The 72,089-nt window shown below is 36.1% G+C and overlaps 1 protein-coding gene across 1 annotated transcript; it reads left to right on the top strand.

The window, feature by feature from the left end:
- Positions 1-22,107: 22,107 nt before the first annotated feature.
- On the top strand, positions 22,108-35,034 carry LOC131737889 (uncharacterized). Its single transcript, XM_059029672.1, has 5 exons — positions 22,108-22,183; positions 23,872-23,994; positions 31,924-32,271; positions 33,439-33,567; positions 34,589-35,034. Exons 1-5 carry the CDS (start codon positions 22,108-22,110, stop codon positions 34,690-34,692), a joined length of 780 nt encoding a protein of 259 aa, XP_058885655.1. The 3' UTR covers positions 34,693-35,034.
- The last annotated feature ends 37,055 nt before the right edge of the window (positions 35,035-72,089 follow it).

Here is a 72,089-nt window from a genome sequence, read left to right on the forward strand (position 1 = left end):
GGTCTGGAATACTATTTAATTAAATCTGTAAATACATCATTGTACAGCATTTGTTTTTAATGTAAAGCTTGCACATTGCTTTTCATATGCATTGCATTGGGGGACATTGCATACATTCCCCCCTTTAAATCCCAGAACCCATGTGTAACAGGCGAGTTTCATGTGGGTGCTGAGTGACAGGCAGGAGATCAAGACATAGGATGTTGAGACGCCACGCAGTCGCACATGTTTATTTACATACACACACACACACACACACACACACACACACACACACACACACACACACACACACACACAGACTCACACACACACACACACACAGACACACACACACACACACAGACTCACACACACAGACTCACACACACTCTCACATGAACCCGACCTCTTGTCGCATGACGCTCTGAGTTTAAGTTTAATCAGTAGTCGACTACGCCACTAGTGACTTTAAATCTCAGACCCCATGCTAAACCTCATGGGAAACAATGTGATGTTTTAACGGTATATTCGGGTTTGTATACTCCTTTCATCTGACTTTAGTGATATGTCAGACTTATAAAAGTGTGATCACCATTTGGCCCAAGCTTCCATGTCGCTGACGGGTACTTACTGTCAACTGGAACACTGCCATAAATCACCAGCTTTGGCAGAGTTTCATGATCATGAAAACTCTCTGATTGTTTCTTCCTCTTATCTAATCACTTCATTTGTTTGTTTGTTTTTTTCACTTACAGTTATTATACTCATTTATATTAGTTATTACTTCAGCATTAATGCCTGTTTTCATTTTAAAAAATAAATCTCCTACAATAAACAATGTATTAACTTCAGCTGCTTTCTGTTTCTGGTGCCTTGTTTCTGTGAGTATAGAGGCCGCATGGCCAGACTACAACAACCTCCCAGAATGCTCCTTGGTGCCTACTTGATTCCAAGAGCTTCCATACCAGAAGAGTTCATTTTTATACCCTGTTTAACATGCTGTGCATAAATTTAACACAACCTGTCTGGATCTCTTTGATCAGTCACCTGACCCATCCTTGGTAAATTAGCTTTCAGGTGTTATTTCTGCTGGCTCTGGAATAAACCTATAGGAAAACCTTATATTTAATGTGTACCAAATATATATATATATATAAACACTCAAGTGGAGACAGTATACAAGTATACAAGTTCATCCACCACTCCATATAGACAGCACTGCTAGTCCTTTGTACTTTCACACAGTAAATTCAGCCTGACCCAAACCCACGTCTCCATCTCTGTCTTTTGCATCATCACTGTGACGGCTCAGGCCTCTCTGTTTTTAATGGTATGGAGGAGATTAAAAAGGTGGTATAAATACAACATTAGAAACACACATTGCAGTCCTGTAACTGATTTATATTGAAAACAATATAGAAAGATCCATTGACCGATACAAAATTCAGTATGAAATATGAACCATAAAGTATCAATGCTTCACAAGGTCTTTCCAACAAAAAAGAAGAATCGTTTACCAAAACGAGACACTATCCACCTTGTGAGAAGTATTGCTTTTTTTTTTTTTTTTAAGCACCAATGATTTCTGAAAGTCCTGTGTTGTCAGATGCTCTGACTGGTTCCTGTACAATTGTCAGTAGTGTTCTGTACCTGGACCTGCTTCCATTGCCAGTGCAGAGACTTTGATCACTGAAACAAAGTTTATTTTCATAATAAAGTAAAGTTTCACTTTTAACTGCTCTTAGTATCACTTGTAATACTTTCTGATGGTGCTGAAACTATTACAATGATTTGAATGCTCCATTTTTACACTAGCAGTCTTCTCATTTATTATTACGAAATGTGCTTCTGTTCACATGTAGTTTATATTGAATTTTCAGGTCAGGCTGGGAGGCAGAGATAAAAGTGGTTTTATAACAACACAATGACAATTACCTCCCAAGTGGTCTTGCCTGTTACAATCTGTGTATATTTTTAAACAAATCAAGCAAATAAAAAATAAACCTGAAGGAGACAAAGATAGCAGGTGTGTGCATGAACCCGAACTCTGAATCCTCACACATTTGAGAGTAATTGTCTGGGTGGCTTAAAATAAAATACATGAACATGACTGTAACTCTACCTCATTCAAAATACATGGTGATGTTGACTGATGACTGCTGATCATTGTTCGCAGGGTGTGATGACAAATTGTGACACTATTGACAGACAACCTGTCTGGATAGGTAAAAAAGCTTCTAGAAAAAGCTTCTATTTCTTAATATGTACCAAGCACACACATGATATGAATATCTAAGAAGAGGCAGTATAGAAGTGTGTCCACCACCACATAGAAACACTGTATCGACAACTGTACCTTGTACTTTCACACGGTAAAAAAATGTTACCATGTGTCAACAGTACTATGATAGCTCTGGTTTCTCTGATCATTTAAAATGTCTGGAAGCTCTTTAAAAGGATGGTATACATGAAGAATTAGAAGAATACAAATGTAATAAATGGTATTGCCAAACAAAAACTTCAATTACCAATTTTTTTAGCTTCAACTGCTTTGTCTTACTTGTTTGTGAGTATAGAGGACACTTGGACAGACTACATCAAGCTCTAGAATGCTCTGTATTTTCATGGAAATAAAAAGAAAACAAATGATTTTCTAAGATAGCCAATACATATGCTTGTCAGTTTATAGCAAGACACTTTTGAAGAAGTGAACGCTTTTATTCAAGTTGGCTTTCATTCAAGTTGGCTTTCATTCCCTTTCAGAAAAAAAAAAAATACCGAGGTACTATGCACTCTGTTTAAACTAACAGCCTGATTCACTTTTTTAAAAATAAATGAATGAAGCAACCAATCAATCAATCAATCAATCAATCAATCAATCAATAAATAAATCTATCAATCAATAAATAAATACAGTAATCAATAGTAATTGCTTTATGCATTGAATGGCTCTCAGACCTGCACCTAAAGGCACTGATGGCTGTTGTCCTACAGCATATGCAGGCTATAGAGCTGTTCTTTATAATAGATCATTTGAAATGTTAAAAAAACAGGGCATGGTTTTCCTGATTCAATCACCCAATCACATAAGATGGCCTGCCTATTGCGTTGCTGAGAGGTACATTTTTCAAGTCACAAACTGCATTCCGTTTCATCATTTGGTCACTCAACAGAAAAGCATCATCATATCAGAGCAGCTGCTAAAATGAACAGACTCTTCTTGCTTAATGTATTGTTCTGCATCGCATGTAAGTGTGAACCTGTTTATTTATTAATGTAATCAGTAAAATACATCAAGTAGAAAACTGCCACAGAAAACAATTTTCATATGATATACATTTATTTTGCTTCAGAAATATTTAATTTGTAACTTAAGCAAATGATCAGAAACAAAAACAGTAGCCAGCACTTTAGTAAAGCTGTATCTTGCTTTTATATTTTGCTTGTAATTTGCATAAACATAGACGGAATATGAATCTGCACTGACATCCAATTCTACAAAATAAAATCTGTGAAACATTAAAGGGGTCTCATCCCTGTGCATGTATTAATTAATAATTAAAACAGCACCCGCTAACTCGCTAATCCAAACATACTAGGACTGGAGCTTGTTTAGATTAGTGATTTGATTAGTCCTGATCGCAATCTGTGCCATGCTGGAAATACCTTGTCTATGCATTGTTTTATGTTTTTGATACTTACATTGTACCACAGTTTATTTTGTGGTTTGTTTTTTGCAGCTAATATTACTTTCTTTCAATATTATAGAATGTTCTGGTTTAGCGAGAGTCTTCTGTATATCAGACCCTTTTTAATGAACTAAACATGGGTATTTTAAACAGATACCTGGGATAGCTTGATAGTCAGATGGGAAGCTAGTGTGCTAATTGCCTGTAGACCCTCACAGTGATATTTTGTAATTTACAGATGAGATTCCAACACAGCGCATTGTCCAGCCACATCTCTCAGTGACAGCCCAACTTGGAGAGTCGGTGACCCTGGAGTGCTCTGTATTGCGCACTGAACACAAGCACAGTACTTTGATTTGGTTCAAGCAAGTCATTGGACAGCCTCCTAGGTATATACTAATAGATGATGGACAAGCAGATGCTACCTTCTATGATGAATTTAAAGATAAAACACGTTTCAAAATGAAAAGAACTGAGAGAAATCTTAACCTCATCATTTTAAAGATGGAATCGTCGGATATGGCTGTTTATTACTGCGCAGCACTGAAAGACAATCAAGTGCTTTTTGGGAACGGAACTACACTGTTGATTAAAGGTAAACTTAAAGGTTAATTAAAATATATTTTGAATGTTCATTTAAAATGTTTCTTGGGATGGGAGTAAAAACTGAAATATGTTTTATCTGCACTTCTCACAATCAGTACATGCCATGTTTATTATAATTTCTCTTGAGAAAAAACATAAGAACATTTAATTTAAGAATGAAAGGGGGCCGTTTGACTCAAAATATTATTATAAAATTAGAGAAAAAAAGTGTGGACAACAGCAGTAAATGCAGACAGGACATGATAGTGAAGCTAAAGAGTTACAGCAGCCGCTAAATGACTTGAAGAAATTCAAATTGAGCATTTTGTAATGACTTTGTAGCATGAACCTTTATACTAGTAATGTGTCATGAGGATGTTGCTGTAAGCTTCTGTTCCTTGTTAATAATGATCACAATATGTAATAACATATTTATAAATGTTTTATAAATGGATCCCTAAACTAAAGTGCAGTCAAACTAAAGTTCAATTCCCCGCCTGTTGATCTTGTCCCTACTGTTGTCTCAGACATCTTTCAATACAAAGAATATCCAATAGCAGCCAGACCTTCAAGAGAATATTTTATCCTACTAAACACTATTCAGGAGTTTGTGCTCAGCATTGCATTGAAACAGCTAATCTTCATAATCCCTTCATCAGCGGCAAACAGCACTGCAACAGACATATATACATGCGGTTATCTTAAAATATACATTTAAACACTTTATTGTATAAACTTTGTTTGAAGTGCTAAGCTTTTTGAAAATAAATATACTTTTCTTAAGCAATACAATAAATGCCTTTCAAACAAACTTAAATATAAAGTTGAAAAATAAATGTGATATTGCACATGGAAACTGAACACATACAAAATGTAGTAAATAACCAAACAAAGAGCACATACTTGTGCTTCAATTTGAAATCACATTACACATAACAAAGCAGCTGCAGCCTGTGTGGGAAAAAAAAGAAATATGCCCAAAAAGAACACATAACAAAAAAGAAAGAGAGAAAGGCTGCCATTGCACATTCCTGAATGTTTCATTCTTACTGGATACCTGCTGGGCTTGCCTTCCACAGAAACACATTGGTGGAGAAAACATATTTTGAGATTTTTTAAAAATATTCCTGAACACCTTCCTGGCTGTGTTTAGGTATTGAATCCAGACGAAGGATTATTCAGCCTCGTATCTCTGAATCGCTGCAGTCTTACTATTGTGCAGAGGTGACATGTGGGGAGATCAGCAATGGAAATGGAACCAAGGAGGACAGTACGGGTGAGCTTCTGTTTTTTCTTGCACACTGCTATACAAAAATAAAACATTGCTAATAAAAAGAAAATGTGCAGAAATATTAGAAACCTAGATATAATTCCATTGTCCTGGAAAAGCATTTTCAAATGTTGCTTGCATGCAACTGCAAAATGAAGGGTGCTTTTCAAATGAATCAAACACCTTGCAAACTATAATACATCACAAATCAAACAAAATGTTTAACTCATACATCACTGTGTGCATCAAACTACTCTCACACCCACAGTGTGCATTTAAAATGGACATGTTTCCATTACAGTGTACTGTAGAACATATCATTTGGAAATAACTACTGAGTACAATGCATGTGTTTTACACTTGACACACACACATGTATACATATATATTATTCAGCATTTTTAAATGTAAAAAATCCTATGACTCTGAAGTTAACCTTTGTTTGACTTACTTTGCATCATCAAACTTGAATGGAAAAAATAAACTGCTTCCTTCAGGTGTATGTGCGGCGCCTTGTAGGGTCACAGCATGTGAGGTTGGATAAGAGGCATTATTTATGATTTAATCCAATGTATACCTTGGCTGTGCTTCTGGTTTCCATGCTGAGTTGGAAAAGCTGATCCGATGTGTGCCAATGAATACCAATAGCTCCTCATATTGTATGGGCTGATCATTGGGCAGTGGTCAAGGCTAGTTTGAAATTCACTGGCCTGGTACCTGCATGGTAGATGATGTCTAACATCATCTATGAAAATGTTTTGAACAATGTCCAACAATGCATTCACCTGGCTGTCACTGCTCTCAACAAATATTGATGTTTGTGGAGTATTGCAAATTACATTTCTACATGTATGCAGAGTGTAGAATGTTTATTCAAATAATTGAGTGTCAGCAACTGCAAATTATATGTACATTTTTAAGATGAATCACTAACATAACAAACATGTGTGTTAGCAATGGAATTCTGTATGGGGAATTAAGAAATGAGCGTGGAGCATATGAATAGTTTTGAATTTGCTTTAACAGTTCCTTGTTTTTATTATAAAAGAACATATATTTGTCCATATTCAAATTAGGTACAAAAACATTGAATATTTGGTGAAAAAATTAGAGACCAATTTCTAGAAGACATTATAAAAGATTTATAGTCAAAGTTTATATATATATATATATATATATATATATATATATATATATATATATATATGTTGGACCCCAAGCCGAAATACGACCCCAATCTTTTCGTGTTTGGGGTTGTCTTGTGAATGCCTCCATCGCAATGCAGACAATTCACTTACCCGTAGCCGATCTGAAGAATGAACTTTTGTAATGTAAATAAATAAATAAATAGGGTGATTTAATCATTCTATTTTAAAGCATAGGTCTGCCATATATTTATTAGGCTACCACATTAATGTTTTTTTTTTTTTTTCCCCAAATAATTTAACACAACTGGTAATACCCTGGAGAATAATTCCAACTGGTCTCGCTTTTACATGAAGGGTATATGGCGAACAGGCAAGCTGTCATCCATACCAAATAAGCTAGAAAAATGCAAAAGAGAGGAATAAATGAAGCAGAAGGGCAGTGCAAGGATTTTAGTGACATAATTAAAAGCAATGTGCAAGAAAATGCTTAGAATGCAGCAACCCAGTGCAATTAAGAACAGAGAGAGAGAAAAAATAGAAAGCTGCAAAAACAAGTGAAGACTTAAAAAAGAGTTAGAAAAAGTACAAGGAGCGTATGATTGTTTAACACAGAGATGTTTAAACATGACAGCAGACAAGGCAAGAGGTGCACCTGGTGAGAAGAGTGTGATTCGGCAGTTTAAAGAAAATCTTAGGATGTATAGAGGACACATTGCAGCAGTAGGGGTGCTTCCCATGGACAGGGAGGACGATGATGGTAGTGATACTGACTCAGATAGGAAGGGTGAGGACGATCACAGACCTGACCTTCCTGAGGAGGAATGGGACTGGCATGAGTGCACACTCTACCTATTACCCTATGGCTACGGCAGTATAAACTATTACTATCACTGCAGGTGAAAATAATGTAGTTGAAAGAACTACAGCTTCTACTCGAGCCAGATCATAACCATCTAGCATTTAAACAGCTCTTAATACAGAACTCAGGTCCCAAGCTTCGGCAAGCCCTGACAATGTATTCAGAGTCAACAGGGTGTGTGGACCTAATGAATAAAATGCACCATTTCTGTACAGCTAGTGAGATGAATCAACCTGTAGCTGCAGCTACAGAAAAGAGAGTGCCATGTGATATGTCACTCTGCAATGTTTACTGTACAGTGAGACCACAATGTTTACTGGTTCAGGCATATCTCAGGAGAATTCCTTAAAAAAATCTCATACACACATGGAAATGGGAATCCAGAGTGTGGGGACAGTTCAGAGGTAGGGCTTCCCACCACCAAGTGTGTTTATGACTTCAATAAGAAGCTCAGCTACTCGGATGCTGGGGCTTACTATTGTGCAGTGGTGGCATGTGAGGAGGTCATTATTCGAAAGGGAACTGAGGTGGACTTTGCAGTGAGATTTTCAATGTTCCTTTCCTTGAAAGAGTATAATGTTATTGCAATGTAAAATCTGTTGAAAACAGATGCATGGGCCATTGCTCAGAAAAGGACGACATTTCACATGGAGGAAAAAATTATTATTTTTTTTATAGGAAAGCTGCTGCTGCAAGAAATATTGTAATTGTTGTATGCATTCTGTCTTTTACACAGATAGAAATCCAAACAGTACTACCCTAGTCGTCTGCTCTTTGGCTGCAACATCCATTTTGCTTTTGATTTTAATTGCTGCCCTTCTGTGCACAAGAACCAGGGCAAGGCAGTGCAGACCTTGTGCAGGTAAGATGATTTCATGTGCAAGAAACTATATGCATTTGGAAGCTTTTAATGTTGTATCATATTGCAGTACCCCAGTTGCTTGCACTGAATATCTTAAATTGTAGCTTCTGTAGAAAATAACACTGCTAAATATAGGAGAGCGCTATTTATACAGTAAATTATTAAATAGATACCTCCCTGGAATGCACATACCACAGACACAGATACTGATAGACTTAGGAGAGCACTTTTCATACAGTACATTATTAAATAGATCCCTCCCTGGCAACGTACATTCCACAGACACAGATACTGATAGACTCGCCTGTGCTGATAGAATTTACTCAGAGCAGTATTTAGATGCACCACTATTTGTATTATTTAAAAAGGGACATAAGTTGTAGATTCTTCCAAACATTTTGTCTATAGCATGCAATACTAACAAGATTTAGTTCAGTGAAAGCTTGGTAAGGATAAGAGATTTAGAGGTTTCACTGCATGGTTAAGCATTGTAAAAAGCAATATTACCTGCACATTTGTGTCAGATTTTTGTTTTGCATGGGAAAACTACAAAGCAGTATGTAATTCAATATGTTAACATAACATTATTCAGAAGGTTTCATTCGACTTCATGAAGCAGAATGAGTTCATTCTGTTAGGTGATGTAGAACTTTTGGCCATAGCTATAGATGGGCCGAATGGCCCCCTCTCGTTTGTAAATGTTCTTATTCTCTTATAATATCTGCTGGATCAGGAAACATAACTGATGTGAATTGTTTGAGTTTCCATTCTTCACTGCAGTTCAGGAGTCTGATTATCAGTTCATGTACCTGTTAGTTTCACACCTTTAATAATGATATGAAAAGATGACTAAGAGCACAGCTGCTAATTTGTATTCTCTTCCTCCGTCCTTCCTTGCTGTCTTCTTAGGAAATGTTGACGCACAAGCTGCTCAAACAAATGCAGACTCCACCAATGATCAGGTAAGGCTTTCTCGGCAATGAAGTTTGTGAAGAAAAATACAAAGTAATGTTATAACTTATATGCGATTTATTTTGTGTTAAAAAGGGTATGATCCTTACCCTACTACTACTACTACGACTAATACTACGATTACTACTACTACTAATAATAATAATAATAATAATAATAATAATAATAATAATAATAATAATATTTGTAGTAGCACTCTAACAACTCCTCTACTTAGATCTGCATGTCCAGTGCTACAGAAAAAATACATCTTTTTATGTATACATTTATATTTTTAGTTAAACTATAGGTACGTGAATCCATATATTTTTAGTTAAACCATAGGTACGTGAATCCATGTATTGTTTTGTTTCTTGCAGTTTGAGGTATGAAATGAAAATATCCAAACTTACTTAAGTGATCATATCATGATCATATCATTAATGTTGATCCAAGAGGACCAACATTAATGACCAGAAATCAGAGCTGTGCAAGCTGGGAAAATTTCTCACCCTGTACATTTCTACACAAACCAGAAACAAAAACAGCCACGCAGCAAACTGTACACACAGTGCATGATGGAACTATAATTGGACTATAAAAGCTGATCCATAATGGCCTCTTTTGCAGAATCAGCAAATGCTGGATTACGCTGCGTTGGATTTCGATCAGAGAAGAAATAAACCTGGAAAAAAGAAGAGAGCCATGAATAAAGAAAGTGTGTACGCTGAAGTGCGAGTGCAGCAGCGGGAATAACAGTTCTGTCCACACTGTTTCCAAACACAGGCTGCAAAGAATATATACAAATGTAATTATAATACATGTTAATAACAAATACCATGGGCTGTATAATTAGCTGGAATGGCAGATTAGGAACCTAACAGAAATAGGCAACACTTTACATTAAGTGTGTATAATTACTGTGTATTTACATAGTAGTTACATAAACCTAACCATTTTCTGATACAATTGTGTACATATATATATATATATTTTTAATTTGACTCTATATCAATACATGGTCATGTTTTATATGTTACATATATATATATATATATATATATATATATATATATATATATATATATATATATATATATATATATGCAAATACATGGGAAGCTTGTGATTCATGTAAATTAGTCGACTTTGACACAATATCTGTGGCTACTTTGTTTTAGTAGTTGTTTTGTTTAATATGGTTTAACTACAGTTTGGTTGTATGGATTTTTATCATTAAGGGCTAGTTTCAAATATGCTGATAGGCACTAATCATGGACTACCTAATGTTATTGTAGGTAAGGTAGACCAGGATTAGTGCTTTTCGAGGTCTGTGAAGACAGTCATAAGTGATCATTATATTTGCATATGCTTTTCAAACATTATTAGTCCAGTCAGAGGGGTCAGAATATCAATAGGTAAGGTGTCTATGGTCTTTTATCTGTCAGCCATTGTCATAAACTGCTTACAAATTCTAATACGTCTCTCCAGAATACGCTCTAAACATATCTGTCTGTATTTTGAATGAGGGCTCCAATAAATACATTTAACAATATAAGATGTATGCAACTCATTTTTAATGTAATATGAATGCAATGGCATTATTTGCCAGGGTCTGTGTGTAGGAGGGCTACATACCGGTATAATACAATACAGTGCTCACCCCAGCCATGCCCACGCTGCTGAGAACTGGTTCTGTGGTATAAAGAGCTCCTTATAAGGGGAGCTCTGTGCAGAGTAGTTGTAGAGTGTGTTGTGCAGCTCTGAAATGTAAGGCTTGTGCAGACAAAGCACTCTTTCTTCTCAATTCTACATGCTTCAAAAGTGTGCCACTCGCCTATATATTGTGTGTTAAATAATTATTTTGAAATGTTACTGCACAAGACAGAATGTTGTCCAGCCTGGTTTTACATTTTGTTTTTACGTTAGCTTACTGTTGGGCTGCCTCAACCGCTGCTGCTGTGGAATTATTTGTGTTTATTTTATTTTTTTTAAACCGATATTGTCCAGTTCTGAACACACACATTCACTGCAGTCTGGTTTGTAGAAGATCAAACCGCATGATTAAAATAAAACCTTTTTTTTATTTTTTGTATAAACATATACTGATATGCGGTTGGCCTGCACTCATTTTCCACATGCCTTACCAATCATCAGTTAGCATTAAGACATGTGATATGCAGCAATACACCCATATAGACAGCAGACTATTAGTTCACACCTACTTTCAATAGAAGACGTGAGAAAATATAAAGTGTTTTTCCAATTGTATGTGGTTAAAATAAAGTTACACCTCATACAGTAAAAACACACAAGCACAATGCAGGTCTGGTATGAGTGTACAAACATGTTATTTATTTTACTCAATGATTGTTTTATATTTCTTTTTTTAATAATTCCCTGCATGAATAATTTTAAGACACAGTATTGAATTACATATTAGCCACCATCCAAAGACCTATCGGTAACACTTTATAATAAGTGTCTCTAGTCACTTTGTATTTACACAGTATTTACTTAGTAAATACACACTTACACATAATTACAATGTTTTGAATGATATAACCCTATCCCAAACCCAAAACCAAACTCTAAACCTAACCCTTTTCTGATGCAATTGTGTACTTACATATATCGTGCAAACAGATGTACCACTTATGTAAATTGTAACTGTGCATAATAGCATTGTGTAAGAACACATGTATTAACATATGTAACTACTATGTAAGCACACATTAATTAGAGACACTTAATGTAAAGTGTTACCAACCTTTCTTGACATTTTTGAGCAGCTCTGTACAGTGGACCTGATTTAGTCAGCGTTTGCAGCAGTGCAAAGTGTAATAAAAACACACCCATTCTCACATGTTTGACTGGCCTGTCCTATTGGAAGAGGGAGAATGCAGGATTGTACATTGCAGGATGGGTTTTCAACCCCATCCCTACTAAACAAGCATACATGTGCAGAACTCTGCCCTGCCACAGGGTCCTGCACACATTGATTTATTTTAAACATACATGTGCACTCCTCTGCCCTGCCACAGGGTCCTGCACACATGTTCCATCAAAGCCGGGTGGCACAGGGCTTGTTGTATGGAGGCACACGTGTCTTCTGCCTCTCCAAGTGTAACCCTGAATATAAATTTTACTTGAACTACTCTTCGTATCACTTGTAATACTTTCTAGTGGTGCTGAAAATATTTAACTCAACCTGTATCTCTTTGATCAGTCATCTGACCCATCCTTGGTATGTTGGCTTTCAGCTGATATTTAACTCAACCTGTATCTCTTTGATCAGTCATCTGACCCATCCTTGGTATTTTGGCTTTCAGCTGATATTTAACTCAACCTGTATCTCTTTGATCAGTCATCTGACCCATCCTTGGTATGTTGGCTTTCAGCTGATATTTAACTCAACCTGGATCTCTTTGATCAGTCATCTGACCCATCCTTGGTATGTTGGCTTTCAGCTGATATTTAACTCAACCTGGATCTCTTTGATCAGTCATCTGACCCATCCTTGGTATGTTGGCTTTCAGCTGATATTTAACTCAACCTGGATCTCTTTGATCAGTCATCTGACCCATCCTTGGTATGTTGGCTTTCAGCTGATATTTAACTCAACCTGGATCTCTTTGATCAGTCATCTGACCCATCCTTGGTATGTTGGCTTTCAGCTGATATTTAACTCAACCTGTATCTCTTTGATCAGTCACCTGACCCATCCTTGGTATGTTGGCTTTCAGCTGATATTTAACTCAACCTGTATCTCTTTGATCAGTCATCTGACCCATCCTTGGTATGTTGGCTTTCAGCTGATATTTAACTCAACCTGGATCTCTTTGATCAGTCATCTGACCCATCCTTGGTATGTTGGCTTTCAGCTGATATTTAACTCAACCTGGATCTCTTTGATCAGTCATCTGACCCATCCTTGGTATGTTGGCTTTCAGCTGATATTTAACTCAACCTGGATCTCTTTGATCAGTCATCTGACCCATCCTTGGTATGTTGGCTTTCAGCTGATATTTAACTCAACCTGGATCTCTTTGATCAGTCATCTGACCCATCCTTGGTATGTTGGCTTTCAGCTGATATTTAACTCAACCTCTATCTCTTTGATCAGTCACCTGACCCATCCTTGGTATGTTGGCTTTCAGCTGATATTTAACTCAACCTGGATCTCTTTGATCAGTCATCTGACCCATCCTTGGTATGTTGGCTTTCAGCTGATATTTCTCCTGCCTCTGTAATAAACCGCTAGGAAAACATTATATTCCTTAATGTGTACCAAAAAAAGAAACATGTATATAAACATTTAAGTGGAGACAGTATACGAGTGCATACACCACCCCACAGAAACATAGACACCACTGCTAGCCCTTTGTACTTTCACACAGTAAATTCAGCCTGACCCAAACCCACGTCTCCATCTCTGTTTTTTGCATCATCATTGTGATGGCTCAGGCTTCTCTGTTTTTTAATGGTATGGAGTAGATTAAAAAGCTGGTATAAATACAACATTAGAAAAACACATTGCAGTCCTGTAACTAATTGGTATTGAAAACAATATAAAAAGATCCATTGACCAATACACAATTCTGTATGAAATATGAACCATAAATTACTAATGATTAAAAAGTTATTTCTAACAAAAAAGAAGAATCATTTACCAATGCGAGACACTAACCCCCTAGTGAGAAGTGTTACTTTTTATTTTCTTAAGCACCAATGATTTCTGAAAGTCCTGTGTTGTCAGATGCTCTGACTGGTTCTTGTAAAATTATCAGTAGTGTTCTATACATGGATCTAGTTCCATTGCCAGTGCTGACAATTTGATAATTAAAATACCCTTTATTTTCTTGGAAATAAAAAAATAAATAAATAAATGATTTTCTCAGATAGCCAATACATATTCTCGTCAGTTTATAGCAAAACACTTTTGAAGAACTGATGACTTCTATTTATGCTGGCTTTTTATTCCTTTCAGAAAAGAAAAAAAATACTGGAGTACTATGCACTATATTTAAACTAACATCTTGATTCACTTTTTAAAATCAATCAATCAATCAATCAATCAATCAATACAATATAATATTCAATAGTAATTGCTTATTTCATTGAATGGTTCTCAGACCAGCACCTATAAGCCCCAGCTAAAGGCACCGATGGCTTTTGTCCTACAGTATATGCAGGCTATAGGGCTTTTCTTTATAATACATATTTTGAAATGTTGTTTACAGGGCATGGTTTTCCTGATTCAGTCACCCAATCACATAAGATGACCTACCTATTGCGTTGCTGAGAGGTACATTTTTCAAGTCACACACTGCATTCCGTTTCATCTTTTGGTCACTCAACAGAAAATCAGTCATCAGATCAGAGGAGCTGCTAAAATGAACAGACTCTTCTTGCTTAATGTATTGTTCTGCATCGCATGTAAGTGTGAACCTGCTTATTTATTAATTTAATCAGTAAACTACATCAAGTAGAAAACTGCTACAGAAAACCATTTTAATATCATATACATTTATTTCCTACAGAAATATTTAATTTGTATTTTAAGCAAATGGTCAGACACAAAAACAGCAGCCAGCACTTTAGTAAAGCTGTATCTTGCATTTATTTTTTGCTTGTAATTTGCATAAACATAGACAGAATCTGAATCTGCACTGACACCCAATTCTACAAAATAAAATATGTGAAACATTAAAGGGGTCTCATCCCTGTGCTTGTATTATTAATAATTAAAACAGCTCCCGCTAACTCGCAAATCCTAAAAAACTTACTAGGACTGGACCTTGTTTAGATTAGTGATTTGATTAGTCCTGATCACAGTCTGTGCCATGCTGGAAATATCTTGTCTACTCATTGTTTTATGTTTTTGATACTTAAATTTCATGAAGCTTGTTTTTTCAGCTAATATTTCATTATTTCAATATTATAGCATTTTCTGGATTAGCGAGAGTCTGCTGTATATCAGACTCTTTTTAATGAACTGAACCTGATGGTATTTTAAACAGATACAATACCTGGGATAGCTTGATATTCAGATGGGAAGCTTGTGTGCTAATTGCCTGAAGACCCTCACAGTGATGTTTTGTAATTTACAGATGAGATTCCAGCACAGCGCATTGTCCAGCCACGTCTCTCAGTGACAGCCCAGCTTGGAGAGTCTGTGACCCTGCAGTGCTCTACATCACGTACTCAGCACTATGCTTTGGTTTGGTTCAAGCAAGACATTGGACAGCGTCCTAGGTGCATAGGCCTACGGAAAGCTTCTGAACAATCAGAGCCTACATTTTATGAAGAATTTGATAATAAATCACGTTTCCAAATTCTAACAAATGAGATCAGTTTTAACCTCAGAATTTTAAAGACGGAATCATCGGATATGGCTGTTTATTACTGTGCAGCACTGAAAGACAGTAATGTACTTTTTGGGAACAGAACTTTACTATTGCTTAAAGGTAACTCAAATGTTAATTAAAATCTATTTTGAAAGTTCATTTGAAATGTTTCTTGGGATGGGAGTAAAAACTGAAATATGTTTAATCTGCACTTATCACAGTCAATGCATGACATATACTGTATATTATCATTTCTCTTAAAAAAGACATAATGACATTTAATTTAAGAATGAGAGGAGGCCATTTGGCTCAAAATATTATTATAAAAACAGAGAATAAAATGTGGACAACAGCAGTAAATGCAGCCAGGACAAGATACTGAAGTTAGAGAGTTACAGCAGGAGCTAAATGACTTGAAGAAATTCAAATTGAGCATTTTGTAATGACTTTGTAGCATGAACCTTTATACTAGTAATGTGTCATGTGGATGTTGCTGTAAGCGTCTGTTCCTTGTTAATAATGATCACAATATTTAATAACATATTTATAAATGTTTTGTGCAGTCAAACTAAAGTTCAATTCCCTGTCTGTTGATCTTGTCCCTACTGTTGTCTCAGACATCTTTTAATACAAAGAATACCCAATAGCAGCCAGACCTCCAAGAGAATATTATATCCTGGGTAAATGTAATAATTGCTATTATTAAACAATATTCAGGGGTTTGTGCTCAGCATTGCATTGAAACAGTCTGGTTGGTGATCTTGTTGTGGCAGCAATGCTCCATCCGTCACATTGATATGACTGTCTGCACAACACTCCTTATTTGTGTTAAAGAACTGATTTACTAACACTGGCTCTTGAAATGGATATCATTTAGCACACCTAGAACCCTACTGAACTCAGCTCTCCGTTGTATTTGATTAACATATTGTTTACCACTGCATTAACATTTAATATACCTCTCATTTACATTTCAGATAATAACCAGAACATGCGCATACTTGTGATTCTCTCATTTGCAAGGAGTGGATGTCTTGTCATTGCAATCCCAATAATTATAATGTTCTTAAGAAGAAAATAACCAACGTAATTATGAGGAAAGATGAGATTCTGGCCTGAAGCCCCCAAAAGGAACATTTTCACAAATAAAGAAGCTTATTAAATGCTTATAGATGCTATAGTTTTGCATTTTGCAATGGTAGGAAATGTCCAAATGTCCTGAATTTCCAGACCATGAACTGAAGCTTAGAAATGACCAAGGACAACAATGAAGGAGTTCTGGAGTTACTCCAATGAACTGCAGTACTTTCACCATAGTACATAATTCTCCCTGCTTTGCAAAGCAATTTGTTTAAACGGATTATGAATTATCAACATTGTCTTTTTCTTTTGCTTAAACATATAAGAACTACAGGTAGTGGACACAAAAATAGAAACACCTGGGTAAATGAGGGACACCAAGTATATTGAAAGCATGCTTAGGGTGTTGTATAATAATTTATGAAAATGTTGGACAGGCCTGATTGCCTATAATTATGCTAGCATGGATACAAGAGGAGATCTCAGTGACTTTGAAAGAGGGGTGATTGTTGGGGCGCGTTTGGCAGGAGCTTCAGTGACCAAGACAGCTCAACTTGCTGATGTTTCACGAGCAACAGTGTCAAAGGTGATGTCAGCATGGAACTCTGACGGAAAGACATCATCAGCAAAGGGCAACAGTGGGCAGAAGCACATCCTCCAGGATCTGTGCATTAATTCGAAGTGCAAGGCAAATCAGGCGAGCAACTGCAGATCAATTGACTGCAAATTTCAACCTGGGGCATGAGCAGCCAGTTTCATCAAAAATGGTCCGCCAAGAACTCCACAGAGAGGGTTACCATAGTGGCCCAACGCCCTATTAAGTGACTTTACATTGGTGTTACGATTTTTTTTTTCCACTACCTGAATGTCTGTAACCACAATTGTACCTTTAGTTCAGTAAATGTACAATAAATCATGATGCATTCTTACAATACACCATTTGTTTGTTCATTGTTTTTTATGTTATTTAATTTAAAATGCTGCTAAAAGCAGGGCATAGGAAGTCAGAAATGAAAATGTGAGCTGATAAAAGCTGTTAAAACTATAGTTCTTCACACAGTACCGCAGGTCCTCTTTAAATTAGACAGCTCTGACTGCAGTCCAGCTTCTACAGTCTTGACACACTGTTTCTTCCTGTCATCGACTCATTTCCTGTGTGGTAGGTCACATGGTTTGATTTCAGCCAGTAAAGTGAAGCTCAGCTAGAGTGTTGTCTTGTAAATATCTGGAGTACAGAGGCCACTTTGCCAGACTACAACAAGCTCCAACAATGCCCGTTGGTGCCTCCTTGATTACAAGAACTACCAGACCAGAAGGATTAAAGGGTTAGGCTGGATACCCTGTCCAACCCATTAAGAGCATAGCTTATAGGCTGTGCTCCAAGAAACTACAATTGTGACCCTGTTTACAGACAACTTGCCTGAATCACATTGATTAGTAACTAGACCTATCTTAGGTAAAAAGCTTCTGGAAAAGCTTCTATTTCTTAATGCGTACGAAGCACACAACATGATTTAAATATCTACAGTAAGTAGAGGTTTTATGCAAGTCTATCCACCACCACACATAAATACTTCATAGACAACTCTGCTTTGTACTTGTACTACACACAGATGACAGGTCCAGTCTCTCTGGTCATTTCAAATGGCAGGAAGCTCTTTAAAAGGGTGGTATACATGCAGCATTAGAACAACACACCTGGAATAAACCCCTAGGAAAACCTTATATTTAATATGTACCTATATATATATATATATATATATATATATATATATATATATATATATATATATATATATATACACACATTTAAGTGGAGACAGTATACACATAAATATAGACAGCACTGCTAGTCCTTTGTACTTTCACACAGGAAATTCAGCCTGACCCAAACCCACGTCTCCATCTCTGTCTTTTGCATCATCACTGTGACGGCTCAGGCCTCTCTGTTTTTTAATGGTATGGAAATGATTAAAAAGGTGGTATAAATACAACATTAGAAACACACATTGCAGTCCTGTAACTGATTTATATTGAAAACAATATAGAAAGATCCATTGACCAATACAAAATTCAGTATGAAATATGAACCATAAAGTACCAATGCTTCACAAGGTCTTTCCAACAAAAAAGAAGAATCGTTTACCAAAACGAGACACTATCCACCTTGTGAGAAATATTGCTTTTTCTTTTTTTTTTTTTTCAAAGAACCAATGATTTCTGAAAGTCCTGTGTTGTCAGATGCTCTGACTGGTTCCTGTACAATTGTCAGTAGTGTTCTGTACCTGGACCTGCTTCCATTGCCAGTGCAGAGACTTTGATCATTGAAACAAAGATTATTTTGATAATGAAGTAAAGTTTCACTTTTAACTGCTCTTAATATCACTTGTACTACTTTCTGATGGTGCTGAAACTATTATAATGATTTGAATGCTCCACTTTTACATGAGCAGTCTTCTGATTTAATATTAGGAAATTTGCATCTGTTCACATGTAGTTTATATTGAGTTTTTCATCAAAGAAGACAGGTCAGGCTGGGAGGGAGAGATAAAAGTGGTTTTAAAACAACTCAATCACAATTCCCATCCAAGAGGTCTTGCCTGTTACAATCTGTGTATATATTTAAACAAATCAAGCAAATAAAAAAAAGCCTGAAGGAGACAAGGATAGCAGGTGTGTGCATGAACCCGAACTCTGAATCCTCACACATGTCTGTAACTCTACCTCATTCCAAATACATGGTGATGTTAACCCTTTGCGGTCCATTGTCGGACTGGGTCCGACATTGCAATTATTCCTCACAGGTCCTTTGTCGGACTGGGTCCGACATCATTATAGCAACGCAATAAACGGGTGTTTAGTCGTTTTTTCTCCGGAAAAAGCCGAGAAAACCATTCAATTGCCGAGTGGTAGCGACAGGAGCCGAGACAAGTCGGAAAAAAAAAAAAAAAAAAAAAAAGGCGTATTTCATGAATAGTCATACATGGTATCAGGTATCAGATAATGGGCGTCCATAATAAACAAGCTGGCTAAGTGCGTCAGCGCACTGAGACTATCATGGACATTTGCAGAGCTTTTTTCAGATAATGACTTGGATCGCATTATTGAGGAGTTTGGTGATAAAACGAGTGATCTGGAGATGATCGATCGGTATGTACGACTATTATTATTATTATTATTTATTTCTTACACAGCTGAACGCTATAGCAAACAAAAGGCTGGGGAGGGGCTGGAGATGCCTAGTGTGTGCTTTGTTGATATGCTGGGCCATTTAAACCCGTTTGACTGTGAAAAAAAATACTTTTAAACAGCGCGTATAAAATTAACTGCGCGTGTGAAAATTAATTAGACCTGGCGTGCCTGACGCGCGATTAATAAATGGACCGCAAAGGGTTAACTGATGACTGCTGATCATTGTTCGTTGGGTGTGATGACAAATTGTGACACTATTGACAGACAACCTGTCTGGATAGGTGAAAAAGCTTCTGTTTCTTAATGTGTACCAAGCACACACATGATATAAATATCTAAGAAGAGGCAGTATAGAAGTGTATCCGCCACCACACAGAAACACTGTATCGACAACTCTGCCTTGTACTGTCACACAGTAAATTCAGCCGGACCTAAAACCATGTTTAAAATGTCACCATGGGTCAACATCGCTATGATAGCTCTGGTTTCTCTGATCATGTCTGGAAGCTCTTTAAAAGGATGGTATACATGCAGCATTAAAACAGCACAATTGCACAATAAACAAGTATTTAACTTCAACTGCATTTTCTTATTTGATTCTGAGTATAGAGGCCACTTGGACAGACTACAACAAGCTTTATAATACCCTTTATTTTCATGGAAATGAAAAAGAAAACAAATGATTTCCTCAAATAGCCAATACATATTCTAGTCAGTTTGTAGCAAGACACTTTTGAAGAATTGAACCTTTTTTATTTATGTTGGCTTTTTTTCCCTTTCAGAAAATAATACTGGGTTATGATGCACTCTGTTTAAACTAACAGCATGTTTCACTTTTTGAAATAAATAAATTAATTAATTAATAAATAAATAAATAAATACAATAATCAATAGTAATTGCTTAATGCATTGAATGGTACTCCCCCAGCTCAGTTCTAAAAGGTACCTATGGCTGTTGTCCTACAGTATATGCAGGCTATAGAGCTTGTCTTTATAATAGATACTTGTTGAAATGTTGAAAACAGGGCATGGTTTTCCTGATTCAGTACACCCAATCACATAAGATGACCTGCCTATTGCGTTGCTGAGAGGTACATTTTTCAAGTCACATACTGCATTCCATTTCATCTTTTGATCACTCAATAGAAAAGCAGTCATCAGATCAGAGGAGCTGCTAAAATGAACAGACTCTTCTTGCTTAATGTATTGTTCTGCATCGCATGTAAGTGTGAACCTGTTTATTTATTAATGTAATCAGTAACCTACATCAAGTAGAAAACTGCTACAGAAAACCATTTTAATATGATATACATTTATTTTCCTTCAGAAATATTTAATTTGCAACTGAAGCAAATGGTCAGACACAAAAGCAGCAGCCAGAACTTTAGTAAAGTTTTGTCTTGCATTTATTTTTTGCTTGTAATCTGCATAAAATTAAAAGGAATCTCAATCTGCACTGACATCCAATTGTACAAAATACAATTAAACATTAAAGGGGTCTCATTCCTGTGCTTTTATTATTAATAATTAAAACAGCTCCCGCTAACTCGCTAATCCGAAAATATTAGGATTGGACCTTGTTTAGATTAGTGATTTGATCTGTCCTGACCTTGTCTACTCATTGTTTTATGTTTTTGATACTTACAGTTTATTTTATGAAGTTTGTTTTTTACAGCTAATATTACTTTCTTTCAATATTATAGCATGTTCTGGATTAGCGAGAGTCTGCTGTATATCAGAACCTTTTTAAAGAACTGAACCTGATGGTATTTTAAACATATACCTGGGATAGCTTGATATTTAGATGGGAAGCTTGTGTGCTAATTGACTGAAGACCCTCACAGTGATGTTTTGTAATTTACAGATGAGATTCCAGCACAGCGCATTGTCCAGCCACATCTATCAGTGACAGCCCAGCTTGGAAAGCCTGTGACCCTGGAGTGCTCTGTATTTAACACTCGTCACACCACTCAGGCTTGGTTCAAGCAAGTCATTGGACAGCCTCCCGTGTGTCTACTAAAAGATGATGGGCAAGCAGATGCTACGTTTTATGAAGAATTTGATAATAAATCACGTTTCCAACTGCAAAACAATGGCAGCAGTTTGAACCTCACAATATTAAAGGTGGAATCATCGGATATGGCTGTTTATTACTGCGGAGCACTGAAAGACAGTCATCTGCTTTTTGGGAATGGAACTGCACTGTTGCTTAAAGGTAAACTCAAAGGTTAATTAAAATAGATGTTCCTTTAAAATGTTTTTCATGGGATGAGAGTAAAAACGGAAATATTTGTATCTGCACTTCTCACAGTCAATGCATGCCATGTATAGTATCATTCTCTTAAGAAAAACACATAAGAACATTTAACTTAAGAATGAGAGAAGGCCATTTGGCCCTAAATATTATTATAAAGGGTCCTCATAGAAAAAAGTGTGGACAACAGCAGTAAATATAGCCAGGACAAGATAATAAAGCTACTGAGTTACAACAGTTCCTAAATGACTTGAAGAAATTCATATTGAGCATTTTGTAATTACTTTATAACATGAAAATTTATACTAGTAATATGTCATGAGGATGTTGCTGTAAGCTTCTGTTCCTTGTTAATAATGATCACAATATTTAATAACACATTTATAAATGTTTTATAAATGGATCCCTAAAAACTAAAGTGCAGTCAAACTAAAGTTTAATTCCCCGTCTGTTGATCTTGTCCCTACTGTTGTCTCAGACATCTTTCAATACAAAGAATATCCAATAGCAGCCAGACCTTCAAGAGAATATTCTATCCTGGGTAATGTTAAATGTAATAATTGCTGTTATTAAACACTATTCAGGGGTTTGTGCTCAGCATTGCATTGAAACAGTCTGGATGGTGATCTTGTTGTGGCAGCAATGCTCCATCCATTACCATTCTAGTGTTCTTGGACATGGGCTTGAATCCATCATTTTATACAGTAAACTGATTGGAATTAATCTGTATGATTATTTAAATCAGCTAATCTTCAATCAACACCTTCATCAGTGGCAAAAAACCCTGTAACCGTCTTACATAAATGTGGTGAACTTAAAATATAACCTTAAACATTCTTTATTGTATAAACTTTGTTTTGAAGTGCTAAGATTTTATATAAAACTTGCACAAAAAGAACTAAGATTCTTAATACAGTTATACTAGATTTACAGATATGCCCCAATAGAGTATTGAATATTATAGCTTTTTATTGTTGTATTGTTTAGTATTAACTACAAAAGACAATTACAGTACATGTTTACAGCAAGCGTACAATAATATTAGACCTCCATGCTTCATACATGTCACAGGTGAATAACCTTTCCATGTTCAAAACTGACTGCACAAGATCATGAAACAAATCATAGAAATGTAACTTGTGAACAATCCATACTGGTATTATTGTATCATTTTCTTATAAGGATCATTATAAAGTAAACAGCGTGATCGCCTGGTTGCTATCGTCTCACCCAAAAGACGGAGCACAAGGAGGTTAAGTGCCTTGCTCAGGGTCACACAATGAGTCAGTGGCTGAGGTGGGATTTGAACCGGGGACCCCCTGGTTACAAGCCCTTTTCTTTAACCACTGGACCACACAGCCTCCTCAATACACCCTTACTTAATACACACTGGGCTTGCCTTCCACATAGAATTAAATTTTGTGGTGAAAAATATTTTTTATAGGTATTTATCAAGCCCAATTGTGATGATTCAGAAGATCCAAACATTTATTTAATTATCTTTGTTTTTATGAAGATAGTCGTTATTTATTTGAATTAACAAATGGGTTGAATGGTTTGTGTATGTGGGCCATGGGTCTCATAAAGACTGACTAAAATGTTAATAAGTAAAAATAAATATTCTTGAACACCTTCCTTGCTGTGTTTAGGTATTGAATCCAGAGGAAGGATTATTCAGCCACGTATCTCTGAATCGCTGCAGTCTTACTATTGTGCAGAGGTGACATGTGGGGAGATCAGCAATGGAAATGGAACCAAGGAGGACAGTACGGGTGAGCTTTTGTTTTATCTTGCACACTGACATACAAAAATAAAACATTGCTAATAAAAAAAATAAACATTAACAAATCAATGCAGAAAGATTAGAAACATAGGTATAATTTAATTCTCCAGGAAAAGCATTTCAGATGTGTCTACAGCATTTTCAAATCTTGCTGCATGCAACTGCAAAATGAAGTGTACATTTCAAATGTGTTAAACACCTTGCAAAATACAATACTCACATCACACATCAAACAAAATGTTTAACTCTTTAACTTAAATACAATCTGCTAAACTTTAAACACATGTGTCATTGTTAATTGACACTAGGTTTAAAAATTATTGGGCAAATACATAATGTTATTTACATTTTAAATAGTGCACAGATAGGTTTGTTGATTGTTTGAGTAGTATTGTTCCTTAGGATAACAAAGTTCTGAGCTCAAGTCATGTGATTTCATAAAAACACCAGGTGCTCAGTGTTTGTTATTTGACTTGCGTTAAAATTGCCAAAATGAGTTGATTAAAAATCTGCATAAATAGCCATTCGAAAAGACATGATTTTAATTAACGTGAGAACAGCGAAAGATATGACCATGCCCCGCTTGAGTAATGAAGATCGCCTGGTTGCTATCGGCATGATTGAAGGCAGTCTGTCTGTGAGAGAAGTTGCCCGGAGGATAAGATGCTCTGCTTCAACAATCAGCAGACTGTCCAGAAAAAACAGGAAACTGGCTCTGTGAGGGGCAGGCCTTGTCCTTGAAGGCAGAGGGTCACCACACCAGCCCAGGACTGTTATGCTGTCTATTGCATTGTTGAAGCCAACTGATGGGGCAGTGGAAGTGTGATAATGTGGGGAGGAATCTCCTTTAACACAAGAACGCCTTTTGTGTAGATTGAGGGCAACCTTACTACTCAGTGATACATTGAGAAAGTCCTTGAGGCAACAGTTTTTCCATTCCTGCAAGCCAATCCGGATCAGGTCATACCCAACACTAACTTTGTAATGTTTTCATTTTGACAGTGTGTCACATTTCATACTGAAAACTTATCATGATTCTTTGAGCTGTATTTTTGTTCACATTTTCTGTGACTTTGTTTGATATCTATGTTTAAAATATTTAATTAAATCCATTAGACCTGAGTGTTGCTTTTCTTTTGTGCATCAGTATATATATACTGTAAAAACCGGTGTGTAAGTCACACCGGTGTATAAATCGACCCCCCTTTTTAAGACAACAATTTCAGGAAAAAGCCTATAGGTCACATTGGTGTTTAAATAGAAAGTTAGTCACTGAACCGTGTAACGGAGCAAAGCACAAAAAATGAATTAGAGTTTTTTCGTGTTTTTTTTATGTTCTGACGGCTCACTGGACAGAAAGACGCTTACTTGTCTACTGTCAAAGTGAGTTCCAGTATCATACACGAGTACATCTAGTCTGCTGCGTGCTGAACATGCCTTCACTTTTCAAAATACACTAGCAGCTCTTCTGCTACAGACAGTAGTATGTAAAGCTGACCAATTTTTCTTGTTAGTTTGCAGTTTTTGGATATGATGACAACGTTTATTTTATGTTCTCTGCACAATGAACAATTCTTTTCCTAGAAGTGCTTACTATAGCTACATACTTATAATTTTATTTAAAAAAACTAATTTATTTCAGTCCACAATCACATTTAATAATAGATATCCTATTTATTCGGTTTTCTGATCTCTGTGTGCTGCTGATCAAGCTTGAACCGCAGATTTTATGTGTTGTTTGTATTTGTAATTTCTAAATTATTGTTCCTAGTAGATTTTGGTGATGGTCTCAATAGGTACATTGCCTGGTTAAATAAATACATAAATAAATACATTTTAAACGATTTTATTTACAATTAAGGATAATAACAATAATAATAATAATAATAATAATAATAATAATAATAATAATAATAATAATAGCATCAGTAATAAAACAAATTTAATTTAGATGTATGTAGTAATTGTATATATATATATATATATATATATATATATATATATATATATATATATATATATATATATATATATATATATTACTTAATTTATATTTTTAAAACCCCAAAATCTTTTCATGTTCAGGGTGGTCTTGTGAATGCTCCCATCGCAATGTAGAAAATTCACTTTACCAGAAGCCAATCTAAAGAAGATCTGTTTTTGTACTTTTGAAATGTAAATAAATAAATAAAACGGATGGTTTGATAATTGTATTTAAAAGCATAAGCATGCAATGTATTTATTACTGCATTAACGTTTTTTTTTTTTTTTTTTTCTAAAGTAATCTAGTTTAACACATTTGGGGCTTCCCCACGAATAATTCAAACTCAGATCTGTAATTCAAAGCAATCTCACTTTGACATCAAAGGATGGTCGTATCTTCTGGCATTGGATATTCTTCATCAGAGCAACCTTAGATAAAGTGAATTTTCTGCATCACGATGCAGGCATTCACAAAACAACCCCAAGCTGACCACGAAAAGATTTCGGGGTTCTAAAAATGTAAATAACCCCAAGCCGATGGGCTCAACCCGATCCTGATGGGGTCATATTTAGGCTTGGGGTCCTAACATATGCATTGTGCTTGAGGCACACATTTCTTCGTAATATACAAAGTTACAGAAAAAGAATTAGGTAAAATTAAAAGGGCTGCTGTTACTGTTGTATATAGTGAAATGCAAGAATATGTAATAAATATATATTATTGATGTTATGAATGTTATCTCTAACCAGCAGGAGATGAGTCTCTTTTTCGTCTTCCTGTCATTGTGTTGGCTGGGACAAACATTGTGCTGCTGATTTCAATGACTGTGCTTGTGTGCCTGCGCATCAAGGAAGGGAAATGTAAGAACTTCTCAGGTGAGCTGATTCAAGTGTATTTAAAGTTATATTCCATTACGTGTGTAGCCAGCATTTAATATCTCCGTGTGGAGCTTTTAAGCTAACATACTGACAGTGAAGTGCAGGGCTGTTTACAAACAGAAACTTGGTTTACTTCCAATAATAGGGACACAGACTGGATTCATTCTTTTATTCTTATTGCTCATAGCTGGGAGCTCATAACAAACACTAAGCCTCAGGAAAACCTCCTGATAATCTGCACTTTTACTTGTTTCCATGTGCAAGTGAACATTGTGATAAGATCATGATGAGGATTCTGAACTGAAATGGGATGATAATCATTACTTCAACATTAATAAGAGGCTCAATACAAAAACTAATACATGAAAGAATCTCTCTCTCTCTCTCTCTCTCTCTCTCTCTCTTTCTCTCTCTCTCTCTCTCTCTCGTACATGCTTAACAGATCAGACCGTAGAAGACCACACAAATGCTGACTCAGCAAATGATCAGGTACATTTATTCATCTTGGTAATAAAAAAAGTATTGACAATCCATTAAAAAAAAAAAACATTAATAATAGTACAAAACAGTGTCAAATACAACAGTTCCATAATGGCCTCTTTTGCAGAATCAGCAAATGCTGGATTATGCTGCGTTGGATTTCAATCAGAGAAGAAATAAACCTGGAAAAAAGAAGATAGCCATGAATAAAGAAAGTGTGTACGCTGAAGTGCGAGTGCAGCAGCGGGAATAACAATTCTGTCCACACTGTTTCCAAACACAGGCTACTTTAACACTCAAGCTGCAGTTATAATGCCATTCCAGGGTTAAAGCATTTCATATGCTCTGTGTTTTATCTATGAAGATAAACTGTAGGTATATTGTTTGTTATATTGGGTTGATTAAACAATGGGGACAGTGTAGGAATTTACAGTTAAAAGCACTGTCCTGCACAAAATAACAGCATTTGCTCAATATCTTCAATTGGGAGCTGGAGTATTTAAAATTGCTGCAGTTTGTATCATTTGAGTAGACCTCCACGCACAGATAGCTCAACAATACTGTACTGGCATCTCATTTGAATAGACCTCCATGCACAGATAGCTCAACAATACTGTACTGGCATCTCATTTGAATAGACCTCCAGTGCACAGATAGCTCAACAATACTGTACTGGCATCTCATTTGAATAGACCTCCATGCACAGATAGCTCAACAATACTGTACTGGCATCTCATTTGAATAGACCTCCAGTGCACAGATAGCTCAACAATACTGTACTGCCATCTCATTTGAATAGACCTCCATGCACAGATAGCTCAACAATACTGTACTGCCATTTCATTTGTATAGACCTCCATGCACAGATAGCTCAACAATACTGTACTGCCATCTCATTTGCTCTCAGGAAACTGCCTGTGTTCAGCTGTTTAAATGTTTGTTCATCAAAGTCAGGCTGGGTTAGAGGTCTTAAACGTTGAACATTTACATGCAACACATTCAATAGATACTGTTATTAAATGAATGCCTTTTTTTGTTCTATTTCCATTGTGTGTATTGCATTCCATATTTCATATTGTTAGAACATTGTTTAATTTGGCTCCATATCAATGATCATGTTTTATATATACTTGCAACTGCATGGGAAGCATGTGATTCGTGTAAATCAGTCGACTTTGACACAATATCTGTCATTTTTTTTTTTTCAGTAGGTGTTTTGTTTAATATGGTTTAACTGCAGTTTGGTTGTATGGATTTTTATCATTAAGGGCTAGTTTCAAATATGCTGATAGTCAGTAATCATGCACTGCCTAATGTTATTGTAGGTAAGGTAGACCAGGATTTGTGCTAATCGGGGTCTGTGAAGACAGTCATAAGTGATCATTATATTTGCATATGCTTTTCAAACATTATTAGTCCAGTCAGAGGGGTCAGAATATCAATAGGTAAGGTGTCTATGGTCTTTTGTCTGTCAGCCAGTGTCATAAACTGGTTACACATTCTAATACATCTCTCCAGAATACATTCTCAACACATCTGTCTGTATTTTAAATGAGGGCTCCAATAAATACATTTAAAATTATACGATGTATGCAACTCATTTTTAATGTAATATGAATTAAATGGCATTATTTGCCAGTGTCTGTGTGTAGGAGGGCTACATACCGGTATAATACAATACAGTGCTCACCCCAGCCATGCCCATGCTGCTGAGAACTGGTTCTGTAGTATAAAGAGCTCCTTATAAGGGGAGCTCTGTGCTGAGTAGTTGTAGAGTGTGTTGTGCAGCTCTGAAATGTAAGGCTTGTGCAGACAAAGCACTCTTTCTTCTCAATTCTACATGCTTCAAAAGTGTGCCACTCGCCTAAATATACCGCTGCTGCTGTGGAATTATTCGTGTTTATTTTTATTTTTTTTTAAACCGATATTGTCCAGTTCTGAACACACACATTCACTGCAGTCTGGCTTGTTTTCACAGTAGAAGATCAAACCGCATGCTTCAAATAAAACCTTTTTTTTATTTTTTGTATAAACATATACTGATATCCGGTTGGCCTGCAGTCATTTTCCACATGCCTTACCAATCATCAGTTAGCATTAAGACATGTGATATGCAGCAATACACCCATATAGACAGCAGGCTATTAGTTCACACCTACTTTCAATAGAAGACGTGAGAAAATAAAAAGTGTTTTTCCAATTGTATGTGGTTAAAATAAAGTTACACCTCATACAGTACAAACACACAAACACAATGCTAGCCTGGTATGAGTGTATACACGCTATTTATTTTACTCAATGATTCTTTTATATATTTATTTTAATGATTCCCTGCTTGAATAATTTTAAGACATGTACTGATTTACATATTAGCCACCATTCAAAGACTGTTACCATAATTGTCTCGAATTACGGTGTATTTATACAGTAGTCATTTAGTAAGTACACACTTACTTACTTACACATAATGACAATCTTTTTTATGATATAACCATATCCCTAACACAAAACAAAACTATAAACCTAACCCTAACCCCCCTCACCCTAACTCTAAACCTAACCCTAACCCCCTCACCCTAACTCTAAACCTAACCCTAACCCACTCACCCTAACTATAAACCTAACCCCAACCCCCCCTCACCCTAACTATAAACCTAACCCTAACCCCCCTCACCCTAACTCTAAACCTAACCCTAACCCCCTCACCCTAACTCTAAACCTAACCCTAACCCCCTCACCCTAACTCTAAACCTAACCCTAACCCCCTCACCCTAACTCTAAACCTAACCCTAACCCCCTCACCCTAACTCTAAACCTAACCCTAACCCCCCTCACCCTAACTCTAAACCTAACCCTAACCCCCCTCACTCTAACTATAAACCTAACCCTAACCCCCCCACACCCTAACACCACCCCACATAAATATAGGCAGCACTGCCAGTCCTTTGTACTTTCACACAGTAAATTCAGCCTCACCCAAACCCACGTCTCCATCCATGTCTTTTGCATCATCACTGTGATGGCTCAGCCTCTCTGTTTTTTAATGGTATGGAGGAGATTAAAAAGGTGGTATAAATTCAACATTAGAACCACACATTGCAGTCCTGTAACTGATTTCTATTGAAAACAATAGAAAGATCCATTGACCAATACAAAATTCAGTATGAAATATGAACCATGAAGTACCAATGCTTCAAAAGGTCTTTCCAACAAAAAAGAAGAATTGTTTACCAATATGAGACACTAACCCCCTTGGGAGAAGTATCACTTTCTTTTATTTTTTCTTAAGCACCAATGATTTATGAAAGTCCTGTTTTATCAGATGCTCTTACTGGTTCTTGTAAAATTGCCAAAAGTGTTCTGTACCTGGACCTGCTTCCATTGCCAGTGCAGAGACTTTGATAATTAAAAAAAAAAAAATTCTCAGATAGCCAATACACATTATAGTCAGTCTATAGCAAAACCATTTTGAAGAATCAAACCCTTTTATTCATGCACTCTGTTTAAACTTACAGCCTGATTTACGTTTTAAAATAAATAAATACAATAAATAAATAAATACAATGACCAATAGTAATTGCTTAATGCATTGAATGGTTGTGAGACCTGCACACAGAACCCCCAGCTAAGTTCTAAAAGGCAGGCAGGCTAAAATATGCAGGTTATAGATGTTTTCTTTTTAATAGATACAGTACTTTAAAATTTTGTAAACAGGGCATGGTTTTCCTGATTCAGTACACCCAATCACATAAGATGACCTGCCTATTGCGTTGCTGAGAGGTACATTTTTCAAGTTACATACTGCATTCTGTTTCATCTTTTGGTCACTCAACAGAAAAGCAGTCATCAGATCAGAGGAGCTGCTAAAATGAACAGACTCTTCTTGCTTAATGTATTGTTCTGCATCGCATGTAAGTGTGAACCTGTTTATTTACTCATTTAATCAGTAAACTACATCAAGTAGAAAACTGCTACAGAAAACCATTTTAATATTATATACGTTTATTTTCATGCAGAAATATTTAATTTGTAACTTAAGCAAATGGTCAGACACAAAAACAGCAGCCAGCACTTTAGTAAAGTTTTGTCTTGCATTTATTTTTTGCTTGTAATTTGCATAAACATAGACAGAATCTGAATCTGCACTGACATCCAATTCTACTAAATAAAATATGTGAAACAATAAAAGGGTCTCATCCCTGTTCTTGTATTATTAATGATTAAAACAGCTCCCGCTAACTCGCTAATCCGAACATACTAGGACTGGACCTTGTTTAGATTAGTGATTTGATTAGTCTTGATCACAATCTGTGCCATCCTGGAAATACCCTGTCTAGTCATTGGTTTATGTTTTTGATACTTACAGTTTATTTTATGAAGTTTGTTTTTTGCAGCTAATATTACTTTCTTTCAATATTATAGCACGTTCTGGATTAGCGAGAGTCTGCTGTATATCAGAACCTTTTTAATGAACTGAACCTGATGGTATTTTAAACAGATACCTGGGATAGCTTGATATTCAGATGGGAAGCTTATGTGCCTGAAGACCCTCACAGTCATGTTTTGTAATTCACAGATGAGATTCCACCACAGCACATTGTCCATAGTTTATCAGTGACAGTCCAGCTTGGAGAGTCTGTGACCCTGGAGTGCCCTGTATTGCACACTCGTCAAATTACTTTGGCTTGGTTCAAGGAAGTCACTGGACAGCCTCCTGTGTATATAGTAAAATATGATGGACAATCAAAGCCTATCTTTTTGGATGAATTTAATGATAAATCCCGTTTCAAAATGCAAAACATTGAGAGCAGTTTTAACCTCACAATTCTAAATACGGAATCATCGGATATGGCTGTTTATTACTGCGCAGCACTGGAAGGCAGTCGTGTGCTTTTTGGGACAGGGACTGTACTGTTGCTTAAAGGTAAACTCAAAGGTTAATTAAAATATATTTTGAATGTTCCTTTAAAATGTTTCTTGGGATGGGAGTAAAAACTGAAATGTGTTTTATCTGAACTTCTCACAGTCAATGCATGCCATGTTTATTATAATTTATCTCAAGAAAATACATACAAACATTTAATTTAAGAATGAGAGGAGAGGCATTTAGCTAAAAATATGATTATAAAAAGACCTTAGAGAAAAGAGTGTGGACAACAGCAGCAAATGCATTGTATTGAAACAGTCTGGTTGGTGATCTTGTTGTGGCCAGCAATGCTCCATCAGTTACCATTCTAGTAAACTGATCAAAATTCATCTTTATAATTATTCAGATCAGCTAATCTTCAATTAACCCCTTTATCAGCAGCAAAAAACCCTACATGAAAATGGTTATCTTAAGTAGATATATTTAAACATTCTTTATCGTATAAACTTTGATTTGAAGTCCTAAGGTTTTTTTTCTTTTAAATTATATATATATATATATATATATATATATATATATATATATATACTGCTATACGAAAATCTTAGACATGTTGCACTTTTCTACTCTGATGCATTATGAGCAACAACAATTTACTCTAATCCTCCACTAGTGTTTTCTAATATCATAACAGCCTTGAATTTTATAAAGAAGGAAAAACACTGAGTGAAATAGCTCGCATCACTCGATTTTCAAGGTGTGGTATCTGAAGCATAATCAGCAAGCACAGAGAAACATCATCTGTAATTGACAAACCCAGGACAAGGGTGAGGAAAATTTGAACATAATATCCTTAAGGAACAGAAAGAAGACAATCATTGAATTGACAACAGAACTGGCAGAAGGCACAGGTGTCATTGTCCATCCATCAAAAGTACAAAGGTCACTCTTGAAATCAGAACTTAAAGGATCTGTTGCAGTAAGAATACCTCTCTTAAGAAAGGGGAACAAAACTAAAAGGCTATAATATGCACAAGAACACAGAAATTGGACTATGGGAACAGTGGTCAAAGGTGCTTTGGACTGTTGATGGATGGACAACGACACCTGTGCCTTGTGGTTAATTCAACGCTTGTCTTCTTTCTATTCCTTAAGGATATTAGCAATTTATTTTTTTGAGATTTAAAAATATATATTCCTGGGTACCTTCCTTGGTGTGTTTAGGTATTGAATCCAGAGGTTCCTATCAGAATCAGCCTCCGAATATCTCTGAATCAGTGCAGACTAACTGTTGTGCAGTGGCGACATGTGGGGAGGACATTATTGGAAATGGGACCAAGGAGGCCAAAACGGGTGAGCTTTTGTATTTTCTTGCACACTGCCATGTCATAAAACCCCACTGCTAATAAAATATACAAATAAACATTAAACAATCAATGCAGAAAGATTAGAAACCATGATTCCATTCTCCGGGAAAAGCATTTCAGATGTGTCACACACAATTTTCAAATCTTGCTTACAGCTGCAAAATGAAGTGTACATTTCAAATGTATCAAACACCTTGCAAAATACAATACTCACATCACACACCAAACAAAATGTTTAACTCTTTAACTTAAATACAATCTGCTAAACTTTAAACACATGTGCCATTGTTAATTGACACTAGGTTTAAAAATAAATGTTTATTATTTTTAAGCTTTAACATATATATATATATTATTATTATTAGTGATGGGCGGGTCGGCCGGGTTTTGAGTCAGATAAATTTGAGTAAGCTTTGGGTCGGGTTGGGTGCGGGTCAGTATTAATTTGCAACTATTTATAATGTCATCTAGAAAAAAATGTTGACAATTAAATTTTGAAATAACGAATTACACTATATATTTCTAATTATTGTAATAATAATAACGATCGTATGTTTCATTCTACTGGCTTAAATTGCTATCCGTAGTTCTGTGATTAATGGTGTTTGTGCATGTGCGGTAATCAGGAACTAGGAATGAGCTAACTTCCAGGCGTTGTATTCAACACACTTTAACTTTGTTAAGTAAAAAAAAAACATATACAAATTCCTTACTAAAACAATGGCTTCTGAGATTAAAAACATCCGTAAAAAATATTGCGCTCTAGAGCACTTAAAACTAGCCCGGGAGAGACACATAAAAGTGTTGTTTAGTATGTCTATAAATAGTAATACAATATGACCCCATCAGCTTGGGGTTCATTTATATTTTTAGAACCCCGAAATCTTTCCATGTTCGGCTTGGGGTTCTCTTGTGAATGATCCAATCGCAATGCAGAACATTCTCTTTACCCAAAGCCAATGTTCCTGCTGCATTAACATTTAATATACTTCTCATTTACATTTCAGATTATAACCAGAACATGCACATACTTGTGATTCTCTCATTTGCACGGAGTGGATGTCTTGTCATTGCAATCCCAATAATTATAATGTTCTTAAGAAGAAAATAACCAAGAAGTAAGTATGAGGAAAGATGAGATTCTGGCCTGAAGCCCCCAAAAAGGAACATTTTCACCAATAAAGAAGCTTATTCAATGCTTATAGATATTTTAGTTTTTTTGGTAGGAATTGTCCAGATGTCCTGAATTTACAGACCAGAAACTGAAGCAAACAAATGAACAAGGACAAATATGAAGGATTTCATTACTGTGGAGTTATTCCACTGAGCTGCAGTCTTTTCATCATAGTAAATATGGCTAATTCTCCCTGCTTTGCAAAGCAATCTGTTTAAACTGCTTCACAATTATGAACATTGTATTTTGTTTTTCCTAAGCAGATAAGAACTATGTCTGTAACCACAATTGTACCTTCAGTTCAATAAATGCACAATAAATCATGATGCATTCTTGCAATAAACCATTTGTTTGTTCATTGTTTTTTATGTTATTTAATTTAAAATGCTGCTAAACGCAGGGCATAGGAAGTCAGAAATGAAAAGGTGAGCTGATAAAAGCTGTTAAAACTATAGTTCTTCACACAGTACTGCAGGACCTCTTTAAATTAGACAGCTCTGACTGCAGTCCAGCTTCTACAGTCTTGACACACTGTTTCTTCCTGTCATCGACTCATTTCCTGTGTGGTAGGCCACATGGTTTCATTTCAGCCAGTAAAGTGAAGCTCAGCTAGAGTGTTGTCTTGCAAATATCTGGAGTACAGAGGCCACTTTGCCAGACTACAACAAGCTCCAACAATGCCCGTTGGTGCCTCCTTGATTACAAGAACTACCAGACCAGAAGGATCAAAGGGTTAGGCTGGATACCCTGTCCAACCCATTAAGAGCATAGCTTATAGGCTGTGCTCCAAGAAACTACAATTGTGATCCTGTTTACAGACAACTTGCCTGAATCACATTGATTAGTAACTAGACCTATCTTAGGTAAACAGCTTCTAGGAAAAGCTTCTATTTCTTAATGCGTACGAAGCACACAACATGATTTAAATATCTACAGTAAGTAGAGGTTTTATGCAAGTCTATCAACCACCACACATAAATACTTCATAGACAACTCTGCTTTGAACTTGTACTACACACAGATGACAGCTCCAGTCTCCCTGGTCATTTCAAATGGCAGGAAGCTCTTTAAAAGGGTGGTATACATGCAGCATTAGAACAGCACAACTGGAATAAACCACTAGGAAAACCTTATATTTAATGTGTACCTATATATATATATATATATATATATATATATATATATATATATATATATATATATATAAACATTTAAGTGGAGACAGTATACACATAAATATAGACAGCACTGCTAGTCCTTTATACTTTCACACAGTAAATTCAGCCTGACCCAAACCCACGTCTCCATCTCTGTCTCCTTTTGCATCATCACTGTGATGGCTCAGGCCTCTCTTTTAATGGTATGGAGGAGATTAACAAGGTGGTATAAATACAACATTAGAAACACACATTGCAGTCCTGTAACTGATTTATATTGAAAACAATATAGAAAGATCCATTGACCAATACAAAATTCTATATGAAATATGAACCATAAAGTATCAATGCTTCAAAAGGTCTTTCCAACAAAAAAGAAGAATCATTTACCAAAACGAGACACTATCCACCTTGTGAGAAATATTGCTTTAATTTTTTATTATTATTTCTTGAGCACCAATGATTTCTGAAAGTCCTGTGTTGTCAGATGTTCTGACTGGTTCTTGTAAAATTGTCAGTAGTGTTTTATACCTGGACCTGCTTCCATTGCCAGTGCAGAGACTTTGATCATTGAAACAAAGTTTATTTTCATAACAAAGTTTTACTTTTAACTGCTCTTAGTATCACTTGTAATACTTTCTGATGGTGCTGAAACTATTATAATGATTTGAATGCTCCACTTTTACACGAGCAATCTTCTGATTTACTATTAGGAAATTTGCATCTGTTCACATGAAGTTTATATTGAGTTTTTCATCAAAGAAGAAAGGTCAGGCTAGGAGACAGAGATAAAAGTGGTTTTAAAACAACTCAATGACAGTTACCTCCCAATAGGTCTTGCCTGTTACAATCTGTGTATATTTTTAAACAAATCAAGCAAATAAAAAAAAAACCTGAAGGAGACAAGGATAACAGGTGTGTGCATGAACCCGAACTCTGAATCCTCACACATTATTATTATTATTTATTTCTAAGCAGACGCCCTTATCCAGGGCAACTTACAATTGTTACAAGATATCACATTATTTTTACATACAATTACCCATTTATACAGCTGGGTTTTTACTGGAGCAATCTAGGTAAAGTTCCTTGCTCAAGGGTACAACAGCAGTGTCCTCCACTGGGGATTGAACCCATGACCCTCCGGTCAAGAGTCCAGAGCCCTGACCACAACTCCACACTGCTGCCACACATTTGAGAGTAATTGTCTGGGTGGCTTAAAATAAACTACATGAACATGTCTAACTACCTCATTCCAAATACAAGGTGATGTTGACTGATGACTGCTGATCATTGTTCATTGGGTGTGATAAAAAATTGTGACACTATTGACAGACAACCTGTCTGGATAGGTAAAAAAGCTTCTAGAAAAAACTTCTATCTCTTAATGTGTACCAAGCACACACATGATATAAACAAATATAAACAGAGGCAGTATAGAAGTGTGTCCGCCACCACACAGAAATACTGTATCGACAACTCTGCCTTGTACTCTCTCACAGTAAATTCAGCCAGACCTAAAACCATGTTAAAAACGTCACCATGGGTCAACAGCGTTATGATAGCTCAGGTTTCTCTGATCATTTAAAATGTCTGGAAGCTCTTTAAAAGGATGGTATACATGCAGCATTAGAACAATACAACTGTAATAAATGTTATAGCCAAACAAAAACTAAAATAAACAATTATTTATCTTCAACTGCATTCTCTTATTTGTTTCTGAGTATAGATGCCACTTGGACAGACTACAACAAGCTTTAGAATACCCTTTATTTTCATGGAAATGAAAAAGAAAAAAAAAGATTTCCTCAGATAGCCAATACATATTCTAGTCAGTTTGTAGCAAGACACTTTTGAAGAAGTGTTATGTTGGCTTTTAATCTCTTTCAGAAAAAAAAAATATTGAGATACTATGCACTCTGTTTAAACTAACAGCCTGATTCACTTTTTTAAATCAATCAATCAATACAATAATCAATAGTAATTGCTTAATGCATTGAATGGCTCTCAGACCTGCACCTATAAGCCCCAGCTAAAGGCACCGATGGCTGTTGCCCTACAGTATATGCAAGCTATAGAGCTGTTCTTTATAATAGATACTTTGAAATGTTCTAAACAGGGCATGGTTTTCCTGATTCAGTCACCCAATCACATAAGATGATCTGCCTGTTGCGTTGCTGAGAGGTACATTTTTCAAGTCACATACTGCATTCCGTTTCATCTTTTGGTCACTCAACAGAAAAGCAGTCATCAGATCAGAGGAGCTGCTAAAATGAACAGACTCTTCTTGCTTAATGTATTGTTCTGCATCGCATGTAAGTGTGAACCTGTTTATTTATTGATGTAATCAGTAAACTACATTAAGTAGGAAACTGCTACAGAAAACCATTTTAATATGATATACATTTATTTACATACAGAAATATTTAATTTGTAATTAAAGCAAATGGTCAAACACAAAAACAGCAGCCAGCACTTTAGTAAAGTTGTATCTTGCACTTATTTTTTGCTTGTAATTTGCATACAAATAGTAGGAATCTGAATCTGCAATGACATCCAATTGTACAAAATAAAATATGTGAAACATTAAAGGGGTCTCATCCCTGTGCATGTATTATTAATGATTAAAACAGCTCCCGCTAACTCGCTAATCCGAACATACTAGGACTGGACCTTGTTTAGATTAGTGATTTAATCTCTCCTGATCACAGTCTGTGCCATGCTGGAAATATCTTGTCTACTCATTGTTTTATGTTTTTGATACATACATTTTATGAAGCTTGTTTTCTGCAGCTAATATTTCATTATTTCAATATTATAACATTTTCTGGATTAGCGAGAGTCTGCTGTATATCAGACCCTTTTTAATGAACTGAACCTGATGGTATTTTAAACAGATACCTGGGATAGCTTGATATTCAGATGGGAAGCTTGTGTGCTAATTGCCTGAAGACCCTCACAGTGATGTTTTGTAATTTACAGATGAGATTCCAGCACAGCTCATTGTCCAGCCCCGTCTCTCAGTGACATCCCAGCTTGGAGAGCCTGTGACCCTGCAGTGCTCTACATCGCGTACTCAGCACCATGCTTTGGTTTGGTTCAAGCAAGTCATTGGACAACCTCCTAGGTCTATAGGCCTACGGAAAGTTTCTGAACAATCAGAGCCTACATTTTATGAAGAATTTGATAATAAATCACGTTTCAAAATGCAAAATATTCAGAGCAGTTTTAACCTCACAATTCTAAAGACGGAATCGTCGGATATGGCTGTTTATTACTGCGCAGCACTGAAAGACAATCAAGTGTTTTTTGGGAATGGAACTACACTGTTGATTAAAGGTAAACTCAAAGGTTTATTAAAATGGTTTATTTCTTGGGATGGGAGTAAAAACTGAAATATGTCTTATCTGCACTTATCACAGTCAATGCATGCCATATACTGTATATTATCATTTCTCTTAAAAAAGACATAATGACATTTAATTTAAGAATGAGAGGAGGCCATTTGGCTCAAAATATTATTATAAAAATAGAAAATAAAGTGTGGACAACAGCAGTAAATGCAGCCAGGACAAGATACTGAAGTTAGAGAGTTACAGCAGGCACTAAATGACTTGAAAAATTCAAATTGAGCATTTTGTAATTACTTTATAGCATGAACCTTTATACTAGTAATGTGTCATGTGGATGTTGCTGTAAGCGTCTGTTCCTTGTTAATAATGATCACAATATTTAATAACATATTCATAAATGTTTTATAAATGGATCCCTAAACTAAAGTGCAGTCAAACTAAAGTTCAATTCCCTGTCTGTGGATCTTGTCCCTACTGTTGTCTCAGACATCTTTCAATACAAAGAATATCCAATAGCAGCCAGACCTTCAAGAGAATATTCTATCCTGGGTAATGTTAAATGTAATAATTGCTATTATTAAACAATATTCAGGGGTTTGTGCTCAGCATTGCATTGAAACAGTCTGGATGGTGATCTTGTTATGGCAGCAATGCTCCATCCGTTACCATTCTAGTGTTCTTGGACATGGGCTTGAATCCCTCATTTTATACAGTAAACTGATCAGAACTAATCTATATGATTATTTAAATGAGCTAATCTTCAATTAACACCTTCAGTTGCAAAAAACCCTGTAACCGTCTTACATAAATGTGGTGAACTTAAAATATAACCTTAAACATTCTTTATTGTATAAACTTTGTTTTGAAGTGCTAAGATTTTATATATATATATATATATATATATATATATATATATATATATATATATATATATATATATATATATATATATATATATATTTGTTTAAAACAAAATGTTAAATGCCTTTAAAACAATCACAAATATAAAGTTTAAAAAATAATATGATATTGCACATAGAAACTGAACACATACAAAATGTAGTAAATAACCAAACAAAGAACACATGCCTGTGCTTCAATATGAAATCACATTACACATAACAAAGCACCTTCAGTTTCTTTGTGGAAAAAAACTTGCACAAAAAGAACTAAGATTCTAATACAGTTATACTAGATTTACAGATATGCCCCAATAGAGTATTGAATATTATAGCATTTTAGTATTAACTACAAAAGACAATTACAGTACATGTTTACAGCAAGCATACAATAATATTAGACCTCCATGCTTCATACATGTCACAGGTGAATAACCTTTCCATGTTCAAAACTGACTGCACAAGAACATGAAACAAATCATAGAAATGTAACTTGTGAACAATCCATACTGGTATTATTGTATCATTTTCTTATAAGGATCATTATACAGTAAACAGCGTGATTGCCTGGTTGCTATCGGCATGATTGAAATACTTTCTTATTAGGATCATTATACAGTTAACAGTGTGTTTCAGTCTTACTTTTATTATTTGTTTATTTAGCAGACGCCTTTATCCAAGGCGACTTACAGAGACTCAGGTGTGTGAACTATGCATCAGCTGCAGAGTCACTTACAATTACGTCTCACCCGAAAGACGGAGCACAAGGAGGTTAAGTGACTTGCTCAGGGTCACACAATGAGTCAGTGGCTGAGGTGGGATTTGAACCGGGGACCTCCTGGTTACAAGCCCTTTTCTTTAACCACTGGACCACACAGCCTCCTCAATACACCCTTACTTAATACACACTGGGCTTGCCTTCCACATAGAATTAAATTTTGTGGTGAAAAATATTTTTATAGGTATTTATCAATCCCAATTGTGATGATTAAGAAGATCCAAACATTTATTTAATTATCTTTGTTTTTATGGAGATAGTCGTTATTTATTTGAATTAACAAATGGGTTGAATGGTTTGTGTATGTGGGCCATGGGTCTCATAAAGACTGACTGAAATGTTAATATGTAAAAATAAATATTCTTGAACACCTTCCTTGCTGTGTTTAGGTATTGAATCCAGAGGAAGGATTATTCAGCCACGTATCTCTGAATCGCTGCAGTCTTACTATTGTGCAGAGGTGACATGTGGGGAGGACATTACTGGAAACGGAGCCAAGAAGAACAATAAGGGTAAGATTTTGTTTTTTCTTGCACACTGCCATACAAAAATAAAACAATGCTTATAAAAAAATAAACATTAACAAATCAATGCAGAAAGATTAGAAACACAGGTATAATTTCATTCTCCGGGAAAAGCATTTCAAATGTGTCTCACAGCATTTTCAAATCTTGCTGCATGCACCTGCAAAATGAAGTGTACATTTCAAATGTATTAAACACCTTGCAAAATACAATACTCACATCCACATCAAACAAAATGTTTAACTCTTTAACTTAAATACAATCTGCTAAACTTTAAACACATGTGTCATTGTTAATTGACACTAGGTTTAAAAATTATTGGGCAAATACATAATGTTATTTACATTTTAAATAGTGCACAGATAGGTTTGTTGATTGTTTGAGTAGTATTGTTCCTTAGGATAACAAAGTTCTGAGCTCAAGTCATGTGATTTCATAAAAACACCAGGTGCTCAGTGTTTGTTATTTGACTTGCGTTAAAATTGCCAAAATGAGTTGATCAAAAATCTGCATAAATAGCCATTCGAAAAGACATGATTTTAATTAACGTAAGAACAGCGAAAGATATGACCATGCCCCGCTTGAGTAATGAAGATCGCCTGGTTGCTATCGGCATGATTGAAGATGGTCTGTCTGTGAGAGAAGTTGCCCGGAGGATAAGATGCTCTGCTTCAACAATCAGCAGACTGTCCAGAAAAAACAGGAAACTGGCTCTGTGAGGGGCAGGCCTTGTCCTGGAAGGCAGAGGGTCACCACACTCGCCCAGGACTGTTATGCTGACTATTGCATTGTTGAAGCCAACCGATGGGGCAGTGGAAGTGTGATAATGTGGGGAGGAATCTCCTTTAACACAAGAACGCCTTTTGTGTAGATTGAGGGCAACCTTACTACTCAGTGATACATTGACAAAGTCCTTGAGGCAACAGTTTTTCCATTCCTGCAAGCCAATCCGGATCAGGTCATACCCAACACTAACTTTGTAATGTTTTCATTTTGACAGTGTGTCACATTTCATACTGAAAACTTATCATGATTCTTTGAGCTGTATTTTTGTTCACATTTTCTGTGACTTTGTTTGATATCTATGTTTAAAATATTTAATTAAATCCATTAGACCTGAGTGTTGCTTTTCTTTTGTGCATCAGTATATATATACTGTAAAAACCGGTGTGTAAGTCACACCGGTGTATAAATCGACCCCCCTTTTTAAGACAACAATTTCAGGAAAAAGCCTATAGGTCACATTGGTGTTTAAATAGAAAGTTAGTCACTGAACCGTGTAACGGAGCAAAGCACAAAAAATGAATTAGAGTTTTTTGGTGTTTTTTTATGTTCTGACGGCTCACTGGACAGAAAGACGCTTACTTGTCTACTGTCAAAGTGAGTTCCAGTATCACACTCGAGTACATCTAGTCTGCTGCGTGCTGAACATGCCTTCACTTCTCAAAATACACTAGCAGCTCTTCTGCTACAGACAGTAGTATGTAAAGCTGACCAATTTTTCTTGTTAGTTTGCAGTTTTTGGATATGATGACAACGTTTATTTTATGTTCTCTGCACAATGAACAATTCTTTTCCTAGAAGTGCTTACTGTAGCTACATACTTATAATTTTATTTAAAAAAACTAATTTATTTCAGTCCACAATCACATTTAATGATAGATATCCTATTTATTCGGTTTTCTGATCTCTGTGTGCTGCTGATCAAGCTTGAACCGCAGATTTTATGTGTTGTTTGTATTTGTAATTTCTAAATTATTGTTCCTAGTAAATTTTGGTGATGGTCTCAATAGGTACATTGCCTGGTTAAATAAATACATAAATAAATACATTTTAAACGATTTTATTTACAATTAAGGATAATAACAATAATAATAATAATAATATTAATAATAATAATAATAATAATAATAATAATAATAATAATAATAATAATAATAGCATCAGTAATAAAACAAATTTAATTTAGATGTATGTAGTAATTGTATATATATATATATATATATATATATATATATATATATATATATATATATATATATATATATATTACTTAATTTATATTTTTAAAACCCCAAAATCTTTTCATGTTCAGGGTGGTCTTGTGAATGCACCCATCGCAATGCAGAAAATTCACTTTACCAGAAGCCAATCTAAAGAAGATCTGTTTTTGTACTTTTGAAATGTAAATAAATAAATAAAACGGATGGTTTGATAATTGTATTTAAAAGCATAAGCATGCAATGTATTTATTACTGCATTAACGTTTTTTTTTTTTTTTTTCCAAAGTAATCTAGTTTAACACATTTGGGGCTTCCCCAGGAATAATTCAAACTCAGATCTGTAATTCAAAGCAATCTCACTTTGACATCAAAGGATGGTCGTATCTTCTGGCATTGGATATTCTTCATCAGAGCAACCTTAGATAAAGTGAATTTTCTGCATCACGATGCAGGCATTCGCAAAACAACCCCAAGCTGAACACGAAAAGATTTCGGGTTTCTAAAAATGTAAATAACCCCAAGCCGATGGGCTCACCCGATCCTGATGGGGTCATATTTAGGCTTGGGGTCCTAACATATGCATTGTGCTTGAGGCACACATTTCTTCGTAATATACAAAGTTACAGAAAAAGAATTAGGTAAAATTAAAAGGGCTGCTGTTACTGTTGTATATAGTGAAATGCAAGAATATGTAATAAATATATATTATTGATGTTATGAATGTTATCTCTAACCAGCAGGAGATGAGTCCCTTTTTACTCCTCCTGTCATCGTGTTGGCCGTGACAAACATCGTGCTGCTGATTTCAATGACTGTGCTTGTGTGCCTGCGCATCAAGGAAGGGAAATGTAAGAGCTGTTCAGGTGAGCTGATTCAAGTGTATTTAAAGTTATATTCCATTACGTGTGTAGCCAGCATTTAATATCTCAGTGTGGAGCTTTTAAGCTAACATACTGACAGTGACTTGCAGGGCTGTTTACAAACAGAAACTTGGTTTACTTCCAATAATAGGGACACAGACTGGATTCATTCTTTTATTCTTATTGCTCATAGCTGGGAGCTCATAACAAACACTAAGCCTCAGGGAAACCTCCTGATAATCTTCTGCACTTTTACTTGTTTCCATGTGCAAGTGAACATTGTGATAAGATCATGATGAGGATTCTGAACTGAAATGGGATGATAATCATTACTTCAACATTAATAAGAGGCTCAATACAAAAACTAATACATGAATGAATCTCTCTCTCTCTCTCTCTCTCTCTCTCTCTCTCTCTCTCTCTCTCTCTCTCTCTCTCTCTCTCTCGTACATGCTTAACAGATCAGACCGTAGAAGACCACACAAATGCTGACTCAGCAAATGATCAGGTACATTTATTCATCTTGGTAATAAAAAAAGTATTGACAATCCATTAAAAAAAAAACATTAATAATAGTACAAAACAGTGTCAAATACAACAGTTCCATAATGGCCTCTTTTGCAGAATCAGCAAATGCTGGATTATGCTGCGTTGGATTTCAATCAGAGAAGAAATAAACCTGGAAAAAAGAAGATAGCCATGAATAAAGAAAGTGTGTACGCTGAAGTGCGAGTGCAGCAGCGGGAATAACAATTCTGTCCACACTGTTTCCAAACACAGGCTACTTTAACACTCAAGCTGCAGTTATAATGCCATTCCAGGGTTAAAGCATTTCATATGCTCTGTGTTTTATCTATGAAGATAAACTGTGGGTATATTGTTTGTTATATTGGGTTGATTAAACAATGGGGACAGTGTAGGAATTTACAGTTAAAAGTGCTGTCCTGCACAAAATAACAGCATTTGCACAATATCTTCAATTGGGAGCTGGAGTATTTAAAATTGCTGCAGTTTGTATCATTTGAGTAGACCTCCACGCACAGATAGTTCAACAATACTGTACTGGCATCTCATTTGAATAGACCTCCATGCACAGATAGCTCAGCAATACTGTACTGGCATCTCATTTGAATAGACCTCCATGCACAGATAGCTCAGCAATACTGTACTGGCATCTCATTTGAATAGACCTCCAGTGCACAGATAGCTCAACAATACTGTACTGCCATCTCATTTGAATAGACCTCCATGCACAGATAGCTCAGCAATACTGTACTGGCATCTCATTTGAATAGACCTCCAGTGCACAGATAGCTCAACAATACTGTACTGCCATCTCATTTGAATAGACCTCCATGCACAGATAGCTCAACAATACTGTATTGCCATCTCATTTGAATAGACCTCCATGCACAGATAGCTCAACAATACTGTACTGGCATCTCATTTGAATAGACCTCCATGCACAGATAGCTCAACAATACTGTATTGCCATCTCATTTGAATAGACCTCCATGCACAGATAGCTCAACAATACTGTACTGGCATCTCATTTGTATAGACCTCCATGCACAGATAGCTCAACAATACTGTACTGGCATCTCATTTGAATAGACCTCCATGCACAGATGGCTCAACAATACTGTATTGCCATCTCATTTGTATAGACCTCCATGCACAGATAGCTCAACAATACTGGACTGCCATCTAATTTGCTCTCAGGAAACTGCCTGTGTTCAGCTGTTTAAATGTTTGTTCATCAAAGTCAGGCTGGGTTAGAGGTCTTAAACATTGAACATTTACATGCAACACATTCAATAGATACTGTTATTAAATGAATGCCTTTTTTTGTTCTATTTCCATTGTGTGTATTGCATTCCATATTTCATATTGTTAGAACATTGTTTAATTTGGCTCCATATCAATGATCATGTTTTATATATACTTGCAACTGCATGGGAAGCATGTGATTCGTGTAAATGAGTCGACTTTGACACAATATCTGTCATTTTTTTTTTTCAGTAGGTGTTTTGTTTAATATGGTTTAACTGCAGTTTGGTTGTATGGATTTTTATCATTAAGGGCTAGTTTCATAGATGCTGATAGGCACTAATCATGGACTACCTAATGTTATTGTAGGTAAGGTAGACCAGGATTAGTGCTAATCTGGGTCTGTGAAGACAGTCATAAGTGATCATTGCCTTATGCTTTTCAAACATTATTAGTCCAGTCAGAGGGGTCAGAATATCAATAGGTAAGGTGTCTATGGTCTTTTGTCTGTCAGCCAGTGTCATAAACTGGTTACACATTCTAATACATCTCCCCAGAATACATTCTCAACACATCTGTCTGTATTTTGAATGAGGGCTCCAATAAATACATTTAAAATTATACGATGTATGCAACTCATTTTTAATGTAATATGAATTAAATGGCATTATTTGCCAGGGTCTGTGTGTGGGAGGGCTACATACCGGTATAATACAATACAGTGCTCACCCCAGCCATGCCCATGCTGCTGAGAACTGGTTCTGTGGTATAAAGAGCTCCTTATAAGGGGAGCTCTGTGCAGAGTAGTTGTAGAGTGTGTTGTGCAGCTCTGAAATGTAAGGCTTGTGCAGACAAAGCACTCTTTCTTCTCATTTCTGCATGCTTCAAGTGTGCCTAAATGATTAATTCTATTAAATAATTATTTTGAAATGTTAATGCATAAGACAGAATGTAATAAATATACCGCTGCTGCTGTGGAATTATTTGTGTTTATTTTTATTTTTTTTAAACCGATATTGTCCAGTTCTGAACACACACATTCACTGCAGTCTGGCTTGTTTTCACAGTAGAAGATCAAACCGCATGCTTCAAATAAAACCTTTTTTTTATTTTTTGTATAAACATATACTGATATCCGGTTGGCCTGCAGTCATTTTCCACATGCCTTACCAATCATCAGTTAGCATTAAGACATGTGATATGCAGCAATACACCCATATAGACAGCAGGCTATTAGTTCACACCTACTTTCAATAGAAGACGTGAGAAAATATAAAGTGTTTTTCCAATTGTATGTGGTTAAAATAAAGTTACACCTCATACAGTAAAAACACACAAACACAATGCTAGCCTGGTATGAGTGTATACACGCTATTTATTTTACTCAATGATTCTTTTATATATTTATTTTAATGATTCCCTGCTTGAATAATTTTAAGACATGTACTGATTTACATATTAGCCACCATTCAAAGACTGTTACCATAATTGTCTCGAATTACGGTGTATTTATACAGTAGTTATTTAGTAAGTACACACTTACTTACACATAATGACAATCTTTTTTATGATATAACCATATCCCTAACACAAAACAAAACTATAAACCTAACCCTAACCCCCTCACCCTAACTCTAAACCTAACCCTAACCCCCTCACCCTAACTCTAAACCTAACCCTAACCCACTCACCCTAACTATAAACCTAACCCCAACCCCCCCTCACCCTAACTATAAACCTAACCCTAACCCCCTCACCCTAACTCTAAACCTAACCCTAACCCCCTCACCCTAACTCTAAACCTAACCCTAACCCCCTCACCCTAACTCTAAACCTAACCCTAACCCCCTCACCCTAACTCTAAACCTAACCCTAACCCCCTCACCCTAACTCTAAACCTAACCCTAACCCCCCTCACCCTAACTCTAAACCTAACCCTAACCCCCCTCACTCTAACTATAAACCTAACCCTAACCCCCCCACACCCTACCACCACCCCACATAAATATAGGCAGCACTGCCAGTCCTTTGTACTTTCACACAGTAAATTCAGCCTCACCCAAACCCACGTCTCCATCCATGTCTTTTGCATCATCACTGTGATGGCTCAGCCTCTCTGTTTTTTAATGGTATGGAGGGGATTAAAAAGGTGGTATAAATTCAACATTAGAACCACACATTGCAGTCCTGTAACTGATTTCTGTTGAAAACAAAAGAAAGATCCATTGACCAATACAAAATTCAGTATGAAATATGAACCATGAAGTACCAATGCTTCAAAAGGTCTTTCCAACAAAAAAGAAGAATTGTTTACCAATATGAGACACTAACCCCCTTGGGAGAAGTATCACTTTCTTTTGTTTTTTCTTAAGCACCAATGATTTATGAAAGTCCTGTTTTATCAGATGCTCTGACTGGTTCTTGTAAAATTGCCAAAAGTGTTCTGTACCTGGACCTGCTTCCATTGCCAGTGCAGAGACTTTGATAATTAAAAAAAAAAATTTTCTCAGATAGCCCATACACATTATAGTCAGTCTATAGCAAAACCATTTTGAAGAATCAAACCCTTTTATTCATGCACTCTGTTTAAACTTACAGCCTGATTTACGTTTTAAAATAAATAAATACAATAAATAAATAAATACAATGACCAATAGTAATTGCTTAATGCATTGAATGGTTGTGAGACCTGCACACAGAACCCCCAGCTAAGTTCTAAAAGGCAGGCAGGCTAAAATATGCAGGTTATAGATGTTTTCTTTTTAATAGATACAGTACTTTAAAATTTTGTAAACAGGGCATGGTTTTCCTGATTCAGTACACCCAATCACATAAGATGACCTGCCTGTTGCGTTGCTGAGAGGTACATTTTTCAAGTCACACACTGCATTCTGTTTCATCTTTTGGTCACTCAACAGAAAAGCAGTCATCAGATCAGAGGAGCTGCTAAAATGAACAGACTCTTCTTGCTTAATGTATTGTTCTGCATCGCATGTAAGTGTGAACCTGTTTATTTACTCATTTAATCAGTAAACTACATCAAGTAGAAAACTGCTACAGAAAACCATTTTAATATCATATACATTTATTTTCATGCAGAAATATTTAATTTGTAATTTAAGCAAATGGTCAGACACAAAAACAGCAGCCAGCACTTTAGTAAAGTTTTGTCTTGCTTTTATTTTTTGCTTGTAATTTGCATAAACATAGACAGAATCTGAATCTGCACTGACATCCAATTTGACTAAATAAAATATGTGAAACAATAAAAGGGTCTCATCCCTGTTCTTGTATTATTAATGATTAAAACAGCTCCCGCTAACACGCTAATCCGAACATACTAGGACTGGACCTTGTTTAGATTAGTGATTTGATTAGTCCTGATCACAATCTGTGCCATCCTGGAAATACCCTGTCTAGTCATTGGTTTATGTTTTTGATACTTACAGTTTATTTTATGAAGCTTGTTTTTTGCAGCTAATATTACTTTCTTTCAATATTATAGCACGTTCTGGATTAGCGAGAGTCTGCTGTATATCAGACCCTTTTTAATGAACTGAAACCGATGGTATTTTAAACAGATACCTGGGATAGCTTGATATTCAGATGGGAAGCTTGTGTGCTAATTGCCTGAAGACCCTCACAGTGATGTTTTGTAATTTACAGATGAGATTCCACCACAGCACATTGTCCATAGTTTATCAGTGACAGTCCAGCTTGGAGAGTCTGTGACCCTGGAGTGCTCTGTATTGCACACTCGTCAAATTACTTTGGCTTGGTTCAAGGAAGTCACTGGACAGCCTCCTGTGTATATAGTAATATATGATGGACAATCAAAGCCTATCTTTTTGGATGAATTTAATGATAAATCCCGTTTCAAAATGCAAAACATTGAGAGCAGTTTTAACCTCACAATTCTAAATACGGAATCATCGGATATGGCTGTTTATTACTGCGCAGCACTGGAAGGCAGTCGTGTGCTTTTTGGGACAGGGACTGTACTGTTGCTTAAAGGTAAACTCAAAGGTTAATTAAAATATATTTTGAATGTTCCTTTAAAATGTTTCTTGGGATGGGAGCAAAAACTAAAATGTGTTTTATCTGAACTTCTCACAGTCAATGCATGCCATGTTTATTATAATTTCTCTCAAGAAAATACATACAAACATTTAATTTAAGAATGAGAGGAGAGGCATTTAGCTAAAAATATGATTATAAAAAGACCTTAGAGAAAAAAAGTGTGGACAACAGCAGCAAATGCATTGTATTGAAACAGTCTGGTTGGTGATCTTGTTGTGGCCAGCAATGCTCCATCCGTTACCATTCTAGTAAACTGATCAAAATTCATCTTTATAATTATTCAGATCAGCTAATCTTCAATTAACCCCTTTATCAGCAGCAAAAAACCCTACATGAAAATGGTTATCTTAAGTATATATATTTAAACATTCTTTATCGTATAAACTTTGATTTGAAGTCCTAAGGTTTTTTTTCTTTTAAATTATATATATATATATATATATATATATATATATATATATATATATATATATATATATATATATATATATATACATACATATATACTGCTATACGAAAATCTTAGACATGTTGCACTTTTCTACTCTGATGCATTATGAGCAACAACAATTTACTCTAATCCTCCACTAGTGTTTTCTAATATCATAACAGCCTTGAATTTTATAAAGAAGGAAAAACACTGAGTGAAATAGCTCGCATCACTCGATTTTCAAGGTGTGGTATCTGGAGCATAATCAGCAAGCACAGAGAAACATCATCTGTAATTGACAAACCCAGGACAAGGGTGAGGAAAATTTGAACATAATATCCTTAAGGAATAGAAAGAAGACAATCATTGAATTGACAACAGAACTGGCAGAAGGCACAGGTGTCATTGTCCATCCATCAAAAGTACAAAGGTCACTCTTGAAATCAGAACTTAAAGGATCTGTTGCAGTAAGAATACCTCTCTTAAGAAAGGGGAACAAAACTAAAAGGCTATAATATGCACAAGAACACAGAAATTGGACTATGGAACAGTGGTCAAAGGTGCTTTGGACTGTTGATGGATGGACAACGACACCTGTGCCTTGTGGTTAATTCAACGCTTGTCTTCTTTCTATTCTTTAAGGATATTAGCAATTTATTTTTTTGAGATTTAAAAATATATATTCCTGGGTACCTTCCTTGGTGTGTTTAGGTATTGAATCCAGAGGTTCCTATCAGAATCAGCCTCCGAATATCTCTGAATCAGTGCAGACTAACTGTTGTGCAGTGGCGACATGTGGGGAGGACATTATTGGAAATGGGACCAAGGAGGCCAAAACGGGTGAGCTTTTGTTTTTTCTTGCACACTGCCATGTCATAAAACCCCACTGCTAATAAAATAAACAAATAAACATTAAACAATCAATGCAGAAAGATTAGAAACCATAATTCCATTCTCCGGGAAAAGCATTTCAGATGTGTCACACACAATTTTCAAATCTTGCTTACAGCTGCAAAATGAAGTGTACATTTCAAATGTATCAAAAACCTTGCAAAATATAATACTCACATAACACACCAAACAAAATGTTTAACTCTTTAACTTAAATACAATCTGCTAAACTTTAAACACATGTGCCATTGTTAATTGACACTAGGTTTAAAAATAAATGTTTATTATTTTTAAGCTTTAACATATATATATATTATTATTATTAGTGATGGGCGGGTCGGCCGGGTTTTGAGTTAGATAAATTTAAGTAAGCTTCGGGTCGGGTTGGGTGCGGATCAGTATTAATTTGCAACTATTTATGATGTCATCTATAAAAAAATGTTGACAATTAAATTTTGAAATAATGAATTACACTATATATTTCTAATTATTGTAATAATAATAACGATCGTATTTTTCATTCTACTGGCTTAAATTGCTATCCGTAGTTCTGTGATTAATGGTGTTTGTGCATGTGCGGTAATCAGGAACTAGGAATGAGCTAACTTCCAGGCGGTGTATTCAACACACTTTAACCTTGTTAAGTAAAAAAAAAACATATACAAATTCCTTACTAAAACAATGGCTTCTGAGATTAAAAACATCCGTAAAAAATATTGCGCTCTAGAGCACTTAAAACTAGCCCGGGAGAGACACATAAAAGTGTTTTTTAGTATGTCTATAAATAGTAATACAATATGACCCCATCAGCTTGGGGTTCATTTATATTTTTAGAACCCCGAAATCTTTCCATGTTCGGCTTGGGGTTCTCTTGTGAATGACCCAATCGCAATGCAGAACATTCTCTTTACCCAAAGCCAATGTTCCTGCTGCATTAACATTTAATATACTTCTCATTTACATTTCAGATTATAACCAGAACATGCACATACTTGTGATTCTCTCATTTGCAAGGAGTGGATGTCTTGTCATTGCAATCCCAATAATTATAATGTTCTTAAGAAGAAAATAACCAAGAAGTAAGTATGAGGAAAGATGAGATTCTGGGCTGAAGCCCCCAAAAAGGAACATTTTCACCAATAAAGAAGCTTATTCAATGCTTATAGATATTTTAGTTTTTCTAATTGCAATGGTAGGAATTGTCCAGATGTCCTGAATTTACAGACCAGAAACTGAAGCAAACAAATGAACAAGGACAAATATGAAGGATTTCATTACTGTGGAGTTATTCCACTGAGCTGCAGTCTTTTCATCATAGTAAATATGGCTAATTCTCCCTGCTTTGCAAAGCAATCTGTTTAAACTGCTTCACAATTATGAACATTGTATTTTGTTTTTCCTAAGCAGATAAGAACTATGTCTGTAACCACAATTGTACCTTCAGTTCAATAAATGCACAATAAATCATGATGCATTCTTGCAATAAACCATTTGTTTGTTCATTGTTTTTTATGTTATTTAATTTAAAATGCTGCTAAACGCAGGGCATAGGAAGTCAGAAATGAAAAGGTGAGCTGATAAAAGCTGTTAAAACTATAGTTCTTCACACAGTACTGCAGGACCTCTTTAAATTAGACAGCTCTGACTGCAGTCCAGCTTCTACAGTCTTGACACACTGTTTCATCCTGTTATCGACTCATTTCCTGTGTGTTAGGTCACATGGTTTGATTTCAGCCAGTAAAGTGAAGCTCAGCTAGAGTGTTGTCTTGTAAATGTCTGGAGTACAGAGGCCACTTTGCCAGACTACAACAAGCTCCAACAATGCACGTTGGTGCCTCCTTGATTACAAGAACTACCAGACCAGAAGGATCAAAGGGTTAGGCTGGATACCCTGTCCAACCCATTAAGAGCATAGCTTATAGGCTGTGCTCCAAGAAACTACAATTGTGATCCTGTTTACAGACAACTTGCCTGAATCACATTAATTAGTAACTAGACCTATCTTAGGTAAACAGCTTCTAGGAAAAGCTTCTATTTCTTAATGTGTACGAAGCACACAACATGATTTAAATATCTACAGTAAGTAGAGGTTTTATGCAAGTCTATCAACCACCACACATAAATACTTCATAGACAACTCTGCTTTGAACTTGTACTACACACAGATGACAGCTCCAGTCTCTCTGGTCATTTCAAATGGCATGAAGCTCTTTAAAAGGGTGGTATACATGCAGCATTAGAACAGCACAACTGGAATAAACCACTAGGAAAACCTTATATTTAATGTGTACCTATATATATATATATATATATATATATATATATATATATATATATAAACATTTAAGTGGAGACAGTATACACATAAATATAGACAGCACTGCTAGTCCTTTATACTTTCACACAGTAAATTCAGCCTGACCCAAACCCACGTCTCCATCTCTGTCTCCTTTTGCATCATCACTGTGACGGCTCAGGCCTCTCTTTTAATGGTATGGAGGAGATTAACAAGGTGGTATAAATACAACATTAGAAACACACATTGCAGTCCTGTAACTGATTGGTATTGAAAACAACATAGAAAGATCCATTGACCAATACAAAATTCTGTATGAAATATTAACCATAAAGTATCAATGCTTCACAAGGTCTTTCCAACAAAAAAGAAGAATCATTTACCAAAACGAGACACTATCCACCTTGTGAGAAATATTGCTTTAATTTTTTATTATTATTTCTTGAGCACCAATGATTTCTGAAAGTCCTGTGTTGTCAGATGTTCTGACTGGTTCTTGTAAAATTGTCAGTAGTGTTTTATACCTGGACCTGCTTCCATTGCCAGTGCAGAGACTTTGATCATTGAAACAAAGTTTATTTTCATAACAAAGTTTTACTTTTAACTGCTCTTAGTATCACTTGTAATACTTTCTGATGGTGCTGAAACTATTATAATGATTTGAATGCTCCACTTTTACACGAGCAATCTTCTGATTTACTATTAGGAAATTTGCATCTGTTCACATGAAGTTTATATTGAGTTTTTCATCAAAGAAAAAAGGTCAGGCTAGGAGACAGAGATAAAAGTGGTTTTAAAACAACTCAATGACAGTTACCTCCCAATAGGTCTTGCCTGTTACAATCTGTGTATATTTTTAAACAAATCAAGCAAATAAAAAAAAACCTGAAGGAGACAAGGATAACAGGTGTGTGCATGAACCCGAACTCTGAATCCTCACACATTATTATTATTATTTATTTCTAAGCAGACGCCCTTATCCAGGGCAACTTACAATTGTTACAAGATATCACATTATTTTTACATACAATTACCCATTTATACAGCTGGGTTTTTACTGGAGCAATCTAGGTAAAGTTCCTTGCTCAAGGGTACAACAGCAGTGTCCTCCACTGGGGATTGAACCCATGACCCTCCGGTCAAGAGTCCAGAGCCCTGACCACAACTCCACACTGCTGCCACACATTTGAGTGTAATTGTCTGGGTGGCTTAAAATAAACTACATGAACATGTCTAACTACCTCATTCCAAATACATGGTGATGTTGACTGATGACTGCTGATCATTGTTCGTTGGGTGTGATAAAAAATTGTGACACTATTGACAGACAACCTGTCTGGATAGGTAAAAAATCTCTTAATGTGTACCAAGCACACACATGATATAAACAAATATAAACAGAGGCAGTATAGAAGTGTGTCCGCCACCACACAGAAATACTGTATCGACAACTCTGCCTTGTACTTTCACACAGTAAATTCAGCCGGACCTAAAACCATGTTTAAAACGTCACCATGGGTCAACAGCACTATGAGAGCTCAGGTTTCTCTGATCATTTAAAATGTCTGGAAGCTCTATGATAGGATGGTATACATGCAGCATTAGAACAATACAACTGTAATAAATGTTATAGCCAAACAAAAACTAAAATAAACAATTATTTATCTTCAACTGCTTTCTCTTATTTGTTTCTGAGTATAGATGCCACTTGGACAGACTACAACAAGCTTTAGAATACCCTTTATTTTCATGGAAATGAAAAAGAAAAAAAATGATTTCCTCAGATAGCCAATACATATTCTAGTCAGTTTGTAGCAAGACACTTTTGAAGAAGTGAACCCTTATGTTGGCTTTTAATCTCTTTCAGAAAAAAAAAAATATTGAGGTACTATGCACTCTGTTTAAACTAACAGCCTGATTCACTTTTTTAAATCAATCAATCAATACAATAATCAATAGTAATTGCTTAATGCATTGAATGGCTCTCAGACCTGCACCTATAAGCCCCAGCTAAAGGCACCGATGGCTGTTGCCCTACAGTATATGCAGGCTATAGAGCTGTTCTTTATAATAGATACTTTGAAATGTTCTAAACAGGGCATGGTTTTCCTGATTCAGTCACCCAATCACATAAGATGATCTGCCTATTGCGTTGCTGAGAGGTACATTTTTCAAGTCACACACTGCATTCCGTTTCATCTTTTGGTCACTCAACAGAAAAGCAGTCATCAGATCAGAGGAGCTGCTAAAATGAACAGACTCTTCTTGCTTAATGTATTGTTCTGCATCGCATGTAAGTGTGAACCTGTTTATTTATTGATGTAATCAGTAAACTACATTAAGTAGGAAACTGCTACAGAAAACCATTTTAATATGATATACATTTATTTTCATATAGAAATATTTAATTTGTAATTTAAGCAAATGGTCAAACACAAAAACAGCAGCCAGCACTTTAGTAAAGTTGTATCTTGCACTTATTTTTTGCTTGTAATTTGCATACAAATAGTAGGAATCTGAATCTGCACTGACATCCAATTGTACAAAATAAAATATGTGAAACATTAAAGGGGTCTCATCCCTGTGCATGTATTATTAATAATTAAAACAGCTCCCGCTAACTCGCTAATCCGAACATACTAGGACTGGACCTTGTTTAGATTAGTGATTTGATCTCTCCTGATCACAGTCTGTGCCATGCTGGAAATATCTTGTCTACTCATTGTTTTATGTTTTTGATACATACATTTTATGAAGCTTGTTTTCTGCAGCTAATATTTCATTATTTCAATATTATAGCATTTTTTGGATTAGCGAGAGTCTGCTGTATATCAGACCCTTTTTAATGAACTGAACCTGATGGTATTTTAAACAGATACCTGGGATAGCTTGATATTCAGATGGGAAGCTTGTGTGCCAATTGCCTGAAGACCCTCACAGTGATGTTTTGTAATTTACAGATGAGATTCCAGCACAGCTCATTGTCCAGCCACGTCTCTCAGTGACAGCCCAGCTTGGAGAACCTGTGACCCTGCAGTGCTCTACATCGCGTACTCAGCACCATGCTTTGGTTTGGTTCAAGCAAGTCATTGGACAACCTCCTAGGTCTATAGGCCTACGGAAAGCTTCTGAACAATCAGAGCCTACATTTTATGAAGAATTTGATAATAAATCACGTTTCCAAATTCTAACAAATGAGAGCAGTTTTAACCTCACAGTTTTAAAGACGGAATCGTCGGATATGGCTGTTTATTACTGCGCAGCACTGAAAGACAATCAAGTGCTTTTTGGGAATGGAACTACACTGTTGATTAAAGGTAAACTCAAAGGTTTATTAAAATGTATTTTGAATGTTCCTTTAAAATGTTTCTTGGGATGGGAGTAAAAACTGAAATATGTCTTATCTGCACTTATCACAGTCAATGCATGCCATATACTGTATATTATCATTTCTCTTAAAAAAGACATAATGACATTTAATTTAAGAATGAGAGGAGGCCATTTGGCTCAAAATATTATTATAAAAATAGAAAATAAAGTGTGGACAACAGCAGTAAATGCAGCCAGGACAAGATACTGAAGTTAGAGAGTTACAGCAGGCACTAAATGACTTGAAAAAATTCAAATTGAGCATTTTGTAATTACTTTATAGCATGAACCTTTATACTAGTAATGTGTCATGTGGATGTTGCTGTAAGCGTCTGTTCCTTGTTAATAATGATCACAATATTTAATAACATATTCATAAAAGTTTTATAAATGGATCCCTAAACTAAAGTGCAGTCAAACTAAAGTTCAATTCCCTGTCTGTTGATCTTGTCCCTACTGTTGTCTCAGACATCTTTCAATACAAAGAATATCCAATAGCAGGCAGACCTTCAAGAGAATATTCTATCCTGGGTAATGTTAAATGTAATAATTGCTGTTATTAATCACTATCCAGGGGTTTGTGCTCAGCATTGCATTGAAACAGTCTGGATGGTGTTCTTGTTGTGGCAGCAATGCTCCATCCGTTACCATTCTAGTGTTCTTGGACATGGGCTTGAATCCCTCATTTTATACTGTAAACTGAACAGAACCAATCTTTATAATTATTTAAATCAGCTAATCTTCAATTAACCCCTGCAGCAAAAAAACTGCAACTGAAATATATACATGTAGTTTATTTAAAACGGAAGAAAACTGTTTTTTTATGACTATTTAAACATTGTTTATTATATAAACTGTGTTCTGAAGTGCTAAGCTGTATAAAATATATAAATATGTTTTTTTTAAACAACAGTGTTATCACCAGTAAATGCCTTTAAACCCATCAGAAATATATAGTACACATGATATTGTACATGGAAACTCAACACATACAAAATGTAGTAAAAAACCAACCAAACAACACATACCTGTGCTCCAATTTGAAATCACATTGCACATAACAAAGCAGCATAGGCCTCTTTAAGGGAAAAAAAACAGAACTTGCACACATAACAAAAAGAAAGAGAGAAAGGTTGCAATGACATAAAAAAATTAAAAACTGTAATCAAATAAACATTTCAAAAGAAGATAGTGTGTAAACAGGTGTAAACTGCTATATGTACCTACAAGATTGTAAAAACAAAGTAATTATTTACAAAAAATAACATAAAAGGCTTTTTTCACATTAGCCTACTGCATAGCACGACTTCAAATAATGAAAAACTATAATAAAATAAACATGTCAAATGAAAATATTGTGTAACCAGCTGTAAACTGGTTATATGTAGGCCTGCATACAGAATTGTAAAATCAAAATAATTATTTAAAAAAAATAACATAAAAAGGAAAATAACTTGTTCCCATTGTGTAACGGGAATGTGCATTCAGGGAAACATACTTCAAAGTCACCTTGTCACAAACTGTCACCCAGTCTCTTACCAGCTGGGCGGGTTTCATCTTTGCACAGGTTGGAGTAGGGTCCGCTTCCAGCCAAAACGTGATCCCAAATTTGACAGGTTTGCTTGACACGCATTGTGTCCAGCGACACCGTGCTTTTTTCGGAAACAGCTGCTTATCCATTTTATGTTTAGTTTGAAAAAGGCAATGTTGTTTTCACTGAAGCCGTTCCAAATTTCTGATGCCAAGGCAAATGGTAACAAATTATACTAAGATGATGCTTATTAATGCTTTATAAATGTATTATAAATATATACTAGATGCTAAAGAAATATGTTATAGATTGGTAATAAAGCATTATATATGGTTTATAACCATGCAATTGCCATAGACGGAATTACATTTAAACATCCCAAAGTAGAATAGGTGGCTAAAGAAATTCTGTCTATGGCTATTGCATGGAAAATAAAACCATCTATAATGCTTTATTAACACTATATAACATAATTATTAAGCATATATTATATATTTATAAAACATTAATAAGCAGCAGCTTAGTATGAAATGTTACCAGGCAAATATAATTGTAGTTACTGTCAAATCAAAACGATTGTAAGTCGCCCTGGATAAGGGCGTCTGCTAAGAAATAAATAATAATAATAATAATAATAATAATAATAATAATAATAATAAAAATATCAAGATTTCTCATAATAATAATGTAATAGTAATAGTATAAGACAACAGACTGTATATCCTCACGTAGACAGCCAGACAGCAGTTCTCCAAGGAATTGATAGGATTACAATAGATAATTGGATAACACATATCTAGACTTCAAGAGCAATATTCTATTCAAATACACACTGCTGTAAACTCAGCAGAGGTACAGATAACAAACTGGCTTGTATACATATAATAGATAGTGTATTGTAGGTTATACTAACAATAAAAGCATGTATTGTAACAAGCCGTCAAAAGGACTACTTTTGGCGGTTCTAGGTAGAAGTGCTTATACCATTTTTTTTTGCAATTCTGACTTTCAAACACCATTAGGGTATTTAATACATGTATTTAGGAAAAGTCAAAAACAGACAACCGCAGATCTTTAATACACGCAGAGTAATTTAAATTTTAAAAGTGAAAACTGTCAAAATGACTACCATGGCGGTCTAGTGTCAATACACACTGGGCTTGCCTTCCACATAGAATTACATTTTGTTGCGAGAAATTGTTTTGTATAGGTATTTATCAAGCCCAATTCTGATGACTCCGAAGATCCAAACATTCACTTACGTTTTTATGGAGAGAGCAGTCTGTATGTTGACTTAATAAAGCTGTTGATAGTGTCTCATAAAGATTGACAGAAATGTTGATAATTTGATAATATTTAAAAACAAATATTCTTGAACACCTTCCTGGCTGTGTTTAGGTATTGAATCCAGAGGAAGGATTATTCAGCCTCCTATCTCTGAATCGGTGCAGACTTACTATTGTGCAGTGGTGACATGTGGGGAGATAATTACTGGAAATACAACCAAGAAGAACAATACAGGTGAGATTTTGATTTTTCACACAACCATTCTAACAAATATCAAAGCCATTGTTTGGCAAATAAAATAAACTTAAAAAAATCAACTGCTGGAAATGATATCAAAACCTGTGTACAATTCCATGTACAACTGATGGTCAGCAGTCCCTGCAAAGTGGCTGCATTCTCAGATGTAATATAGATCATGTTATTGCACAATGTGATCAGACACAAGTTGTGTTTATTCACGGTTAGGCCATCATGAAAGTAAATAAGCATGTCCTGTACTCTCAGTATCTAGACCAGTCGCAATGCACTGCCCTCCATGTCAGTCAGGTAGTACACAAGAGGGAGCACTGCATTGCATATCTGCTCTTCTTATTGTTTTTAACCCTTAGTCATTCATTTAACACACACGGTTTTAGTTGTATGTGTATTACTGCTTATTCTACTGTATTACTGTTATGTTTCATTCATAAACAATGCACTAATGATAAGCGTCAGACCCTGCAACTGCGCTGCACAATGACAATTGACATTACATTACACTGGAGAAGTATATAGGAAAGTTGAATAAACAAATAAAATGTATGCAGAGGTCCCCGAGTGACTCACCTGGTGAAGGCAAGACCGTGTGGTGTGCAGGGTGAGTCATACAGTCAGGGGAGCACAGGGTTGAGTCCTGGCTGTGCAGACCGTGTGGTGTGCAGGGTGAGTCATACAGTCAGAAGAGCACAGGGTTGAGTCCTGGCTGTGCAAAGTTACCAATTCTTCACTAGGGTTAGGAAACATTGACAGGATTGAGTCACCTCACCATCCTTACAGCGGCCGTTCCCATAAGCTTGTGCTTATTTTAGTGGAGTAGCGAATAAAGTAGAAATCATTATCAGGGCATGCTGGCTGCTCTCTTTAATCAGTGAAATACTCCCAGCTCAACCCTACCACATTGATATGACTGTCTGCACAACACTCGTTATTTGTGTTAAAGAACTGATTTACTAACACTGGCTCTTGAAATGGATATCTTTTAGCACTCCTAGAACCCTACTGAACTCAGCTCTCCGTTGTATTTGATTAACATATTGTTTACCACTGCAGTAACATTTAATATACCTCTCATTTACATTTCAGATAATAACCAGAACATGCGCATTCTTGTGATTCTCTCATTTGCAAGGAGTGGATGTCTTGTCATTGCAATCCCAATAATTATAATGTTCTTAAGAAGAAAATAACCAACGTAATTATGAGGAAAGATGAGATTCTGGCCTGAACATTTTCACAAATAAAGAAGCTTATTAAATGCTTATAGATGGTATAGTTTTGCTATTTGCAATGGTAGGAAATGTCCAAATGTCCTGAATTTCCAGACCATGAACTGAAGCTTAGAAATGACCAAGGACAACAATGAAGGAGTTCTGGAGTTACTCCAATGAACTGCAGTACTTTCACCATAGTACATAATTCTCCCTGCTTTGCAAAGCAATTTGTTTAAACGGATTAAGAATTATCAACATTGTCTTTTTCTTTTGCTTAAACATATAAGAACTACAGGTAGTGGACACAAAAATAGAACCACCTGGGTAAATGACACCAAGAATATTGAAAGCATGCTTAGGGTGATGTATAATAATTTATGAAAATGTTGGACAGGCCTGGTTGCCTATAATTATGGCTAGCATGGCTACAAGAGGAGATCTCAGTGACTTTGAAAGAGGGGTGATTGTTGGGGAGCGTTTGGCAGGAGCTTCAGTGACCAAGACAGCTCAACTTGCTGATGTTTCACGAGCAACGGTGTCAAAGGTGATGTCAGCATTGAACTCTGAGGGAAAGACATCATCAGCAAAGGGCAACAGTGGGCGGAAGCGCATACTCCAGGATCTGTGCATTAATTTGAAGTGCAAGGCAAAACAGGCGAGCAACTGCAGATCAATTGACTGCAAATTTCAACCTGGGGCGTGAGCAGCCAGTTTCATCAAAAATGGTCCGCCAAGAACTCCACAGAGAGGGTTACCATAGTGGCCCAATGCCCTATTAAGTGACTTTACATTGGTGTTACCATTTTGTTGTCCACTACCTGAATGTCTGTAGCCACAATTGTACCTTTAGTTCAGTAAATGCACAATAAATAATGATGCATTCTTGCAATAGACCATTTGTTTGTTCATTGATTTTTATGTTATTTAATTTAAAATGCTGCTAAAAGCAGGGCATAGGAAGTCAGAAATGAAAAGGTGAGATGATAAAAGCTGTTAAAACTATAGTTCTTCACACAGTACCGCAAGACCTCTTTAAATTAGACAGCTCTGACTGCAGTCCAGCTTCTACAGTCTTGACACACTGTTTCTTCCTGTCATCGACTCATTTCCTGTGTGGTAGGTCACATGGTTTCATTTCAGCCAGTAAAGTGAAGCTCAGCTAGAGTGTTGTCTTGTAAATATATGGGAGTACAGAGGCCACTTTGCCAGACTACAACAAGCTCCAACAATGCCCGTTGGTGCCTCCTTGATTACAAGAACTACCAGACCAGAAGGATCAAAGGGTTAGGCTGGATACCCTGTCCAACCCATTAAGAGCATAGCTTATAGGCTGTGCTCCAAGAAACTACAATTGTGACCCTGTTTACAGACAACTTGCCTGAATCACATTGATTAGTAACTAGACCTATCTTAGGTAAAAAGCTTCTGGAAAAGCTTCTATTTCTTAATGCGTACGAAGCACACAACATGATTTAAATATCTACAGTAAGTAGAGGTTTTATGCAAGTCTATCCACCACCACACATAAATACTTCATAGACAACTCTGCTTTGAACTTGTACTACACACAGATGACAGCTCCCGTCTCTCTGGTCATTTCAAATGGCAGGAAGCTCTTCTAAAAGGGTGGTATACATGCAGCATTAGAACAACACAACTGGAATAAACCCCAAGGAAAACCTTATATTTAATGTGTACCTATATATATATATATATATATATATATAAACATTTAAGTGGAGACAGTATACACATAAATATAGACAGCAGTGCTAGTCCTTTGTACTTTCACACAGTAAATTCAGCCTGACCCAAACCCACGTCTCCATCTCTGTCTTTTGCATCATCACTGTGACGGCTCAGGCCTCTCTGTTTTTAATGGTATGGAGGAGATTAAAAAGGTGGTATAAATACAACATTAGAAACACACATTGCAGTCCTGTAACTGATTTATATTGAAAATAATATAGAAAGATCCATTGACCAATACAAAATTCAGTATGAAATATGAACCATAAAGTATCAATGCTTCACAAGGTCTTTCCAACAAAAAAGAAGAATCGTTTACCAAAACCTTTACCTTGTGAGAAATATTGCTTTATTTTTTTTTTTTCTTGAGCAGCAATGATTTCTGAAAGTCCTGTGTTGACAGATGCTCTGACTGGTTCCTGTACAATTGTCAGTAGTGTTCTGTACCTGGACCTGCTTCCATTGCCAGTGCAGAGACTTTGATCATTGAAACAAAGATTATTTTTATAATAAAGTAAAGTTTCACTTTTAACTGCTCTTAGTATCACTTGTAATACTTTCTGATGGTGCTGAAACTATTATAATGATTTGAATGCTCCACTTTTACATGAGCAGTCTTCTGATTTACTATTAGGAATTTTGCATCTGTTCACATGTAGTTTATACTGAATTTTCAGGTCAGGCTGGGAGGCAGAGATAAAAGTGGTTTTAAAACAACACAATGACAATTACCTCCCAAGAGGTCTTGCCTTTTACAATCTGTGTATATTTTTAAACAAATCAAGCAAATAAAAAAAAGCCTGAAGGAGACAAGGATATCAGGTGTGTGCATGAACCCGAACTCTGAATCCTCACACATTTGAGAGTAATTGTCTGGGTGGCTTAAAATAAACTACATGAACATGTCTGTAACTCTACCTCATTCCAAATACATGGTGATGTTGACTGATGACTGCTGATCAATGTTCGCTGGGTGTGATGACAAATTGAGACACTATTGACAGACAACCTGTCTGGATAGGTAAAAAAGCTTCTAGAAAAAGCTTCTGTTTCTTACTGTGTACCAAGCACACACATGATATAAATATCTAAGAAGAGGCAGTATAGAAGTGTGTCCGCCACCACACAGAAACACTGTATCGACAACTCTGCCTTGTACTGTCACACAGTAAATACAGCCGGACCTAAAACCATGTTTAAAACGTCACCATGGCTCAACATCGCTATGATAGCTCTGGTTTCTCTGATCATGTCTGGAAGCTCTTTAAAAGGATGGTATACATGCAGCATTAAAACAGCACAACTGTAGTAAATGTTATTGCCAAAAATCTACAATAAACAAGTATTTAACTTCAACTGCATTCTCTTATTTGTTTCTGAGTATAGAGGCCACTTGGACAGACTACAACAAGCTTTAGAATACCCTTTTTGAAATAAATGAATAAATTAATTAATAAATCAATAAATAAATACAATAATCAATAGTAATTGCTTAATGCACTGAATGGTACTCCCCAGCTCAGTTCTAAAAGATACCTATGGCTGTTGTCCTACAGTATATGCAGGCTATAGAGCTTGTCTTTATAATAGATACTTGTTGAAATGTTGAAAACAGGGCATGGTTTTTCTGATTCAGTACACCCAATCACATAAGATGACCTGCCTATTGCATTGCTGAGAGGTACATTTTTCAAGTCACATACTGCATTCCGTTTCATCTTTTGATCACTCAATAGAAAAACAGTCATCAGATCAGAGGAGCTGCTAAAATGAACAGACTCTTCTTGCTTAATGTATTGTTCTGCATCGCATGTAAGTGTGAACCTGTTTATTTATTAATGTAATCAGTAAACTACAGCAAGTAGAAAACCATTTTAATATGATATACATTTATTTTCCTTCAGAAATATTTAATTTGTAACTGAAGCAAATGGTCAGACACAAAAGCAGCAGCCAGCACTTTAGTAAAGTTTTGTCTTGCATTTATTTTTTGCTTGTAATCTGCAAAAAATAAAAGGAATCTCAATCTGCACTGACATCCAATTGTACAAAATACAATTAAACATTAAAGGGGTCTCATCCCTGTGCTTGTATTATTAATAATTAAAACAGCTCCCGCTAACTCGCTAATCCGAATATATTAGGATTGGACCTTGTTTAGATTAGTGATTTGATCTGTCCTGACCTTGTCTACTCATTGTTTTATGTTTTTGATACTTTCAGTTTATTTTATGAAGTTTGTTTTTTGCTGCTAATATTATTTTCTTTCAATATTATAGCATGTTCTGGATTAGCGAGAGTCTGCTGTATATCAGAACCTTTTTAATGAACTGAACCTGATGGTATTTTAAACAGATACCTGGGATAGCTTGATATTCATATGGGAAGCTTGTGTGCTAATTGACTGAAGACCCTCACAGTGATGTTTTGTAATTTACAGATGAGATTCCAGCACAGCGCATTGTCCAGCCATGTCTATCAGTGACAGCCCAGCTTGGAGAGTCTGTGACCCTGGAGTGCTCTGTATTTAACAGTCGTCACACCACTCAGGCTTGGTTCATGCAAGTCATTGGACAGCCTCCTATGTGTATACTAAAATATTATGGACAAGCAGACCCTACCTTTTTTGGCGAATTTAATAATAAATTACGTTTCCAACTGCAAAACAATGGCAGCAGTTTGAACCTCACAATATTAAAGGTGGAATAATCGGATATGGCTGTTTATTACTGCGGCGCACTGAAAGACAGTCATCTGCTTTTTGGGAATGGAACTGCACTGTTGCTTAAAGGTAAACTCAAAGGTTAATTAAAATAGATGTTCCTTTAAAATGTTTTTCATGGTAAAAACGGAAATATTTGTATCTGCACTTCTCACAGTCAATGCATGCCATGTATAGTATCATTCTCTTAAGAAAAAAACAGAAGAACATTTAACTTAAGAATGAGAGAAGGCCATTTGGCCCTAAATATTATTATAAAGGGTCCTCATAGAAAAAAGTGTGGACAACAGCAGTAAATATAGCCAGGACAAGATAATAAAGCTACTGAGTTACAACAGTCCCTAAATGACTTGAAGAAATTCATATTGAGCATTTTGTAATTACTTTATAACATGAAAATTTATACTAGTAATATGTCATGAGGATGTTGCTGTAAGCTTCTGTTCCTTGTTAATAATTATCACAATATTTAATAACACATTTATAAATGTTTTATAAATGGATCCCTAAAAACTAAAGTGCAGTCAAACTAAAGTTCAATTCCTTGTCTGTTGATCTTGTCCCTACTGTTGTCTCAGACATCTTTCAATACAAAGAATATCTAATAGCAGCCAGACCTTCAAGAGAATATTCTATCCTGGGCAATGTTAAATGTAATAATTGCTGTTATTAAACACTATTCAGGGGTTTGTGCTCAGCATTGCATTGAAACAGTCTGGATGGTGATCTTGTTGTGGCAGCAATGCTCCATCCATTACGATTCTAGTGTTCTTGGACATGGGCTTGAATCCCTCATTTTATACAGTAAACTGATCTGAACTAATCTGTATGATTATTTAAATCAGCTAATCTTCAATCAACACCTTCATCAGTGGCAAAAAACCCTGTAACCGTCTTACATAAATGTGGTGAACTTAAAATATAACCTTAAACATTCTTTATTGTATAAACTTTGTTTTGAAGTGCTAAGATTTGATATATATATATATATATATATATATATATATATATATATATATATATATATATATATATATATATATATATATATATACATGTTTAAAACAAAATGTTAAATGCCTTTAAAACAATCACAAATATAAAGTTGAAAAATAATATGATATTGCACGTGGAAACTGAGCACATACAAAATGTAGTAAATAACCAAACAAACATCACATACCTGTGCTTCAATTTGAAATCACATTACACATAACAAAGCAGCTGCAGCCTCTTTGTGGGAAAAAAACTTGCACAAAAAGAACTAAGATTCTTAATACAGTTATACTAGATTTACAGATATGCCCCAATAGAGTATTGAATATTATAGCTTTTTTATTGTGGTATTGTTTAGTATTCACTACAAAAAACAATTACAGTACATGTTTACAGCAAGCGTACAATAATATTAGACCTCCATGCTTCATACATGTGAATAAGCTTTCCATGTTCAAAACTGACTGCACAAGAACATGAAACAAATCATAGAAATGTAACCTGTGAGCAATCCATACTGGTATTATTGTATCATTTTCTTATAAGGATCATTATACAGTAAACAGCGTGATTGCCTGGTTGCTATCGGCATGATTGAAATACTTTCTTATTAGGATCATTATACAGTTAACAGTGTGTTTCAGTCTTACTTTTATTATTTGTTTATTTAGCAGACACCTTTATCCAAGACTTACAGAGACTAGGGTGTGTGAACTATGCATCAGCTGCAGAGTCACTTACAATTACGTCTCACCCGAAAGACGAAGCACAAGGAGGTTAAGTGCCTTGCTCAGGGTCAAACAGTGAGTCAGTGGCTGAGGTGGGATTTGAACCTGGGACCTCCTGGTTACAAGCCCTTTTCTTTAACCACTGGACCACACAGCCTCCTCAATACACCCTTACTTAATACACACTGGGCTTGCCTTCCACATAGAATTATATTTTGTGGTGAAAAATATTTTATATAGGTATTTATCAAGCCCAATTGTGATGATTAAGAAGATCCAAACATTTATTTAATCTTTGTTTTTATGGAGATAGTCGTTATTTATTTGAATTAGCAAAAGGGTTGAATGGTTTGTGTATGTGGGCCATGGGTCTCATAAAGACTGACAGAAATGTTAATAAGTAAAAATAAATATTCTTGAACACCTTCCTTGCTGTGTTTAGGTATTGAATCCAGAGGAAGGATTATTCAGCCACGTATCTCTGAATCGCTGCAGTCTTACTATTGCGCAGAGGTGACATGTGGGGAGGACATTACTGGAAACGGAGCCAAGAAGAACAATAAGGGTAAGATTTTGTTTTTTCTTGCACACTGCCATGCAAAAATAAAACAATGCTTATAAAAAAATAAACATTAACAAATCAATGCAGAAAGATTAGAAACATAGGTATAATTTCATTCTCCAGGAAAAGCATTTCAGATGTGTCACACAGCATTTTCAAATCTTGCTGCACGCAACTGCAAAATGAAGTGTACATTTCAAATGTATTAAACACCTTGCAAAATACAATACTCACATCACACATCAAACAAAATGTTTAACTCTTTAACTTAAATACAATCTGCTAAACTTTAAACACATGTGCCATTGTTAATTGACACTAGGTTTAAAAATAAATTTTCATTATTTTTAAGCTTTAATATATATATATATTATTAGTGATGGGCGGGTCGGCCGGGTTTTGAGTTAGATAAATTTGAGTAAGCTTTGGGTCGGGTTGGGTGCGGGTCAGTATTAATTTGCAACTATTTATAATGTCATCTAGAAAAAAATGTTGACAATTAAATTTTGAAATGACGAATTACACTGTATATTTCTAATTATTGTAATAATAATAACAATCGTATTTTTCATTCTACTGGCTTAAATTGCTATCCGTAGTTCTGTGATTAATGGTGTTTGTGCATGTGCGGTAGTCAGGAACTAGGAATGAGCTAACTTCCAGGCGGTGTATTCAACACACTTTAACCTTGTTAAGTAAAAAAAAAAACATATACAAATTCCTTACTAAAACAATGGCTTCTGAGATTAAAAACATCCGTAAAAAATATTGCACTCTAGAGCACTTAAAGCTAGCCCGGGAGAGACACATAAATCTGAAGTGTGGAGCATAATCAACGCGGAAAACGAGGAGTACAAAGCTAGCCCGGGAGAGACACATAAATCTGAAGTGTGGAGCATAATCAACGCGGAAAACGAGGAGCACAAAGCTAGCCCGGGAGAGACACATAAATCTGAAGTGTGGAGCATAATCAACGCGGAAAACGAGGAGTACAAAGCTAGCCCGGGATAGACACATAAATCTGAAGTGTGGAGCATAATCAACACGGAAAACGAGGAGTACAAAGCTAGCCCGGGAGAGACACATAAATCTGAAGTGTGGAGCATAATCAACACGGAAAACGAGGAGTACAAAGCTAGCCCGGGAGAGACACATAAATCTGAAGTGTGGAGCATAATCAACACGGAAAACGAGGAGTACAAAGCTAGCCCGGGATAGACACATAAATCTGAAGTGTGGAGCATAATCAACGCGGAAAACGATGAGTACAAAGCTAGCCTGGGATAGACACATAAATCTGAAGTGTGGAGCATTATCAACGTGGAAAACAATGAGTACAAACCTAGCCCGGGAGAGACACATAAATCTGAAGTGTGGAGCATAATCAACGCGGAAAACGATGAGTACAAAGCTAGCCTGGGAGAGACACATAAATCTGAAGTGTGGAGCATAATCAACGCGGAAAACAATGAGTACAAAGCTAGCCCGGGAGTGACACATAAATCTGAAGTGTGGAGCATAATCAACGCGGAAAACGAGGAGTACAAAGCTAGCCCGGGAGAGACACATAAATCTGAAGTGTGGAGCATAATTAACGCTGAAAACGATGAGTACAAAGCTAGCCCGGGAGAGACACATAAATCTGAAGTGTGGAGCATAATCAATGCGGAAAACAATGAGTACAAAGCTAGCCTGGGAGAGACACATAAATCTGAAGTGTGGAGCATAATCAACGCAGAAAACGATGAGTACAAAGCTAGCCCGGGAGAGACACATAAATCTGAAGTGTGGAGCATAATCAACGCGGAAAACAATGAGTACAAAGCTAGCCCGGGAGAGACACATAAATCTGAAGTGTGGAGCATAATCAACGCGGAAAACAAGGAGTACAAAGCTAGCCTGGGAGAGACACATAAATCTGAAGTGTGGAGCATAATCAACGCGGAAAACAATGAGTACAAAGCTAGCCCGGGAGAGACATATAAATCTGAAGTGTGGAGCATAATCAACACGGAAAACGAGGAGTACAAAGCTAGCCCGGGAGAGACACATAAATCTGAAGTGTGGAGCATAATCAACGCGGAAAACGAGGAGTACAAAGCTAGCCCGGGAGAGACACATAAATCTGAAGTGTGGAGCATAATCAACGCAGAAAACGATGAGTACAAAGCTAGCCCGGGAGAGACACATAAATCTGAAGTGTGGAGCATAATCAACGCGGAAAATAATGAGTACAAAGCTAGCCCGGGAGAGACACATAAATCTGAAGTGTGGAGCATAATCAACGCGGAAAACGAGGAGTACAAAGCTAGCCCGGGATAGACACATAAATCTGAAGTGTGCAGCATAATCAACGCGGAAAACAATGAGTACAAAGCTAGCCCGGGAGAGACACATAAATCTGAAGTGTGGAGCATAATCAACGCGGAAAACAATGAGTACAAAGCTAGCCCGGGAGAGAAACATAAATCTGAAGTGTGGAGCATAATCAACGCGGAAAACGAGGAGTACAAAGCTAGCCCGGGAGAGACACATAAATCTGAAGTGTGGAGCATAATCAACGCGGAAAACGAGGAGTACAAAGCTAGCCCGGGAGAGACACATAAATCTGAAGTGTGGAGCATAATCAACGCGGAAAACAATGAGTACAAAGCTAGCCCGGGAGAGACACATAAATCTGAAGTGTGGAGCATAATCAACGCGGAAAACGATGAGTACAAAGCTAGCCTGGGAGAGACACATAAATCTGAAGTGTGGAGCATAATCAACGTGGAAAACAATGAGTACAAACCTAGCCCGGGAGAGACACATAAATCTGAAGTGTGGAGCATAATCAACGCGGAAAACGATGAGTACAAAGCTAGCCTGGGAGAGACACATAAATCTGAAGTGTGGAGCATAATCAACGCGGAAAACAATGAGTACAAAGCTAGCCCGGGAGTGACACATAAATCTGAAGTGTGGAGCATAATCAACGCGGAAAACGAGGAGTACAAAGCTAGCCCGGGAGAGACACATAAATCTGAAGTGTGGAGCATAATTAACGCTGAAAACGATGAGTACAAAGCTAGCCCGGGAGAGACACATAAATCTGAAGTGTGGAGCATAATCAATGCGGAAAACAATGAGTACAAAGCTAGCCTGGGAGAGACACATAAATCTGAAGTGTGGAGCATAATCAACGCAGAAAACGATGAGTACAAAGCTAGCCCGGGAGAGACACATAAATCTGAAGTGTGGAGCATAATCAACGCGGAAAACAATGAGTACAAAGCTAGCCCGGGAGAGACACATAAATCTGAAGTGTGGAGCATAATCAACGCGGAAAACAAGGAGTACAAAGCTAGCCTGGGAGAGACACATAAATCTGAAGTGTGGAGCATAATCAACGCGGAAAACAATGAGTACAAAGCTAGCCCGGGAGAGACACATAAATCTGAAGTGTGGAGCATAATCAACACGGAAAACGAGGAGTACAAAGCTAGCCCGGGAGAGACACATAAATCTGAAGTGTGGAGCATAATCAACGCGGAAAACGAGGAGTACAAAGCTAGCCCGGGAGAGACACATAAATCTGAAGTGTGGAGCATAATCAACGCAGAAAACGATGAGTACAAAGCTAGCCCGGGAGAGACACATAAATCTGAAGTGTGGAGCATAATCAACGCGGAAAATAATGAGTACAAAGCTAGCCCGGGAGAGACACATAAATCTGAAGTGTGGAGCATAATCAACGCGGAAAACGAGGAGTACAAAGCTAGCCCGGGATAGACACATAAATCTGAAGTGTGCAGCATAATCAACGCGGAAAACAATGAGTACAAAGCTAGCCCGGGAGAGACACATAAATCTGAAGTGTGGAGCATAATCAACGCGGAAA

Source organism: Acipenser ruthenus, chromosome 8 (assembly GCF_902713425.1).
Source record: "Acipenser ruthenus chromosome 8, fAciRut3.2 maternal haplotype, whole genome shotgun sequence".
In the NCBI taxonomy this organism is placed as follows: Eukaryota; Metazoa; Chordata; class Actinopteri; order Acipenseriformes; family Acipenseridae; genus Acipenser; species Acipenser ruthenus.

Coding starts and splice junctions, on each gene's coding strand:
- LOC131737889 (XM_059029672.1), top strand. CDS start 22,108: ATGGCTGTTTATTACTGCGGAGCACTGAAAGACAGTCATCTGCTTTTT. Junction 23,995..31,923: donor AACCAAGGAGGACAGTACGG/GTGAGCTTTTGT, acceptor TGTAATTCACAG/ATGAGATTCCACCACAGCAC. Junction 33,568..34,588: donor GACCAAGGAGGCCAAAACGG/GTGAGCTTTTGT, acceptor TTTACATTTCAG/ATTATAACCAGAACATGCAC.